This window comes from Notechis scutatus, chromosome 6 (genome assembly GCF_049901735.1).
Source record: "Notechis scutatus isolate UNSWTSFEM ecotype Mainland chromosome 6, rNotScu1.2, whole genome shotgun sequence".
Classification (NCBI taxonomy): domain Eukaryota; kingdom Metazoa; phylum Chordata; class Lepidosauria; order Squamata; family Elapidae; genus Notechis; species Notechis scutatus.
In genome coordinates this window covers 23691458-23762597 of record NC_142014.1, presented here as the reverse complement: position 1 = coordinate 23762597, position 71140 = coordinate 23691458, and the positions used below count along the sequence as shown (strand labels likewise).

At 43.5% G+C, this 71140-nt stretch overlaps 3 protein-coding genes across 7 annotated transcripts; 2 read left to right on the top strand and 1 right to left on the bottom strand.

Moving 5' to 3' along the window:
- Window positions 1-21142: 21142 nt before the first annotated feature.
- On the top strand, window positions 21143-35793 carry LOC113419729 (cyclin-dependent kinase inhibitor 1-like). 5 transcript variants are annotated; one of them, XM_026679272.2, is made up of 3 exons: window positions 21143-21544; window positions 29382-29804; window positions 32450-35793. In XM_026679272.2, exons 2-3 carry the CDS (start codon window positions 29432-29434, stop codon window positions 32515-32517), a joined length of 441 nt encoding a protein of 146 aa, XP_026535057.2. In that variant the 5' UTR covers window positions 21143-21544; window positions 29382-29431; the 3' UTR covers window positions 32518-35793. The 5 variants fall into 5 exon arrangements, with proteins under 5 accessions (XP_026535057.2, XP_087825662.1, XP_087825660.1 ...); XM_087969536.1 differs by having other exon boundaries at window positions 21226-21531; XM_087969534.1 differs by lacking the exon at window positions 21143-21544 and adding an exon at window positions 27862-28110.
- Window positions 35794-50768: 14975 nt separating this feature from the next.
- On the top strand, window positions 50769-57521 carry GPR19 (G protein-coupled receptor 19). The gene is made up of 2 exons (XM_026679239.2): window positions 50769-51055; window positions 55229-57521. Exons 1-2 carry the CDS (start codon window positions 51015-51017, stop codon window positions 56496-56498), a joined length of 1311 nt encoding a protein of 436 aa, XP_026535024.2. The 5' UTR covers window positions 50769-51014; the 3' UTR covers window positions 56499-57521.
- A 7372-nt stretch (window positions 57522-64893) lies between these two features.
- On the bottom strand, window positions 64894-70854 carry CREBL2 (cAMP responsive element binding protein like 2). Its single transcript, XM_026679269.2, has 4 exons — window positions 70652-70854; window positions 69149-69346; window positions 67728-67875; window positions 64894-66853 (listed from the first exon to the last, which is right to left on the bottom strand). Exons 1-4 carry the CDS (start codon window positions 70820-70822, stop codon window positions 66849-66851), a joined length of 522 nt encoding a protein of 173 aa, XP_026535054.1. The 5' UTR covers window positions 70823-70854; the 3' UTR covers window positions 64894-66848.
- Between the last annotated feature and the right edge of the window lie 286 nt (window positions 70855-71140).

Below are 71140 nucleotides of genomic sequence, written 5' to 3'. Positions count from 1 at the left end.
AATTACCCTAATGCAGTGTTTTTCAACCTTGGCAACTCTTAAGATGTATTACAGATTAACAGAGTTAGAAGGGACCTTGTAGGTCACTTAGTCCAACCCCCCACCCAAGCAGGAGACCCTACACCATTTCTGACAGATGGCAGTCCAGTATCTTCTTGAAAGCCTCCCATGATGAAGCTCCCACAACTTCTGAAGGCAACTTCTGTTTCACTGATTAATTGTTGTCACTGTCAATTTTTTTTTCCTTATTTCCAGGTTGAATCTCTCCTTGTTCAGTTTCCATCCATTATTCCTTGTCTGGCCTTCGGGTGCTTTGGAAAATAGCTTGATCCCTTCTTCTCTGTGGCAGCCCCTCAAATATTGGAAGACTGCTATCCTGTCTCCCCTGGTCCTTCTCTTCCCTAGACTAGCCATGTCCAGTTCCTGCAACCATTGTTCATATGTTTTAGCCTCCAGTCCCTAATCATCCTGGTTGTTCTTCTCTGTACTTTTTCTAGAATCTCAACATCTTTTTTATACTGTGTTGTCCAAAACTGGATGCAGTACTCTAGGTGTGGTCTTACTAAGGCTTTATAGAGTGGTATTAGTACCTCACTTGATCTTGATTGTATCCCTCTGTATCCCTTTAGGATTGCATTAGCTTTTTTGGCTGCCACTGCACACCGCTAGCTCATAAGTGTGAATTTCAACTCCAATAATTTCACAGCCAATACATTTTAGTAGTAAGACTCCGATAAAAAAAACTCACTTCTAATCAACATGAAAACCCAACTTCAGCTGGGGCCCATTGAGAGAAAGCCACTGTTACTGTAGTTTACAATGCATTGTGGAATAACATCACATCAAAGGGGTTTTTGTATTATTCCATCTTTGTTACGTCATCAAACATACTATATCCGAAAATATCATACCTCGAGTAGAAATTATTTTTATTGGGCCTGTTTTTGAACCTAAATATTAATTTTTACATGAAGTGTAGGGTATGATTTCATTAAAGCTTTCTGTATGAAAGACTGCATAAATAATTATAGAATGGCCGGATCTGAGCTGATAGAATGAAGCTTGCATCAAAGGATATTATGGATCTCCAGATGACTGGATTTTGTAGCTCTAAAATTTGCTATTTGGAAACTGCCCAGAATATTTTGTCAAGTATTCTTGGGATCTTCTAGCGCCTTTGTGATATCCAGCAGATTATAATTTGTGTGATTTTCCATATTTTGCTTTTAAGTTGCGTTTTTTTATTCTTTTACTCTTTTACCCTTGTTTTCAGCTCCATTCCCTGCTATTTCAAAGTAATTTGCCGTGAATTTATTTATTTATTGGTATCCCATCTTTGTTATATTTACAAATAAACCAAGGTGACAAACATAGCCAAACAAATCTTTCTCTTCCTATTTTCTTTACAACTATCCTATGGGTAGAGTGGGCTGAGAGAGAGAGCAACGGGCCCAAGCCACTCTCTCTCCCCATCAAATCTAAAGCACCTGTAGGCCAGACAAGGAATAGTGGATGGAAACTGAACAAGGAGAGATTTAGCCTTGAAATAAGGAGAAACTTTCTGACAGTGAGAACAATCAACCAATGGAACAGAAGTTACCCTCGGAAGTCGTGGGAGCTTCATCACTTGAGACTTTCAGGAAGAGATTGGACTCCCATCTGTTAGAAATGGTGTAGGGTCTCCCGCTTGGGCAGGGGGTTGGACTAGATGACCTACAAGGTCCCTTCCAACTCTGATTATCTGTTATTTGTTAAATTTGTCTAGTTGCACTGTGCTTTAAAAAAAAACAAAGACAACAAGGGAGAATACCCCAAAAAAATCCATTTAAAAATTCCCAGTATGAATAGTTCCCAGCTGACATTTCAGCATACAGGTCAAAGAAAATTATTTTGTGCTAACAAACACTAGATGTCACTGTAAACTTCAGAGAATGGAGAGAAAATGAAATTAAGTTCAGAAGAGATATAGTTGCTTGCTGTATCTCTTCTGCTGCAAAGGCTGAGGGCCAAAGAATTTAGGCCCTTGAACTCTGATGTTGGAGGAGACTCCTCCGAGTCCCTTGGACTGCAAGGCGATTCAACCGGTCAGTCCTAGAGGAGATCAACCCTGACTGCTCTTTAGAAGGCCAGATGCTGAAGATGAAACCCAAAGACTTTGACCACCTCATGAGAAGGAAGGACTCCCTGGAGAAGAGCCTAATGCTGGGAACGATTGAGGGACAAAGAAGAAGAAGGGGACGGCGGAGAATGAGGTGGCTGGATGGAGTCCCTGAAGCAATTCGTGTGAGCTTAAATGGACTCCGGAGGATGGTGGAGGACAGGAAGGCCTGGAGGAACGTTGTCCATGGGGTCGCGATGGGTCGGACACAACTTTCCAACTATCAACCACAACTCTAGTAAAAAGGACTAGATGTGACATAATAGCAGATATTTGAGGGGTTGCCACAAGGAAGAGGGGGGTCAACTTATTCTCCAAAGCACCTGAAGGCAGGACAAGAAGCAATGGATGGAAACTAACCAAGAAGAGAAGCAATCTAGAACTATGGAGACAATTCCTAACAGTCAGAACAATCAACCAGTGGAACTTTTGCTTTAAAAAGTTGTGGGTGTTCCATCACTGGAGGCTTTTGAGAAAAGACTGGACAGTCATTTGTCTAAATTGGTATAGGACCTCCTGCTTGAGTAGCGGGTTGGACTAGAAGACCTCCAAGGTCCCTTCCAACTCTGATGTTCTATGTTCTACATTTGACAACACAGATTTGCTCCAGATCAGATCTCTTTTTCGCCTTAAGCATCCTGCTTGGGTGTCTTACAATGCTCCAAGACGTTTAAAAACTTTTTCTATAAAAGAGGATGGATCAAAATGTTCCCTTTCATGAATAGCTTTTAGCCACTGCTCTTCATTTTCTGGTTAATCCCAAGGTTGTGTTGGAACACATACCACAGGCCATCTGGCAGGACTGAAGTCCCTCCTGGGATCAGCACTGCAGGTCACACGAAAGACGCCAGACGGCCATGACGCAAATCAACTATATCTACACAAAAGAGGTCCACTTCTTTTTTTGATAGTGCTGCATGTATGTTGGAAAGTTTTGGGGGGCAGAAGGGTGCAATGTTTTTATTGGTTGACTGATATTTTTGTTGGTTGACCATTGCCTGCCAGTACATCCTGACGTCTTCAGAAGAGCTTCCCAAAAAGTTCTTAAAATTTCTTTTTAAAAAATGACATTTTATTCCAGTGTGTTCAGACTGTGTTACGAACCAAAAGCGGGGTAACTTAAAGCTTGGGTGGAATGTTCATATGAAGGACGGCATCTGGAGAGCAACCATCTCAGAGCTTAATATGAATAATCAACACAAGACGCAAACCTTTATCGTACCACGAATACCTTGATGCAATCTGCAGCAGGGTTTTTTTTATACCCAACTGTGATGACCCGGGGCATGGCACAAAAGCAACAAAGTCACAAAAATAGGTAAAATCCCGTCCTCTAACTTGGCCCCCAATGTCCAGTTATCATCGGCTGGAGAAAAAAACTCTCCCCAAAACAGTTTTCAAAATAAAAAAATTCCCTCCAAACTCAAAGTACATATAAATTATAAATAAAAACCAACGCAAACTATACTGCAGCAATTAACGAGACAAAGCAGGATAAGGCATTGAAGACATCAAAAGATAACGAAACATATACAGTTGGGAGGATGCCAGAACTCAGATAAGACTTGACAAACCAGAATAATTTCACACTTTGCTTCCAGCAACTTTGCCATGCACAGTTTGCCCTTTTAAACAGTCTTCCCAGCTGCAGCCAATGAAGGGGATCAGGGCCCTTTCCTCCCCCATAGACCATGCAACTCACATTGCTCCCTTATCCGTTCTTGTGTGCCCTAGGATGAAGAGAGGGTGGGCCTGGGCTTTCCTCTGAAGGCCCAGCTGGACTGTGCCCTTCCCCAGTTTCCTCCACAGCCACCGGAGCCACACTCCCTGTCAGCTGTTCCACCTCTCCCTTGGAATCAGATTCCAACAGGGGCGTGACACCAACACTGAATGAAGAAGTCAAATCATTTCATGCTGTACGTACACTGAAGTTCTAAATTCTACACCTAATCCTTGACTTACATCCGGCTGCTTAGTTACTGTTTGAAGTTACAATGGACCCTTCAAAAGCTACTTATAATTTGGTTCCCTGGTTCCAATGCCCATGCTCCCCCACCTTGCAATACAATCACACAATTATATTTTGGGCCCTTGACAACCAGCCCATGTCTGTGGCTTTCTGAAGTGCCCTTGTGGTCATGTGGACGTAATTTGTGAGTTTTTTTCTGGAAACCAGTGTTTACTTCCAGTTCTGGTACCAAAAAAAAAAAAAAATGCATTGTGTTTGCTTAACTCCTGGTAAAGGTAAAGGTTCCTCTCGCACATATGTGCTAGTCATTTCCGGCTCTAGGGGGCAGTGCTCATCTCTGTTACAAAGCCGAAGAGCCAGCGCTGTCCGAAGATGTCTCCGTGGTCATGTGGCTGGCATGACTAAATGCATGACTAAAAGCGCATGGAACACTGTTATCTTCTCACCATAGTCATCCCTATTTTTCTACTTGCATTTTTTACGTCCTTTCGAACTGCTAGGTTGGCAGAAGCTGGGACAAGTAACAGGAGCTCACTCCGTTAGGCGGCACTAGGGATTCGAACCGCCAAACTGCCAACCTTTCTGATCAACAACCTCAGCGTCTTAGCCACTGAGCCACTGCATCCTTTAACTCCTGGGATATTCATTTAATAATTGCAATATTGACTTAACAAACTTTTCTTTAGGACTGTCACATTTGCTTAACAACCAACGCAAAACAAGATAGTTAAATTAGGTCCAGTCATGTGATAACCCACATGATAACCATCATGACTTATGGCCAATTGTCAGGCTCAATTATGGTCGTAAGTCAAGAACTAACTTGTGATTAGTATTGATAGAATATTACTTTCTCTATTTCCAATGCTCTAATTTAGCCACATGTCTATATAACTAAGGATTGTATTAGGTTTTTTGGCAGCTGCCACACACTGCTGGCTCATGTTTAAGTGATCATCCACTAGGACCCCATGGTCCCTCTCACAGTTACTATTTTTGAGCCAGGTTTCACCTACTCTGTGCTTGTGCCTTTGGTTTTTCCTGCCTAGGTGTAAAACCTCACTTTTCTCCACATTAAATTTTATATTGTTGGATAGGACCCATTGTTCAAGTCTGTCAAGATCTTTTTGGACCCTGAGCTTGTCTTCTGGGCAGTGGTGGGATTCAGATTTTTTTACTACCAGTTCTGGGGGTGTGGCTTGGTGGGTGTGGCATGGCATGGCATGGTGGGTGTGGCTTGGTGGACATGGCAAGGGAAAGGTACTGTAAAATCTCCATTCCCATCCCACTCTTGGAAGAAGGTTACTGCAAAATCCCCATTCCCTCCCCGCCCCGCTAACCTGTTTTCCAGCTCCATTCTCCTGTGAAGGACAACCAAGGAAGACCCAGCCGATCAGCTGGGACTCAATGGGAGGCAGAGAATAGATGGGGGCGGAGCCAGTCAGAGGTGGGATTTGCTGATTCTCTGAACTATTCAAAATTTCCGCTACCGGTTCTCCAGAACTGGTCAGAACCTGCTGAATGCCACCTCTGCTTCTGGGGTGTTGGCTATTCCTGTCAGCTTAATGCCACCTGGAAATTTGATGAGTTCCCCCTTTTATTCCCTCATTTAAATCATCTATGAAGATCTTGAAGAGTACTGGTCCTAACCTTGTGATACCCCACTGTTTATTTCTCTCCATATAGACATAGTATCATTAAGGGCTACTCATTGAGTACCGTTTGTCAGCCACTTACAAATCCATCTGGTGGTGATGCTGTCTATCCCACATTTTTCTGGTTTACCAGAAGTAGGTTATGGTCTACTTTGTCGAATGCCTTACTAAGTATACTATGTCCACAGCATTTCGCTGGTTTGCTTAAATTAGTCACTGCCGTCAAAAAATTAAATAAGATTAGTTTGGCATGATCTGTTTTTAACAAAGCCACGCTGGCGACTAGTTATAACTTTATTTATTGAATTTATTTATTGATCGAATATAATAATTTATTGAATTGTCCTGCAGCGAGTTGGTCATGGCGAGTTGGGTATGGGGAGTTGTCCCATTCCACCAAAGACCTGTGTTTTGGATCGTCCTGATCCAAAAGGCCAAAAATACAGAACAAACCTGTCAAACATAAGCCACAGTTGTGTAGACAACTGTGCATCTGGGGAAGGTTTAAAGGAAGAAATTAAACCAATGAAGGAAATGTCCTATATGAAGTATAGAAAATTATAGGGGAAACAACATTCTATATCAAATCAGCACATTGACTTCCCTTCTCCCCAAAAGCTAATCTAGTTACTCCCTTTCTCCTTGAATAAGCCCTTCAGTGAGGGGTCCTTGGTGCTTTCTGAACTTGGTTGTTTTCTTGCAGATATTTCATTACCCAAACTAAGTAACATCACCAGGGCTGGTGATGATGTTACCTAGTTGGGTAATGAAATGTCTGCAAGAAAAGAACCAAGCTCAGAGAGCACCAAGGATCTTTTCAGCCCTGAGCTACAAATATTCTCCTTTATTGAAACCCTTCAGTTTTGTCACATCTTGTAGGAGATGACCAGGTGGAGCTGGAGGGAGGAGTGAAATGTGTCATCAGTCATGAGTCTCTAGGTACCTACAAGAGAACTAAGTCCAGCCCAGCTTGAATTCCTTCTGAACTCCAGCTTTCTTCCTTTGACTGTTAGTAGTTCAGATTCTTGTAGAGAGATCAAGCTTACAATCAATCTTTATACCCAATTGAACTGTTTAGATTTTCCGATTTTCCTGCACTTGACACATCTACAGAATTGTTTGGATATGGATAGGCAGGTCCCTTTGTTCCTTCTCTTTCTTTCTTTCTTTCTTTCTTTCTTTCTTTCTTTCTTTCTTTCTCTCTTTTCTTTCTTCCTTCCTTCTTTCCTACCTTCCTCCTTTCTTCCCTTCCTTTTCTTCTCTTTCTTTCTTTTTTTCTTTCCTTTCTTCCTTCCTTCTTTCCTTCCTCCTTCCTTCCCTCCTTCCCTCCTTCCCTCCTGCTTTCCTCCTTCCTTCCCTTCCATTCTTCCTCCCTTTTTTTCTCTCTTTCCTTCCTTCCTTCTTTCCTTCCCCTTCCCCTTCCCCTGCCTTCTTCCCTACTGTTTTCCTTCCTTCCTTCCTTCCTTCCTTCCTTCCTTCCTTCCTTCCTTCCTTCCTTCCTTCCTTCCCTCCCTCCCTCCCTCCCCTCTCCTCTTCCTCTTTCTTTCTTTCTTTCTTTCTTTCTTTCTTTCTTTCTTTCTTTCTTTCTTTTTTTTTCTTTCTTTCTTTCCCTGTTTCTATATCACGTGCTGACCTCAGATTTACAGGCGGTCAACACCAGGGGGGTTGAGGAAACTGTTGCTTTGCTCCGTTGAGCCAAACGCTCCCTCTAATCGGACAGTCTGAAGTCACCTGGTGGCTCGGCCAACCTTCTCCAGAAGCTCAGGTGGGATGATAAAGGTTGAGTTTCACCACTTCTTCCATTGCACCAATGGAATCGTTTGGGAAACAAAACTTTCATGATTCTCAGCATGGGGCCAACTTAATCTAATGCTTTGGGGGGAGGGTCACCCTTGTGCCATAACAAAGACTACAGGTTTGTTTCACGCAGCAGCGACACAGCCTGCTGGTCTTCGGTACCCACGGGTGGGATTCTGCCGGTTTGGACTGGTTCGGGCGAACCCCTAGCTCCGAAGATTAGCTGGCTCTGAATCAGTTCACTCTGATGATCACGTGGGCCCGCTTGCCCAACCCCTGCACTGTACTCGCCTCTATCTACTCAGCTAATTCACAAGGCAGAGCGGATTGCCGCGCCTCAGCTGGGTTACTTCCCCTAAGCAACATCGAAGGGAAGTAATTTCTAAAGCTGTTGCACACGCGATTAGCGAACCGGTTGTTACACCGTCAGCATCCCTCCATTGTCTGTACCAGTCTACTTTCATGGGTCTCTTCAACGGCTCATGCTGTGCAACGCTTCTTCCTCCCTCTTTCTTTCTTTCTTTCTTTCTTTCTTTCTTTCTTTCTTTCTTTCTTTCTTTCTTTCTTTTTTTCTTTCTTTCTTTCTTTCTTTCTTTTTTTTCTTTCCAGCTGCAGCTCTCACCAGTGACTCACAATATCAAAAAAAAAAAAAAACACCACCTTCTGGCTGAATATCAGAGGGGTGTGTGTGTCTCTGTGTGTGTGTTTTGAAAACAGAGGGGAGAAAGCCACAGGCTTCGGGCTCTGCAAGAGAAGGAAAGCTGCAAAAATAGGAGAGCCATAGCCCATCCTGCCTTCCTTTTATTTTTTCCATTTGGAGATCCTCTCATTATTTTTGGCTTCAGGGGTTCTGGATGTTTCACGAGGACAGGCCGGTTCAGAAGAGGACAACCCATTCAAAAACACAAGCCCTCGGGGGGAGGGGGTATGTTCACGGTTTTCTCCCTTTCTTTTCTTTTTTCTGACCGCTCCAAACATTGGTAAAATATTTCCCGCTGCTGGTCTGACCTACATTTTCAAAAAAAACGGCGCAGCCTCAGAGTCAACGCTGCCTGACATTCCACATTCCCCATTTCTTCTAAAAAGTTGGCAGGTATGAATTAGAATGAGGAAATCTGTTTTTAATCAGGGGAGGGGGGCAGAGATGGCTTTCAGCAGGTTCCGGCCAGTTCTGGAGAACCGGTAGTGGAAATTTTGAGTAGTTCAGAGAACCGGCCAATATCACCTCTGACTGGCTCCACCCCCATCTATATTCCATCTCCTGAGTCCCAGCTGATCGGCTGGGTCTTCTTTGGTTGCCCTGCACAGGAGAATGGAGCTGGAAAGAAGGTTAGTGGGGTGCGGAGGGAATGAGGATTTTGCAGTAACCTTCCCCTGCCACACCCAACAAGCCACACTCACCAAGCCACACCACACCCATCAAGCCACGCACACAGAACCGGTAGTAAAAAAAATCTGAATCCCACCACTGGCCCCGCCCCCATCTATTCTCTGCCTCCCATTGAGTCCCAGCTGATCGGCTGGGTCTTCTTTGGTTGCCTTGCACAGGAGAACGGAGCTGGAAAGCAGGTTAGTGGGGTGGGGAGGGAATGGGGGATTTTGCAGTAACCTTCCCCCAGGAGTGGGGTGGGAATGGAGATTTTACAGTATCCTTCCCCTGCCACGCCCACCAAGCCACGCCCACCAAGCCACACCCACAGAAGTGGTAGTAAAAAAATGTTGAATCCTGCCACTGGCGGGGGGACACTTCATAAGCAAACAGCTCTGAGATTTGCTTTTATTGGTTAGGTTACATCTCACCTTTGCTCCAGGAGGTCGAAAAAAGCTGGGAGGAGGCTCCCTTTATGGGTGTACAGGTAGTCCTCAACTTATGACCACAATTGAGCCCAACATTTGTGTTGTAAAGTGAGAACTTTGTTAAGTCAGGTTCCATCCCGTTTTACGGCTTTTGTTGCCACCTTTGCTAAGTGAATCGCTGCCGTTCTTCAATTAGCAACACGGCTGTTAAGAGAATCCGGCTTCTCCACTGACTTGGCCTGTCAGAAAGTCACAAAAGGGGATCCTATGACTTCGGGATGCAGCAATGATGAACTGCGTGTCAAGCATTTGAATGTAAATCGCGTGACCATGAGAATGCTCCAATGGTCATATAAGTGTGAAATGTGGTCATACAGTCACTTTTTTCAGTGCCGTTGGTCACTAATAGCAATAGCACTTAGACTTATAGACAGGGGTGGGATTCAGCCGGTTTGGGCCGGTTCACGCGAACCGGATGTTAAATTTATATCTGATTCGCCGAACCGGTATTTGAACTGACTGGCTGGCCCCGCCCATCCCTGCCCTCCCCTCCCCTCCCCTCCCAGGAGTCTCCATGTGGCCCATTTTGGAGGCAAGTAAGTCAGGGTCCACGCAGAGGCTCTGGGGAAGGCGAAAAAACGGCCGTCCCAGAAATTCCAGGAGTCCAAAAATGGGCCTGTTTCCGGAGCCAGGGGAAGCCGTTTTTGCCCTCCCAGAGGCCCAAGGGAAGCCTTCGGACTCTGGGGAAGGTGAAAAATGCCCCTCCCAGAAGTTCCAGGAGTCCAGAAATGGGCTCTATTCTGTTATATTCTGACTTGAGCCTGGTTCTCCCAATCGTGATCCAACTCACGTTTTACTTCCTCCGGTACGGTTCAGAGCAGGGCAAGGCAACCTTTATGGCCCAGATATGGAAGTTTGGAGAAGGTTATGAGGTCCTTGCCCAAAATGACTGCTCAGGGCAGGGGGTTGCCCATGGTCAAAACGACCTCCAATGGCCTCTGCCCATTCACAAAATACCTTTTGAGTCAGAAAGCAAAGTGGCAAAACAATGGAGATTGGCACGTCTCTCCGTTTATCTGTGAGAATGAGGAAAGTAAAGATTGCCTCACGGGGAGTTTCCAGACTCTGACGCATCTTTCCGCCAGCTGGCAATGACCAATCAGAATCTCTGTGTGGAAAATGAACTCTGGTGACAATTCTTCTAGGGGGGGGGGGAAAAACCTCTTTGACCGTTGGAAGGACTTCTGAGTCAACCAATCATACCCTTCCCAAACCCTCAAAACCCATTCCCACAATTGCAAACAATCTGCAAACGTTTGCACAATGCAGCTGGGAGAACTCAGGACATGCTGATCAAAATCGTTCAAAAGCTGATATCCAGCTGCTGTCTCACCTTTTCCCTATCTTCCCCCCACACACACACACCATCACTTTCTTGGGTTTTGCGATAGGCAATTTAAAGCTTGCTCTCTTCTGCTTTGCTGCAGACCCAATTTTAGCAACGGGGGAGGAGAAACAGAACCCAAAGGATGGCTTGAACTAGGAAAAGGGTCAGGGCCTCCATTCCAGCTTTTGGATTTCCAGTTCTGTGCTGACCAAGAAATAAATCTGCCACAAAATCAGATAGTTTTGCCGCTGATCCCGGAAAGCACCAAATTCCCACATGGAACTGGGCTAAGGCAGAAATGGACCAAAGTTACCTCTGATTGTACTGATCAATGCATATTGATTAGAGCATCTGTGAAGATTCTTGGTCATCCAGGTCATGGCTGTCCCAAAGGTGCTTTTTCATGAGACAACTGGACTTTCTGGTTTTTCTTTGAAGATGTTTCGCTTCTCATCCAAGATGCTTCTTCAGCTCTGACTGGATGGTCCTTCCATTCCCCATCATCCAGTCACAACTCTGTCACTCCCTTCAAGTCAAAATGTTCCTTCCTCCCCTTATTTATATCCCATCTTTATTATTTTTACAAATAACCGAAGGTAATAAATATATCCCTCCTCCTATTTTCTCCACCACAACAACAACCCTGTGATGTTGGGCTGAGAGAGAGAGAGAGTGACTGGGGCCAAACTCACCCAACTGGCTTTCCTGCTAAGGTGGGACTTGAACTCATAATCTCCCACTTTCTAGCCTGGTGCCTCCCCCACTAGACCAAACTGGCTTCCTTGCATCACATGTTGGTTTTCTTCTGGTTACAGTAAGAATTTACTTCTCTTCTTGGGTGAGAAGCAAAATGTCTTCAAAGAAAAACCAGAAAGTCCAGTTGCCTACTAAAAAAAGGATACTGGTTAGAGAGCATCAGATCAGATGTCTTTCATTCTATCCTTCCTTCCTTCTTTCCTTCCTTCCCTTCCCTTCCTTCCTTCTTTCTTTTTCTTTCCTTCCCTCCTTCCTTCTTTCCTCCTTCCTTCCCTTCCATCCTTCCTTTCTCTTTCTTTCTCTCTTTCTTTCCTTCTTTCCTTCTTTCCTTCCTCCTTTCCCTTCCTTCTTCCCTACCTTTTTTCTTCCTTCCCTCCCTCCCTCTCCCCTCCCTCCCTCTTTCTTTCTTTCTTTCTTTCTTTCTTTTTTCCTTTCTTTCCCTGTTTCCATCTCAAGTGCTGACCTCAGATTTACAGGCGGTCAACACCAGGGGGTTTGAGGAAACTGTTGCTTTGCTCCGTTGAGCCAAACACTCCCTCCAGTCGGACAGTCTGAAATCACCTGGTGGCTCAGCCAACCTTCTCCAGAAGCTCAGGTGGGATGATAAAGGTGTAGTCACACTGAAGATGGTGTTTGATTTCGTTGTACGAGGTGCAATGACAATAAAGTAAACTAAACTAAACTTAAAAAAAACACATTTCTAGGCTCAGAGTCCTATCCATCAAAGGGTTGTTGTTTTTTTGTCTTTGTATGCAGACTTCTACTTCTGCGCTGTTTATGCAAATTCTAACCCTCCTCCACACACCCTCCCTTCCTCCCTCCAGATCCGAAGAGAAACGCAGGGGTTTCACCGGGATGACTAATCAAACCTTACCAAGGCTGGAAGGGAAGGGCAAAATATAAACAACCCACCTGAACACGTGAAGGAATGGTCACATTGCAAGGAGTGAGTTCCATACAAGGGCTCACTTAGCGGGAAGAGAAAGCGGGCAGGTGTTGCACAAGGTGAGGGGGAAAGGGGCTGCCAGAAGCCTTAGGGGTTTCTTCGACATGAAGAACCCTGAACCCTGGAGGAAGGAAATTCCTGTTCTCCGGGGCTGCTGGAACGATTGATAGAACCTAAGAGACGTGGCTAGACCTATACCTTGCTATGCTGCCATTGGCACTGGGAGCAGCCCATGAGTCACAGTGAGATCACACACCACCGCTATCCCCACCAGTCCTTCCTTGGATGAAGTTTGAGACTGTCTGGAATTCTTCCAGAGAAGTCTCGAAGAGAACCGAAGAAGCTTCTTGGATGAGATGTGAAACGTCTTCAAGGAAAAACGAAGAGAGCCCAGTTGCCTCCTGAAAAAAAGCACCATTGGGAGCAGCAGCCAAAAAAAAAAAAAAGCCAACACAATCCTAAGTTGCATTAACAGAGGGATACAATCGAGATCATATGAGGGACTAATACCACTCTATAAAGCCTTAGTAAGGCCACACCTAGAGTACTGCATCCAGTTTTGGTCACCACACTGTAAAAAAGATGTTGAGGCTCTAGAAAAAGTGCAGAGAAGAGCAATCGGGATGATTAGGGGACTGGAGACTAAAGCAGTTGCAGGAACTGGGCATGGCTAGTGTAGTAAAGAGAAGGACCAGAGGAGACATGATATCAGTCTTTCAATATTTGAAAGAGAGGAAGGGGTCAAGCTATTCTCCAAAGCACCTGAAGGCCAGACAAGGAATAATGGATGGAAACTGAACAAGGAGAGATTCAACCTGGAAATAAGGAGAAATTTTCTGACAGTGCAAACAATCAACCACCGGAACAGCTTGCCTTTGGAAGTTGTGGGAGCTTTATCCCTGGAAGCTTTCAAGAAGAGACTGGACTGCCATCTGTCAGAAATGTTGAAGGATTTCCTGCTTATGTGTGGGGTTGGACTAGATGACCTACAAGATCCCTTCCAACTCGGATTATCTGTTATTATTATCAGGATGACTGAGAATCTCCATAGACATTCTTCCAGAGAAGCTCTGTTCTAGGTCCCATGCCTTGGATGTGATACTATCCTGTTACGATTGCACCTTGTGGTAAAAATAGTATATTTCTAAAATATAAGGGACTGGGTGAACAGCAGAAGCTCTTGAGGCTTCAGTTGTAGTAGTAGTGACCAAGAGAGCCGCTGAAGAAGATGTCACCAAGAAGAAGAAATGAGTTTGGTTCATCTAAATTGAATAAATCAAAGAAGGTTTGGCGATTTCTAGCAGAGTCAAAATGGCGTCTTAACTTCGAACCTTGATTCTGTTTGAGAGGAGCCAGAAAATCTGTGCAAATAACAGATCTGGTGCAGTTAATAAAATGTTACATGTAATCTTATATTAAAAAACCAGCTAGCTGAGTGTGTTTCCAATAATACCTTGAAATTGTTATCATAGAGATAGCAAACACCTGTCATCTGATCTCACAGGGTTGTATTAGAGCCTTGTATATGTGTGGAAGCCTGAAGTGTAACATAAATAATACTCTTTCATTTTAAGGTCAAGACTGGGGTAGTTGGGGTGGGCATAGCAAGGACTACATGTATTTATTTATTTTATTTAGAAATTCTATGCAGCCGCCCATCTTAAATACATAACTCTCCAAGCAGTGAAGAGTTTTACAAAAACAATTATAAACATACAAGGGAAGAATAAATAACCGAGTCACTTCATAACAATCTCATAAAACACACATACATCAGGCGCCTCTAGCATCCTGGCTTAGTGGGTGGGGAAGCCAAGTTTTAACAGCCTTAGAGGTACAGGGTCATCTGAATTTCAGGAGAGAAGCTATTTACTTGTAACTGTAAGCTCAAGTTGACTGTATTTTGTTTCATACTTCCGATATGTATACAACAAACTCTCATGCCAACCAGATGGGAGGTGAGTCCTTGAAAGCTGTCAGGGCTTGTGGAAAAGAATGATGGCTGATCAGGGATTGGATTCAAATTTCTTAACAACTGGTTCTGTGCGTGTGGCCTAATTTGTGGGTGTGCCTTGGTGGTCATGTTACTGGGCGGGTGTGGATTGCTGGCTGGGCGTGACTTGGTGGTCACGTGACTGGCTGGGCATGGCTTGTATGTAAATATTGTAAATATGTATGTAAATATTGAATTTTTTATTTAAAAAAAGAGCAACTTTTACCCAAGTCTGGCAAAGCAGGCAGGCAGATTGAGTTTCTTACAGAATCACCGATTCGCTCACAGATCTACCTTTTCTGCAATCTGCTGCCTGAGTCTGCACAGAAAAACAGAAACTTCAGTCCTAAGGAAGGTTCAGCTCTGCTCTCGGGCCACTTCTCCCTCCCCACCAACCTCCTGAATACCTCCCTGATTAGGCCTCAGGGAAGCCTGCTAGGCCAAGGTGAAACAATACCACAGCGATTTAGATTAGCTAGAAAGCAAGAAATCCCACGGTGTCCTGCTTTCTAGCTAATCTAAATCTTGCGGCATAGCTGATAGTTGGAAGAGCTAATCATCAAGGGGGAAGGGAAAATAGCAACTTATCAAAAATTAGGCAAGTTAGATGGCATGCAGGGCGAGATAAGGAGTGACTGGGCAGGGTGGGTGGGGAGGGGCCAGTCAGTGTCATGATTTGCCAGTTTTCCGAGTTGTAATAACCAGTTCTATAGAACCGGTCCAAACAGGAAGAATCCCACCCTTATAGCCGATGCTCTAAAGAAGAAAGCATGGAAAGTCATCAATGACACAACAGGTCAACAATGGCCCAACCCAATGATCTGGTGGAATGATTTTTCTCCTCAAATGGCCCCTTACCAAAAGACGAGGATTATTTGTGCACAATATTGGAAAAAAGGAAGATATACCATGAGATGATGAAATAGTCAAGAAGATACTAGATTGTGCAGAAATAGATAGATGGACATTGAAAATTAAACAAGAAAGAGGATGTAGAATATTATCAAATGTGGAACTTATTTTACCAATGGTTGTGGGGGGAAAGGGGTGGAGATTAAGAATGTAATTTCTTAATCAATTTCCCTAAAAAAGTAAGAGGGCATGGTCAGGACTAGAGGTAGCTTCACCTTGCAAACCTCCTTTCCAGAGGTGGGATTGCCTCCCATTGAGCCCCAGCTGATCAGCTGGGTCTTCTTTGGTTGCCCTGCACAGGAGAACAGAGCTGGAAAGCAGGTTAGTGAGGTGGGGAGGGAATGGGGATTTTGCAGTAACCTTCTTTCAGGTGTGGGGTGGGAATGGAGGTTTTATAGTATCCTCCCCTGCCACGCCCACCAAGCCATGCCCACAGAACCCGTAGTAAGCATTTTTGAATCCCACCATTGCTCCTTTCTCACCCCATGAACCTGGGGCAAGCAGTTGGTGTGAGGAAGCTCCTGGCAGACCACCTCTAGTCAATGAATTTGGTGTGAAATTAAATTTGAGAAATGCAGCTGCGTGGGATGGGCCTAAGATGGACATCGTGGCCCCGTTGGCAGGATTTGCACACCCTCCGCCAGGAACATCTAAAAATGAACCAGCTTCATGCTCCTTAGAAAGGGACACCTCCTGGTCACCATCTTTCCATTTTTGACCTCCCCTTAGATGTCTCTCGGCTCTTCTGCTTCGGGAAAAAAAAATCAGTCTTGCAAAAATAGGAGCTGGGAGGTTGCCTCCAATGTTTTTACGCTGCATGGAAGAGCTTTTTCCCAGCGAGGGGAGGACAAGGAAGAGAGGGGGCAGATGAGGGGCAGCTCTCCCCCTCCATCCAACAGAGGGGCACAGGATGGTTGAAGGAAGGGAAAGTGAGAAAAGGACTAGGGGAGACATGAAGGGATGCCACAAAGAAGTGGGGAAGGGTCAACTTATGTTCCAAAGCACCAGACAGCAAAATAAGAAACGATGGATGGAAACGAATCAAGGAGAGAAGCAATCTGGAATTAAGGAGAAACTTCCAAACAATGAGGACAATTAACCAGTGGAACAGCTTGGCCTTCAGACGTTGTGAGTGTTTCATCACTGGAGGTTTTTAAGAAGAGACTGGACAGTCACTTGTCTGAAATGGTCTAGGGCAGGGGTCTCCAGCCTTGGCAACTTTAAGGTTTGTGGACTTCAACTCCCAGAGTTTCTCAGCCAGCAAAGAGAGAGAGCTGAGGAACTCTGGGAGTTGAAGTCCACAAGTGTTAAAGTTGTCAAGGTTGGAGACCCCTGGTATAGGGCCTCCTGCATGAGCAGGGGTTGGACTAGAAGACCTTTTAGAATGTGTATTCTCTCCCTTCCTTTCTCTCCTCCCTCCATTCTTTTCTCTCCTTCCTTCCTTCCCCTTCCCTGTTCTCCTTCCTTCCCCCTTCCTTCCTTCCTTCCTTCCTTCCTTCCTTCCTTCCTTCCTTCCTTCCTTCTTTTATTTTTTTTATTTATTTTTTATTTGATTTGTCAATGGCTTACAAGATAATAGGTATAGGTATAAACATGACTAAAAATACAGGAAATAGGTATGAATAAATGGGGACAATAGGACAGGGGCGGTAGGCACGACGGTGCACCTTACAGACCTTTTAGAATGTGTATTCTCTCCCTTCCTTTCTCTCCTCCTCCATTCTTTTCTCTCCTTCCTTCCTTCCCCTTCCCTGTTCTCCTTCCTTCCCCCTTCCTTCCTTCTTTCCTTCCTTCCCTTCTTTCCTTCCTTCTTTTATTTTTTATTTATTTTTTATTTGATTTGTCAATGGCTTACAAGATAATAGGTATAAGTATAAACATGGACTAAGAATACAGGAAATAGGTACGAATAAATGGGGACAATACAACAGGGACGGTAGGCACGATTGTGCACTTGTACACGCCCCTTACAGACCTCTGAGGAATGGGGTGAGGTCAATAGTGGATAGTTTGATGTTAAAGGAGTGGGGGTTAGAGGATGTAACAACAGTCAGGTAGTGCATTCCAGGCATTGACCACTCTGTTGCTGAAGTCATACATTCTGCAATCAAGTTTGAAGCGGTTAACATTGAGTTTGTATCTGTGGTGTGCTCTTGTGTTGTTGTGGTTGAAGCTGAAGTAGTCATTGACTGGTAGGACATTATAGCAGATAATTTTGTGTACTACACTTAAGTCCAACTGTAGGCGGTGTAGTTCAAGGTTGTCCAAGCCCAAAATTTCAAGCCTGGTGATATAGGGTATTCTGTTGCAAGCAGAGGAGTGGAGGACTCTTCTCGTGCAATACTTCTGGACATTAATACAATTGAGTGAATCCAGAAGTATTGCACAAGAAAAGTACTACACTCTTCTGCTTGCAACAGAATACCCTATATCACCAGGCTTGAAATTTTGGCCTTGGACAACCTTGAACTACGCCGCCTACGGGTGGACTTAAGTGTAGATATACAGTGCGGATTCCAGACTGATGAGCTGTATTCGAGTATTGGTCTAGCAAAGGTTTTGTATGCCCTAGTTAGCAATTCGATATTTCTGGAGGAGAAGCTTCGTAAGATTAGATTTACAACTCTTAATGCCTTTTGGCAATGCTGTTACAGTGAGCTCTGGCACTTAGGTCATTTGATATGAGTCTCTCCAAGGTCCTTGATAGAGTGAGGATCGTCAATGAGGTCATATCCGCCTGGTTTGTATTTGGTGTACTGATTTTTTTTTTTTTTTACCGATATGTAGGACAGAGCATTTGATGGTTGATATTTGGACTAGAAGACCTCCAAAGTTTTCAATTCTGATTTTGATTCTGATTGGGTTGGGATGATGGGACAGCAGCACTCGTGGCCCCATAGAAGGCATGGCTCACCTCAGCATGACCTCCGTGCACCGAAGAGAACGTCAGAGCCAAAGCAAAGAATCAAAGGAGCAGGAAAAGCAGAGCAGAGAGATTTAGCATGAAGAGTCGTGATGCATGACTCAGAATCTAAAGCAGGGGTGTCCAACCTTGGCAACTTTAAGACTTGTGGACTTCAACCTTTGCTGGCTGAGGAATTCTGGGAGTTGAAGTCCACAAGTCTTAAAGTTGCCAAGGTTGGACACCCCTGATCTAAAGGGTGGTTGGGGAGAGATGCTTCCCCTTCTTCACATGCTTCATGCCAAAGCCATGATGGCAGAGAGTCAAACTCCCTTGCTAATCGAGGCATTCCTCAATATTGGGACAACGGAAGGGCTAATGAACGCCTTACTCGTTTTGCGTCATAAACGATGGCCGTCTCGCTCTTTCCTGCTCATACAGGAGACCCTGTGCCAAAATCTTTCCTGCACCACGTACACACCGATACCCACCCATCCCAAGCTTTGGTGGGCCTTTGCTTTCTCCCATCCCCCCACCTCAGCATAGTTAAGGGAGTTTTGCCCCCATTTTTACGGCTTTCCTTGCCACGTTTGTTAATTGAATCCCTGCAGTTGTTTAAATTAGCAACAGGTTTCCCCATTGACTTTCCTCGTCAGAGGGTCGTACAAGGCGATCCCATCATCCTGGGACAATTGCAACTGATCCTATAATCCCCGGGACAATTGCAACCGTTATTGACGTGAGTCAGTTATCATCGAGCCTCCAAATGTAAATCACATGACCCTGGGGGGGTGCTAACAATGGTCTGTTGGAAGAATGATCCTTCTGGGTTCAGTTCCAAGTGGGGAAGAAAGACACTGGAAACATGGAGGCTGATTGGAAAGATGGTTTAACGGTGGACGGCAGGACCACATGGCTTGGAGCTCCAAAGTGAAAAGGACGATCACGTGCTTCAAGATGTTGGGTGGAGGAAAAGAAGGGGCAAGATGCTGAGTGTGCCTGGGTTTTATACCCTCTGTTGGGATTTGAATTGGAGCTTTTATTCTGATTGGTTGTCAGACTCCCATGGGGACATGCAGGGGCAACTCTGCAGGCTGTCCTGTTGAGCCTTGCTGGATGATGATGCCCTGAAAAGGGCTTTTGAGCAATTGCTATAGCTTTACCTGGAGATCTTTGTTATGTAGAATACTCTGGCCTAGGCTTTAATAGCCCACCCATTAACAAAGGTGGGAGTGAGCTTCTGAGGTGTTTCTGCTCTTGAGCTTCTACTCTTTTTAGGGGAAATATTCTTCCTTTTTAATATTTCCTAGGATATTTCATTTTTCTAGGAAGGGGGTGGATGAACTACAGAACTCTGGTGCTGGAGAAGACTCCTGTGAGTCCCTTGGACTGCAAGGCCATCCAACCGGTCAGTCCTAGAGGAGACCAACCCTGACTGCTCTTGGGAAGGCCAGATCCTGAAGATGAAACCCAAAGACTTTGGCCACCTCATGAGAAGGAAGGACTCCCTGGAGAAGAGCCCAATGCTGGGAACGATTGAGGGACAAAGAGGAAGAAGAAGAAGGGGATGGCAGAGAAGGAGGTGGCTGGATGGAGTCCCGAAGCAGTCGACGTGAGCTTAAATGGACGCCGGGGGATGGTAGAGGACAGGAAGGCCTGGAAGAATGTTTTCCATGGAGTTGTGATGGGTCAGACACAACTTCGCAACTAACAACAACAAGAAGAGGGCTATAAAATTATGGGACAACTGCCTAATAAATCTCCCAGTGGGTTGCATGTCTGGGCATGTCAAAAAAAATCCAGATGATGGTACCATTGCAAGGATCAAAGCCATGCTTGGGATTACCACCTGGAGATAGATAGATAGATAGATAGATAGATAGATAGATAGATAGATAGATAGATAGATAGATAGATAGATAGATAGATAGATAGATAGATGGATAAGATAGATAGATAGATAGATAGATAGATAGATAGATTTGTACATGATGTGTCAGACAGACTTCGCAACTAACAAAGTAATGAAAGGGCTTTGGGCAATTCCTATTATAGCTCTACCTGGAGTAGATCTTTGTTATGTAAAATAGACTGGCCCAGGCCTTAATGGCTCATTAGCAAAGGTGGCTGGTGTGTGAGTTTCTGCCTCTTTTGAGTTTCTATTTTTATTTTTAGGAGAAATATTCTGCCTTTTTAAGTATATCCTAAAATATTTCATTTTCCTAGGGGAGGGGTGGGTTTTAAATTTCCAACAGGTCATTAAGTGTGAAAAACAGTCCCCCCCCTTTTTTTTTCCAGTGACCACCCTAACATTGAACTGTCACTACATGAACCTTTGCAGGTCAGGACTTCCTGTATCTAGCCATTTTTGTTCTGAAGGAGAATTCGTTCTTTTCTCTTTTTTTAATTTGTTTGTTTTCCTTTCGATAGCCAAACTTTTGCATGGAAAATAATCCCGGGCCAGCCCCCCCAGCAACAGTCCTGATCTGAACGGCACGATTTCCTGTTCGCCTCCCGGGAGTTTGTTGTGTTTTCCCAATCGGGATGGGCGATGAATGTCGATTGATATTGGCAGCAACCACCACAACAGCCCCAGATCGGGATGTCTTGTTCCCCACCTACTCCGAGCCTTGTTATCTTCGCCTCACCTTGTTTTAGTTCCTCCTCCCCTTTTAAGGCTTGGGCGACGCTTTGCAAATCTCCCAGGAGTGCGTTGCTGTGGATGTTTCTGGCTCCCTGGTTTGCTTTCGTTGGCAAAAGTTTCCCAGTTCGGGTGGGGAGCGGGGAAGAGGGGGGGGAAAGGGTGGAGATATTTGGTGGGGGAGGTTGGAGGGTGGGGACGAGTCACGTTGCAAATCCACGTGCCAGCGGGGGGCTTGGCCCGGAGCCCGGAATGAGAAAGTTTTAATCAACCGCGGAGCAAAGCATCAGATTTGCAAACTTCCAGGCTGGAGAAGGGTGGGGGCGACACATAACATACTGGGATTGTGAGGGGGGGAGGGCAGGAACGACGAGGAGTAGCCGAGAGAGGAGAAAGGAAGAGGAGGAGAGGAGGGCGAAGGAGCCAGGCAGCGAGCCCCACTCTCTTCTCCGCCCGCCCGCCTTAAGGACCGCGGAGGGGAAGGTGCTCGACGGCGCCCCGCGAAATTTGAAAGTGGCTGGGCATTTTGGCTCCGCTGCTTGCGCGGATCCCCAGCGGCTCCGGATCCCGTCGTTCCAGCAGGAGGAGGAGGAGCAAGACGGTGGTGGTGACTGAGGGGTGCGGCTTGGAGGTGAGCAACCGGGCTCCTTTTTGGCACGGTCCCGCGGCTGGAAGGAAGGGCGATCTGGGTGGCAGCGCCGGGTCAGCCGCAAGGCACGGTGGACAGTTTGCTGGGGGGGGGCGGGATGGTAGTGGAAAGAGAATATGGCTGGATCCCAGGGCCAGGGGAACCCACGCCCATCGAGTTCAATCTTCTGCTCTTGGCCACCCTAAGGCCAGCTCCGGATATAGAGTGGTATTAGTACCTCGCTTGCTCATGCGATCAATGGATAGGATAGAGATGGAAAATAAGATAGGGATAGGATAGGATAGGATGAGCTGGAAAAGGGACCTTGGAGGTCTTCTAGTCCAGCCTCCTGCTCAAGCAGGAGATCCTATATCATTTCAGATAAGAGACTATCTAGATTCTTCTTAAAAACCAGACAACTGTATTGTCTGGTCAGAAAAGACATTGGTTTCATGATTTGCGTGGACTGGTTGCTGGCATGCTGCCTAGCGGTGCCAGTCCACGGACTGGGGGGTTGGGGACCCCTGCTCTAATTTATTCCTCCCAAATTCTTCACTAAAACCAAAAAAAAGGGAAGTCCTTCACATAGACCCCAGCCTCATCATGATCTTGGCAATAGTATGCAACGATTTGCCACTGTCTTGGGTGTTAGGTATTTTTTAACAGGCAGATTAACAGAGTTGGAAGGGACCTTGTATACTGCAGGTCATCTAGTCCAACCCCTCCCCTGCCCAAGCAGGAGACCTTACACCATTTCTGACAAATGGCAGTCCAGTCTCTTCTTGAAAGCTTCCAGTGATGAAGCTCCCACAACTTCTGAGGGCAATTTCTGTTCCATGGGTTGATTATTCTCCCTGTCAGAAAGTTTCTCCTTATTTCTAGGTTGAATTTATCTTTGATCAGTTTCCATCCATTATTCCTTGTCTGGCCTTCAGGTGCTTTAGAAAATAGCTTGACCCCTTCCTCCTCTCTGTGGCAGCCCCTCAAATGTTGGAAGACTGCTATCCTGTCTCCCCTGGTCCTTCTCTTCACTAGACTAGCCAGGCCCAGTTCCTGCAACCGTTCATTGTATGTTTTAGCCTCCACTCCCCTATTCATCCTGGTTGTTTTTCTCTGCACTTTTTCTAGAGCGTCAACAACTTTTTTATAGTGTGGTGACCAAAATTGGATGCAGTACTCTAGGTGTGGTCTTACTAAGGCTTTATAGAGTGGTATTAGTACCTCACTTGATCTTGATTGTATCCCTCTGTTAATGCAACTTAGGATTGTGTTGGCTTTTGTTGCTGCTGCCACACACTCCCAGCTCATACTTAACCGTTTGTCCACTAAGACTTTAAAAAAATTTAAATTTTAAAAAATTCCAATCTAGCTACTCACTTCAAGATTCCCTGGTCATCTCCCAAAAAGACTAACCATGCCTGATTCTGCTTAGCCTTTTCAAAATGAGTTGCGCTTGGCTGATGTCGGTTGGCGAGACCATACAATTTCTCTCTTTGAGAAGGACAATTTAGGACGAATGAGTGATCTTGAAGATGATCCGCTTGACATCCGGATCTTGCTTCTTGAGTGGTGCAGTTCCTAATAACTGGGAATTGTAGGAGGGGAAAGCCAAGAGACCTGGAAAGCACCTGATTGGAGAAGGCAGTTCAGAGGTCAAATAAATCTTTTTCAGGCAGTTGCATTTCAGGAGAACGGAGCCAGGAAAGACAAGTGGAGTCCTGCATGCACACCATGACATCAAGATGGGCATGACGTTGTTGTGGAAACACGGGGGATTCAAGTGTAGGACCATTCCTAGACCAAAAGATCAAACCAACTCCAATTTCAGTTCAGCGCCCTTCTTTTAAAAAAAATTGCATGGGAAGGTTGTCCTAAAGGGGTCAGCTCCTTCTCCAAATAAAACAATGAAAAATGATCTGGTTTTGTAACTGCCCTTTTTCTTGGATTTCTAGACTTGGATTATCCTCACCTGGAGATTTCTTGCCAGGTGTAAGTAAATGCAGCTGGTTTCTCCAGTAGTTTCTCTTCAACTCCCAGAATTCCTCACCCAGAATGCTCACCTAGAGCAGGGCTCTCCAACCTTAGCAACTTTAAGACTTGTGGGTTTTAACTCCCAGTATTCTAAGAGTTGAAGTCCACAGATCTTAAAGTTGCCAAGGTTGGAGACCCCTGATCCAGGTCAAGGTGCTTTTTCAAGAGGCACCTGGACTTTCTGGTTTTCCTTTGAAGACGTTTCGCTCCTCATCCAGAAGAAACCCACCCTGTGATGCAAGGAAGACAGTTTGGTCTCATGGGGGAGGCACCAGGCTAGAAAGTGGGAGATTATGAGTTCAAGTCCCACCTTAGCAGGAAAGCCAGTTGGGTGAGTTTGGCCCAGTCACTCTCTCTCTCTCTCAACCCAACATCACAGGGTTGTTGTGGTGGGGAAAATAGGAGAAGGTTTATGTTTGTCACCTGGACTTATTTGTAAAAATAACAAAGATGGGGTATAAGGGAGGGAAGGAAGGAAGGAAACATTTTGACCTGAAGGAAGTGACAGGGTTGTGCCTGGCACTACTTTGTTGAATGAAAAAGTCGAGGGTTTGTCCTTTTTGGGAATCAGGCTATTTACCTGCTCTTGGGAGCTCCTTCTATAGCCCAGGAGAAAGTGGCGGGCAGAGGTTTTCAGTTAGTGTTGCTACTCAAGTATTATCCCTATGCTTGTTGTCATGGCAACCCAAAGCAACAAAAGGAGGGGCAGCAGCACCTTGCTAAATCCGGCAGGGCTTACTCTGCTGGTTAGACAACCACCCACAAGCTCAACAGCAGAAGACAGGGAAAAAAGGCAAGACTACAACTTCTTCCACAGCATACTTCCTTTCTGTACATAATCCCTGAAAACACAACCTGTTTCCTCGACCCGTTGAAGGCCAAGATCTCAAACCCTGGGCTGGCTTAGCCAGTAAACCCAGCCAGCGAGGTTAGCTCACGGCTTGGCTTGGAAGCCAGGGCTGGGCTTCAAAAACTTTAGCAAGGGCCTCTCTGCCCTAATGACTGGGTGGGTGGGCGTGGCTGGGTGGTCATGTGACTGGGTGGACCTGGCTGGGTGGTCATGTGACTGGGTGGGCTTGTCTAGGTCATGTGACTGGGTGGGTGTGGCCAACTCGGATGTCGCTTCTTTGCCCTAATTACCTACAAAAAAGATAATATACCAAAAAGTTGTTTATTATTTTGTACATTTAATTTAATACTTAAATAAAAGACTGGGTGAAACCAGGCTTAATAGCAGTGACTGTGAGAGGGATCTTGGAGTCTTAGTGGAGTTTCTGGTGAGTTACGTGAGTCTTATTATTTGGGAATTAATCCCCTCGGAGGCTTGTAGCTAGGTTATCTGATGTTCTCCATGGCTTTCCCTCGCAAACACTGAGTGGATTGTTCATCTCGCTTGCAACACTTTGACGAGGTTTGAAATGCTCTTGGCTGAACGCCCAGAAGTTCAATTAAGCCTATTAAGAGCTTTCCCTTGCTGCTGGTCTTTCTGAGGTTATTGGGGGCTCTCTAAGCCCCGCAGAGTCTTAGCTAGGGGATCTCCCGAGCCCCTGCAAGCCCCCAGCAGTCCACACTTGCTTGGAACACATGAGAAAATATTGTGCCTTGGAAACCAGGGTTGCATCAAATAGCCCATGAGGAGTGAATTGGTCAGGTGGTAGCCTGAAAGGAGATGTCCAGGGTGGATTTTGTCCAGAAAAGGTTGGAGTGGACATTTGAGTTTTTCTACTTCTGGGAGAATATGATTGGGTTTGGCTTGGACCTGGGTATCCTTGTTCTGTTTTTTTCAGGATTTACATTTGGATCCTGGAACAAAAACAGTATGACAGAGGCTGCGGTGTTTCTCAACCTTGGCAGCTCTGAGACGCATGGACTTCAACTCCCAGAATTCCCTAGCCAGCATGTCCACCCATCTTAAAATTGCCAAGCTTGAGGAAAACACCTGCTTAAACATTGCACCTTCTTGTCTTTGAGAAATCCTGTGGCTTTTTGACAGGACGCGGTGGCTCAGTGGCCAAGACGCTGAGTTTGTCGATCAGAAAGGTCGGCAGTTCGGCGGTTCAAATCCCTAGTGCCACGTAACGGACTGAGCTCCCATGACTTGTCCCAGCTTCTGCCAACCTGGCAGTTCGAAAGCAGGTAAAAATGCAAGGAGAACATTAGGACCATTTTGGTGGGAAGGCAACAGCGTTCCGTGCACCTTTGGTGTTTAGTCATGCCGGCCACATAACCACGGAGATGTTTTCGGACAACGCTGGCTCTTCGGCTTTGTAACGGAGATGAGCACCACCCCCTAGAGCAGGGGTGTCCAACCTTGGTAACGTTAAGCCTGGAGGACTTCTTGGACACCCATGCCCTAGAGCCAGAAACAACTAGCACGTATGTGCAATGGGAACCTTTACCTTATTTCCAAGAAAGACCCTGGAAGGTATCTGAGAAGGATTCAATGGCGAATGTCAGTAACCATTACAGATCTGATGCCTTTGGGCACCTAGATAGAACAAAAACTGTTTTGTGCCCTGGTGGTGTCATCGTTCATTAGATCCTTGATTAGACTGGTGGACCTTTTTAATTGGTTTTAGGTAGACCTCGTGTAAAACAGGACAACCCCCAGAAATCTCCAACCCACCTGGATGCCTCAGGCCTCTTAACGCCACACTTTTTGCTTATTGTAACCTATGACTATTATTAAGTATTGTACCTTATGATTCTTGGCGCTTGACAAATGTATCTTTTCTTTTATGTACACCAAGAGCATTTGCACCAAGACAAATTCCTGGTGTGTCCAATCACACTTGGCCAAGACAGAATTCTATTCTATTCTTTCTGCTAGAGGTGTCCAACTTTGTCAGTTTTAAGACTGGTGGACTTCAACTCCCAGATGTCCCTGGAGATTCTCAGTCATCCAGGTCATGGTTGACCCAAAGGTGCTTTACCAAGAGGCAACTGGACTTTCTGGTTTCCCTTTGAAGGCCTTTCACTCCTCATCCAAGGAAGCTTCTTCCGCTCTAAACAGCTGGATAAGATAAAGAAGCAAAACGTCTTCAAAGAAAAACAAGACAGTCCAGTTGCCTCTTGGAAAAACACCTTTGGTTCAATTCCCAAAATCCTCTGACCCACCATGCTGGCTGAGGCATTCTGGGAGTTGAAGTCCACAAGTCTTAAAGTTTGATAAGGTGGGATGGCCTGTTTTATGCCAATGGAGGGTAACTGTTTTCGGGAGAATTACTCCATACAAGTCACAAAGGGGATGTGATGGTTTCAAGGGGATCTTCATGGAAACATCTGAGAGAGATAAACTCCTTTGCTGTGACTGGAGGCTCTGCATAGAGTGGCAGCCATCCTGAGCTTCTCTGTAGGACTCAGTTTTGCTCCAGATGCCTGAGTGGATGGCACAGGGGGATGGGAGACCACCAGGCGTGGCAAGCTGCAAAAGGCCATGGCAAACATCCTTGATCCTATTGCTCAAGCTGCCTATAAGGCAGGGAGGGGTCTTCAAACTTGACAGCTTTAAGAGTTGGGGACTTCAACTCGTAGAATTCCTCCTGCAGGCATGTTAGCTCAGGAATTCTGGGAGTTGAAGTCCACAAGTCTTAAACTTTGACAAGTTTGAAGACCCTTGGTCTAAGGCAGTGGTCACCAACCCGTGGGCCAGGGACCACTGGTGGTCCACAAGAAAATTTTGGTGGTCCAGAGAAATGTCACCCCCAAAGCAATTAATCCACGCTGCGCGGGAACACAAGGCTGCACCGTTCACATGGCCCGCGGGAACACAAGGCTTGCGTCGCTTGCATTGTGAACAGGACGAGGTAGTGAGGGGAGGGGGGAAGGGCAGAGGGGGGGAAATTGCCCCATTCGCCCCACGCGCCTGGCCAGCCACCTGGCTGCTGCTTTCTGCTTCTGCTTTTGGTTGCATTCTCTCCCTCTCCCCCTCTCTCTCTCTCTCCCTCCCTCCCTCCCCAGACTTTTTGGGGCATTTTCCCAGGTGTCTGGTCCACAGGATTTAAAATTATGAGTTTGGTGGTCCCAGAGGTCCAAAAGGTAGGCGACCCCTGCTCTAAGGGGTGCCAGGAACTAACATTCAGAAATCGTAGGCACTCCAATCACTGGAGATTTTGGAAGAACAGACTGGACAGTAACTTGTCTGAAATAGTATAGGTTCCAGCTCATTCTATTCTATATATGTTTCCCCCCCCCCCCCCCGCCCCCCTTTGACCTCCTTTCTCCGGATCCCAAATCCCGCTGCTTTCCTCCAGAACCACCTTCCCTCGGGATCCAAAGCCGGGTGGGGGGCGCGCTCTCTTTGCTCCCGCGGGGGATACCGGCTTTCGCGGGGCTGCGCGCTTGGGCGGCTCTTGCAGCGCTTCTCGTCCGCCGGGGCTTCCAGAAAGGCGGGGGACTTTTCCCGCCGCGAGAACCGCGAAGAAAAAAAGGCAACTGCCGAGGCCGGCCCTCTGAAGTGCCGCTGGCTGGCTGGCTGGCTGCGCAACCGCTCCCTTCCCTTCCTTAGCTGCAACCCCGGGCCGCGCAGAGAGCGAGAGGTTTGTCTCAGCCCGAGCGCTGCTGGAAGCACCTTCAACCCACGGTGGCCCCCGCTGGGTGCGGGTGGCAGCCCCGCGGAGCTTGCCTGGCTCTGGACGTTGGTCCTTGGATGGGAGACCACCGGGAAATGCCCGAGGGAGGTTAGGCTGGGAAGCCGGAAAGGACTTCCAAGGCACATCCTAGAGCAGATTTAACCAGAGCCGTTCTCAACAGCACTATTGAAGAGCCCCCCAGCGTCTTCAGTCCCGGGGCGAGAGCCAAGTTGGAGTCTCAGCTGCAGAACCTGGGGGGGGGGAGATTTAACGAAAGGCTGCGGCTGTCCTGGAACGGAAGGAGGCGTCACAAGGTGATCGGGGACTTCGGGAAACCAGGAGCGGGCGGCAGGCTTGGCTATGGTTCCCCTGCTGAGCAGGGACCGGCCCCCCCTGGGTTCTCAAGGCATTTTCCAGGTGTTGACCAGGGCGGGCTGGCTGATCTGGTGTGAAAGGGGAGGAGGAAGGGGAAGGATGGCAGGGATGATCAGGGGATGGAAATGAAGGCACTGGGAATGCTCAGCTGGGGGAACAGGTTATGGCCAAAGGTGTGGAAGTGGTAGTTGTGATAGAGGATTTACTCCAGATAGCTGGAGTAGAATAAGGAATGGAATGGAATGGAATAAGAATGGAATAAGAGTAGAGTAGAGTAGAGTAGAGTAGAGTAGAATAGAATAGAATAGAATAGAATAGAATAGAATAGAATAGAATAGAATAGAATAGAATAGAATAGGTTGGAAGGGATCTTGTAGGTCATCTAATCCAACCCCCCACCCCACCCCCACCCACCCCCCAAAAGCAGGAAACCCTACATCATTTCTGACAGAAAAGAAGGCAGGGACATGGAATGGAATGGGAAGGGAAGGGAAGGGAAAGAGGGAGGGAAGGAGGGAGGGAAGAAGGAAGGAAGGAAGATAAAGGAAGGAAAAGAAAAGAAGATGGAAAGGGAAGAAGGAAGGGAGGGAAGAAAAAAGGGAGGAGTATTAGAATGTGGAGTGAGGGAAGAAAGGAAAGGAAAGGAATCGAATCCTCAGTCTAAGTCAATGTTTCTCATCTTTGACAACTCTAAGAAGTGTGGACTTCAACTCCCAGAATTCCCCAGCCAGCAGGTCATAAAACACTGCTCTAAGTTTTTGTCCCTATTACCAGGAGTGGAGAATCTCAGGGACAGTACTTAATTCTCAGTACCCCTTTGTGAATCAAAGAAACCAATATTTACTTCGTTTTGTTCTCAACAGGGCCTTGGTATTAGACGCTCTGTTTAACCGCCAGGCAGCAGGGGGAGAAGATGGAGCTGATTTCGGCCAAAGCATCCCCCATCAGGAGGAATCTTTTCGGGCCAGTGGATCACGACAATTTGCTGCAGGAATTCCAGAGCATGATGAGATCCAGCCTGGAACAGGCAAAGCAGCGGTGGAACTTCGACTTCTTCCAGGAGATGCCCGTCGTGGGTCTTCTCCAGTGGGAAGAGCTGCAGGGCCACGAAGTTCCCGCCTTCTACCACACGCACGTGGCCAGGGAGTCTCGGCCACCTCTGCAGCCCATGAACAGGGCCGTGGACAGAGAAGAGAATGTTCACCTCCTGGGCAGAGAGGCGGAAAGAGGCAGACCGATCAAAATGGTGACGCTTGCGAAGAAGCGAAGACAGACGTATTTGACAGGTATGGAGGTCAAGGTGTCATTTTTCAGCCCAGACTCTTTAGATCCAGGCTGCAATTCCACAGGGCAAAAGGGAAAGCAAAACAAGGACATTGTCAGGCAATGCTCAAAAGATGAAAGTGGCAGGAGCCACACCTAGAATAAACAACAAGGAAGCGTGTGCAGGAACAGCCTAACGTTTTAAAAAGGGGGACCCTGAAAATTAAGACCTTAACACCTGTGAGGTCCTTAGGGCGGATAGGATTCCTGAGTCTGCAGTAGAGAGGTGGATCAGGGATGCCTCCATCAACTTATAGAACCTATAGGATTCTTTATTGGCCAAGTGTGATTGGACACACAAGGAATTCGTCTTGATGCAAATGCTCTCAGTGAAAAGATGCATTCTTTAAGAATCATAAGGTACAACACTTAATGACAGTCAATCAAATCATACTAGGAAACAGTCAATAAAAATAGTAAGGATACAAGTGACAAAGTTACAGTCATATAGTCACAAGTGGGAGGAAATGGGCGATAAGGAATGACGAAAAGATTAATAGTGATAGTAATGCAAACTTAGTAAATAATTGCACAGTGTTGAGGGAATTATTTGTTTAGCAGAGTGATGGCGTTCGGGGAAAAACTGTCCTTGTGTCTAGTTGTTCTGGTGTGCAGGGCTCTATAGCGTCGTTTTGAGGGAAGGAGTTGAAACAGTTTATGTCCAAGATGTGAGGGGTCTGTAAATATTTTCATAGCCCTCTTTTTGACTCGTGCAGTATACAGTATAAGGGTGTAAAAGTCACAAGGACAGCAAAGAGGTTCTGTTTTCTTGATCTCTTTGTTTCCCATCTAATGAGCCATGGTGGCACAGTGGTTAGAATGCAGTACTGCAGGCTACTTATTCCTGCTGACTGCCGGCTGCCTGCAATTCGGCAGTTCAAACTTCACCAGGCTCAAAGTTGACTCAGCTTTCCATCCTTCCGAGGTCAGTAAAATGAGGAGCCAGACAGTTGGGGGCAATAGGCTGACTCTGTAAGCCCCTTAGAGAGGGCTGTCAAGCACTGTGAAGCGGTATATAAGTCTAAGTGCTATTGCTATGGCTTCTTTTGAGTTTTGCAGCATGTAGTGATAAGTCCTACTGAAAAACCCACCTACTGTACCTCCCCCAAAATAAGACCCTACACTGCAATTATTAAGTCAGTACATGATTGTTAAATTTTATTGATTGATTGATTTGATTTGTCAATCGCTTACAAGATAATAGATATAAGAATAAACATGAGTAAGAATACAGGAAATAGATACGAATAAATAGGGACAATAGGACGGTAGGGACAATTGTGCACTTAAGCACACCCCTTACAGACCTCTTAGGAACGGGCTGAGGTCAGTAAAATAAATAAAAAATGAATGAATGAATGAATGAATGTGTCTTCCCCTTTGACTTTGCTTATCAGAAGATTGCAAAAGGTGATCACATGACCCCAGGACACTGCAACTGTCATAAGTACATGCCAGTTGCCAAGCATCTGAATTTTAGATCACGTGACTTGCTTGGATGCTACATCGAAGAGTGAGAAACGGTCATACGTGACTTGTACAGTGCCGTTGCAACGTTGAAGCATCACTAAGTGAAAAATGATAAGTCGAGGGCTACCTGAGATGGCCCTCCACATACAACTGGTTGCTTAGCAACCATTCAAAGTCACCATGGATGTCCCTCATGCTATTTACAACCCAGATTTGAAGTTTCAACAGTCGTCTCCCTCCCTGGTCATGTGACTGTGGTTTACAATGTGTTTTTGGACAAAAGCTGGTCTTTATTTCCAGTTTCCGGCAAAATAAATGCCCATTGTGAAAAAGAGGTTCACTTAGCGAACATGGCATTTGTTTAATGACTGCGATACTTGCTTAATACCTACCACAAAAAAAATGTTGTGAATCAGGTGCAGTCACATGTTTTATGACCTTTTAATGACCGGCATGACTTATGGCCATAATTCCTGGCTCTATTGTAGTCATTAGTCAAGAACTACTTATATACTACTCAGGATCTTTCTCTTCAATGTAAGATTTGTCTTCAAAGAAATTCAGGCGATCTTATTACATTGGTCAGATTTTTAAAAAGCCAGATAGCAAAATGCAGCTTGTGCTACCTGGATGCTTTATTAAACAAGACATATACAATGTAAACATCAGGTGTCCATGGGGAAGTCAAAAAAGTCAAGATGGCGGCTGTAGGTGCACACTGAATCTCCACTCCTTTTTTTTACCTGAACCGTTCTTTTAGAAAAAAATCTTATGATCTGTCCCTTTTTTATATGCATCTGTGATGCATATGCAGAAAAGGTATTAATTGTACAGTCTCAACGGCCATCTTGACTCTTTTGACCTTGCTTCGGTCCCGTGCAAACCCCTTGGTGGAAACCCAGTCATTTCTCAGGCTGACTTTTTTTTTAATTCAGAAATATAATTGGGGGTTGGCTTTTGGTGGGGGGCGTTTCCAGAAATATAGCAATGCATATCTTGACTTGTTCCCCTCCCCCAAAAAATTACCATCTCCTTTTTCATAAGATTTCCACCTTGCTCAACCTGGAGAAAACTTTCCATGTATCTCTTCTTGTCATTACTTGCCGGTATGGATTTTCTATTTATTTATTTATTTCAGATTATTATACAACAAAGAAGCAGATAAGAACAGATATGCAAACACCTGTAAAGAAATTGGCCTTCTAAACTGGTGGAACGCTTCCAAGATATATTTTTTTTCCTAAAAGATCTTATACAAGCTTATACAACATTTCAGAACGATCTTTACTGATAACTAACCCTTTGTAGCTTCGCGTAGAAGAACAGTGAAAATGGGAACATTTATTAAAAGAACAACAAACTCTTATGAAATGGCAGCCAAATAAAAACTGAATGGCTCAGGAAACATTTTTTTTAAAAAAATAACTGATTGTCAAGTATGAAAAAGACCGATTGCAGCAACAATCACATTTCAGAAAGAATTCCTTGTCATATTATTGTCAGAAGCGTTTAAAATAACTGCGTACGAACAAATGAGAAGCAGCATTCTACCACTTTCCATGTATTTTTTACTTCTTTCATGTATATTAGGATTTCATCTCAGCGTGAACAGCAGAAATGTTTACCAGCTTTGTGAATTTAAGTTTTGAAAACAGAATCAGAATATCCATTTCTCAGTTTGCACCCAACTATTACTTAAGAAGCGCATTCAGATTTGATTTCCATTCAGATGTTATCTATTTTACTATTTAGTACACACACAAAAAGGGTGGGGTTTGATCACAAAATTGCTAGCACACCTTGATTTTTTTTTAAACACAAAATGCTGTATCTTGGAGCTGGAAAAACCTAGGAAAATGGGTTTTGCAGCCTGTTTTTGGAAGTCCTCTGTCCTTTGGACCAGATTTCTTTTCATAGCAATATGTCTTGATTGCAGTAAATGGTTGTTTAAATATTCCTGGACAATATGTGTTTAATCATATATGTGTGTTGTGTGCTTTAGATTTAGTAAAGCTGGGCTTAAAAGCAGACAAAGGTGGAATAATACAAGCCTGGCCATATTTTGCTAAATGGATATTAACTATGAATTGGCTTTATTCAGTTGCATTCCGGAAAAACGGCAGATGTCCCTCAGATTAAACTATAAATCCTACATCAGATATTTTGTGCTACATTTTGTCATGAAAGCACTGTTTTTGGAAGAATAGGATGATGGTACGATATAATATGTGTGCTTTTGGGCTACTAGATGTATAACGTGCATAGAAGGTTGGATCTTATATTGAGAAGACTTCAGACATTCTTCTACAAAAATCTGGGTGGCCACTAGATATCAACACAGAGCCAGGAACCTTGAATTTTTTCCTGCCGTGTCCTGCTTATTCAGCTCCAGTACTTCTAATTTTATGAAAATCTTTGGCAGTCGTTGCCATAGAATGTTATATGAAAACAAATCAAATGGAAATAGCATTGGTAAGTAAACAGGCACTGTATAGATTACGTATTCTTAAAACAGATGTCATTCATGTGTCCTGTGTTATTTCAGAAGTCTTTTTTTAAAAAAAAATTCTTAAAATGTCATGTAGGGGCAAAATGGGCTCTCCAAGATGGCTGAGTGAAAATTAGGGCAGTGCCATGGCCCCCAAATTTCTATTGCCCCTCCCCCAAACAAAGTGATGGTGCTGCCCTTATTTATTTCAAAACAAGTTATTGGTGGATTTCCTGCCTTTATTACTCTTCCCTCTTGAGTGTCATTTGCTGGCAGGAAACCCGTCACTCTTCTTAAGTTGGGCTGGGCAAGGATGGAAACGTGGGAACGTGCTAAGAACAATCAGTTTAGCCACCATCTCCAGTGACCCAAACCACCAATGACAAGCACCAGAGGTGAAGAAGAAGGGATGTGCATCACGCAGGCTATTTTTGAATTCTGGTCTAGCGTTTTTCTAAAAGAGTGCCCAACCCATGTTCTGAATCAGCTTAAATTATGGAGATTATTCAATCATCCAAGTCATGGTTGTCCCAAAGGTGTTTTTTCCCCCAAAAGGCAACTGGAGTTTCTTGTGGGTTTTTTTTTTTCTTTGACAATGCTTCACTTCTCATCCCCCAAAAATCATCTTCATGAAGAAGCTTCTTGGATGAGAAGCAAAACGTTTTCAAAGATAAAAACCAAGTCCAGCCTTTTGGGGGAAAAGCACCTTTGGCACAGCCCAAATGACTGATAGACAGACCCAGAGAGGAGAGGATGAAGCAGAAGGGAACAATCAACTGTAGGATAGTTTTGGGAGTGATCAAGAAATCCAGTTGTGATCTCCTGGCTGGTGCCACCCATTAGCAGCTTGTAGACAGGAACTTGGCTTTATCTGGCTTTCCACACTAGAAGCATTTATACACCCAAATTTGATAAATATGGAGAAAATCGTAACATATAGAGACATACTGAATGAATAGGGAGAACTGAAAACTAGATTAGAACTGGTAGCACAAGGGGCAAATGTAGAATGGTGGTCTTATTTACAAATACAAACAAGATACATATAGGACAGGAAAACATGGGGCATTAATAAAGAATTAACAATTCTGGATAAGTTTCTGTTAGAGACCAATGATAAATTAATAAAAGTACTGTATAGATATTTATCAGAATACAAACTTGAGGCAGAGCATATTAAAGAAACAATGGTGGCATGGACAAAAAATTTCAGTTATAATATTGAATTGGCTAAATGGCAAAAACTTTGGACCACCAATAAGAAAAATAGCATTGGCCACGGCATACAAGGAAAAGTTTGTAAGATATTTTTACAGGTGGCATCTTCTGCCAGCAAGGCTCTCCAAAATGTTCAAAAGTCTATCTCCAAATTGTTGGAAGTGCAAAGATGTTTCAGGCACATTTTTTCACATGTGGACTTGCAATGCTGCCAAAAAGTTTTGGTGACTGATTCAGACATGGGTGGAACAAATGGTGGGAGAGTGTATTCCATTTAAGCCGGAATTTCTTCTTTTAGGAATAATATCAGAAGGATATAGGAAGAATTTAATATATCTAATAGTACATGTGTTGATGGCGGCTAGAATAATATATGTGCAGTACTGGAAGAAGGAAAGAACACCGCAGAAACAGAGATAATAAGGAAAATTATGGCCTCTGCAGAATCAGATAAGTTAACCCTAGAATTAAAAAAACAAGGAAGAACCTGAGTACTATGAAACGTGGAATAAATTCTATCAATGGTTGCATAGAAGAAGGCAAGGTCGGAACATAAGTAGCTATGATGATTAGAATAATTAGTAAACAATGTATCAAACAAGGAGATTGTAAATGATGAAGTAAAATGTATATATGTATAACAATTGTAATGCCAGATCAGCCGCACTGTGTTGTATTGTTATAATTTAAATAAATAAAGGAACACACAATAGTGATTGGACCACATGGAAGCGACAGTCATCACCAGACCTACCTGTGGCCAGAAAATATTGCAATTGCGTCTTCTATGCTTCATTCCTGATCCCAACAGGAAGGTTTGCAGGTGGAGACAATTTCAGGCTGACTTTAAAACAGCTGTCATGCCCCTGGTGGAGACTGACTCTGAGGGAGAGGAGGAACAGCCGACAGGGAGTGGAAGGGTGGCTCCGGAGGTTGTGGAGGAGGCTGGGGAAGGGCAGAGGCCGGCTGGGCAGTCAGAGGAAGACCGAGGCCCATCCCCTCTCCATCCTAGGGCACGCAGGGAGAAGAGGATAAGGGAGAGACGTGGTCTACTTGGGAGGAAAGGGCCATGATCCTCTTCGTGGGTTGCAGGTGTGAGATCTGCATAAGAGATTGGACCTGCGTGCTAACAGACGCTGGAGACAAATTAGTGTTTTATTCCTAGATGAGGTTTATCTTGGTTGGCGTTCTTCCAACGGACTGTACCTGGTTATCTTCCTGAAGTTTGTAATTATTTATCCTGGTCTGTCGTGGAATTTTATTCAGTGCGGTTTGTTTTTGGTTTTTGCTTCGTTATCTGCTCTTTGAATTTGAACTGTGTTTCTTTCATTTGGAATGTTATTTTGAAAATAGTTTTAATCTTAAACTGTGAACAATTAAACAGTGAAGCCAAGTTGAAGGCATTGAAGGACCTTTATTTACGTTTTGGTTTTTGATATATTTTTGATACACTCCAGGTCATCACAATAGCCATGTGGACTTTCCCAGTGGATGCAGCTGCTTTAAAGCTCCCCAGAGAGTCTTCTCTTGCACTAGCATGCTTTGTGAAGGACTTCCTTCTCCTGCTTCAGCTCTCCTGTACACACCTAAGACAGGGTTAGGAGATGACCCAAATAATTTTAGGTTCTTTGGGTCTTGCTCAGTTAAGAAACATGAAACCTTCCCAATATGAACCCAAGATGTTGGAAATGTAAACAGAGCCAGGGTACCTTCTTCCACATGTGGTGGCTATGCCTCTAAGCCAAAAAATACTGGTTGCAAGAAATAACGAAATGTCAAATAGAGTTCAAACCTGAACTGTTCCTTTTAGGAATAATTAAGGGGAAATGGAAAAGACCAAATACATGATATTACACATAACAACAGCGGTGAGGATGGCATTCGCAGAATGTTAGAAGCGAGATAGTATACGGCCGGAGGAATTAGTAATTTGAAAGGTATTAGAATGTGCTGAGATGGACAAACTCACTCTAGAGCAGGGTGTCCAACCTTGGCAACTTTAAGACTTGTGGACTTCAACTCCCAGAATTCCTCAGCCAGCAAAGCTGGCTGAGGAATTCTGGGAGTTGAAGTCCACAAGTCTTAAAGTTGCCAAGGTTGGACACCCCTGCTCTAGAGCTAAAAGGCAAAGAAGAATCAGAGTATTACGCAGTCTGGGAGAATTGGTATGAATGGTTGAATAGTAGGAATGAGAATAGTAGAGATAAGAAAAATGTATATAAATGTATATAAATCAATATAAATGAATGGAGATCTGTATATGTAAAAACGATGCCACAGTGTTGTTAAGATTGAGAATGAGATATGTAAACGTGAAAAAGCATAATAAAAATAAGTAAATAAATTTTAAAAAAAACATGAAACCTGGTTGAAAGACATGAAACTACTGTCCAGGGAGGCTGGAAGGAGAGTTGTTCAAGTAGCATTTATAGCCATAAATGCTACTATAAAGACTTGTACCAAGTCTTTTAATTTTTGTTTTGTTTTGTTTTGTTTTTTACATGGATTTGGATTATTGGCATTTTTAGAGGCACTGTTTACAACCTGATAGCTACATATAGTTGTGTGTTCTAAGCTTTTCTCTTTTCATTAGAAATAGATGGGATTATTCTTGGCAACTTTAAGATGTGTGGACTTCAACTCCCAGGATTCTCCAACCATCATGGAGAATTCTGGGAGCTGGTCCACACATCCGTAACCTTCTTAAACAATTCTAATAGCTAGCAGAGGGCTAAATTATCCAGTATATGAAGTGTGTGACTTGAGATGAACCTCAACCCGTGGGAAGGACATGGCTTCATTTGTCCGTCCAGTTTCATTGTTTCACAAAGTTCACCACTCAATTTCCATTATGAATCACATCCTGAGGAACTACTAAAGCTTCTCCTAATGTTTGAAGAGATGATTATTGTACTAGAACAAGTGTCCGTGTTTCCAAAATGTATTCTGCAGTGGGGATTGCAGTATTTAATACTGAAGTAAGGAACTTCTGTTAATGCTTGTGGGTGATATCTCTTGGCTACAACCAGGCGTGAAATGCTGCCGGAGTAACAACTGGTTCACTAATCGCGCGTGCAACAGCTTTAGAAATTACTTAGCTCTGATGTTACTTCGGGGAAGTAACACAGTTGAGGCGTGGGAATCCGTTCTGCCGTGCAAATCAGCTAAGCAGATATAGATGACTACAGCACAGAGGCGGGCGGATGGGCCCACGTGATCATCGGAGGAAATTGATTTGGAGCCAGCTGATTATCAGAGCTAGGGGTTTGCCTGAACCGGCTACAACCTTGTGGGGATGTGTTCAGGGTTTTCAATAAAATTACGATTTCTCCAACGTTGTATTGGTGCTGATTTGTAGTCTACCGAGGAGCCTCTCAGCATTCTGACATTTAACATTCAACATTTTTTACTAGCGGTTCTGTGGGCGTGGCTTGGTGGGCGTGGCTTGGTGGGCGTGGCAGGGGAAGGATACTGCAAAATTTCCATTCCCTCCCCACCCCACTAACCTGCTTTCCAGCTCCGTTCTCCTATGCAGGGCAACCAAAGAAGACCTCAGCTGGGACTCGGGAGGCAGAGAATAGATGGGGCGGGGCCAGTCAGAGGTGGTATTTGCCGATTCTTGGAACTACTCAAAATTTCCACTACCAGTTCTCCAGAACGGGTCAGAACCTGCCGAAGACCACCTCTGGTATGTAGGTCCTTTGCTCAGGTGACCAAAGCAGTTTCAATCCCATATCCCAGTTTCAATCCCATATCCCAGCTACAAATCCAGGTGACCGACAGTAATCATACCATCCAGATAGGTTGCAATGCAAAGCCATCTCCTTTTCCACTGTGAACTTCAACAGATAGATTCCTCGGTATAAACTAGTCCACATATTTAATTTTAGGTTTAAATACGACAGGCCAACGAATATTTGTTTAATGCTTCCCACTTGCTTTCTGATGGGGGGTTATGAATTAAACCCTCTTCCGTAGGTCAGTTAACTGAACAACTTAGAAAATTAGCTTGGCAGTTGTAAATATTTGTAACCCCACATGACCTACTGGTTTCTGACTCCACCCGAGTTCTTGGCAGGTTTCCAAATGTCCTGGCAAAAGCTACAGACATCCGCAGCGATGGATGCCAACGGATTGTTTTGTCTGTAGATGTGGCAGAGAGATGAGGAAGTTCAGAATTGGCTGCCCTGTTCATAATGTTCCTCGCAAAATATGAAATTCCACACCTCCTCTGTCAGGAACTTACCAAAATTAGATTTCTGCAAAATAACACTGCTTCCCAGGATGTTGTTTGTCTTCCTAACCTTTTTGTCTGTGGCCTCACACAATTTTCAAATGTGGGCTATAGCAGGAACGATTAGACTTGTCTTGGAAGTGTAGCATGAAGAGATGGGAAGGGAAGGGAAAGGCCCTTCTTAAATTCAGTGGAATAAATTTACTGTGCTTGAATCAGCTAAAAGATTAACTCTCATCACGTCTATATGATGTTGATGAATGGTATGGTGGCTTAGAGATGGAGCTCTTGCCTCACAATCAGGAGGATGTAAGTTTGATCCTAGGTAGTGGCAGATATTTTTCTCTTTGGGCCCACTGAGAATATCTCTGCGGGGAAGAACCTCCGCATTGGTGACAGGAAGGGCATCCGGCCAGTAAACACAATCACTTCCATTCAGTTGCCCAGACTCCACCTCGATGGAAGGGATTATGGGGTCGGATGATTTCTATATGAAGTTGATAAGCCAGCTAGATAAAACTTTACAATGTCTCTGATCCTGAGGAGAGATTCAGAAACACTGAGTTTGAATGAATGATACAACTAAGGATTTCTCTGCAGGATCACTCAAAATTGGACTGGGCAACCAAGGATGGCTTGATTGTATGAGCCACTCTGATGTGAGGGCAGGTCTGTTGATCCAGACTTACATTTTATACAGATAATAAAGCATTTTCCCCCTAGTTCAGTGCTCCCGAAAAACCAGAAGGTACCACAATAGTGTAAGGAGTCATCAAATGGAAAAGAACAAGTTTCTGCCCGAGCTTTTAGATTAAGGAAATCTGTTCATAATTATGCCTATTTGCCTCCAATTTTGGAACACAGATTTTAAAATAAATCTCTTTTTTAAAATGTTAATCAATAGTGACATCTCATTTCAGGGAGGAAATTGCAGAGAAGGAACAAGGGAGAGGAGTGGAATGCTCTCCTAGGAAAGGAGACAGCATTTAAACTTTCTAAGTTAGAAAATAAGAGAAGAAAATAACAAATAAATGAGGAGGAGGAGGAAAGTGTTATAAGAAAATAAAAGTCATTTAAAGAAGAATGGTTCCTCTCCATACAATTTATTATGCAGCGCGACAAATATATAAAGCTTACTTTCTAAGGGGATCTAACTGTTTATAAAAACCCCAAATTAGTAGAGGCACATAAAGAGGAAAGTTAAAAATCAAATACCATAGTCTTTTTTAATTTCTGTTTTAAAAACCTTTTTTCTTCTTTGTTTTTCTATTTTTTTTTTTCTGTTACACGCACAAACAACAATCAGCAACAATAAGAGAAGACCATATATTAAATTTTCAGCTTAAGACAAAAACCTCTGTTGTACATCAAATATTTTGATGTAATTTACAGTTGTTCATCAATGCTGTAATTTAGTTTTGGATGTAAAATCGAAACGACCTTATGTTTATTGAACACTGACATTTCAAGATTGTAGTTAACACTGACATACAGGTAGTTCTCAACTTATGACAGTAATGGAGTCGAGTATTTCTGTCATAAGTCAGAAAGACTTATGCTGATGTTGGAAGAATTATCCTTCTGGGTTCAGTTCCAAGTGGGGAAGAAAGACACTGGAAACATGGTGGCTGCTTGGAAAGATGGTTTAATGGTAGACAGGATCACATGCCTTGGGTGTAGAAAGAAGGAAGGAGATGCTGAGAGTCCCTGGGTTTTATACCCTCTGTTGGGATTTGAATTGGAGCTTGTATTCTGATTGGTTGTCAGACTCCCATGGGGCCATGCAGGAGCAACTCTATAGGCTGTCCTGAGTCCCAGGCTTGGTTGAGCCTTGCTGGATGACGATGTAATGAAAGGGCTTTGGGCAATTCCTATAACTCTACCAGGAGATCTTTGTTATGGTGGTATAACTTTTTTTTTTCAATGGGCATTCAGTTAAGTCAATGGTAGTTTTTTGGCTGGGAAGTTTCTTGAAATTTTTTTAGATTTCATCACATAACTACGGAATATTGCAACTAGCTGTCAAAGTGCTCAAAAATGGGTGAGGTTACTGCCATTGTAACTCCAGACTCGGGTCATACCAGAGGTGGTCTTCAGCAGGTTCTGACCAGTTCTGGAGAATTGGTAGCAGAAATTTTGAGGAGTTTGGAGAACCAGCAAATCCCACCCCTGACTGGCCCCGCCCTCATCTCTTCTCTGCCTCCCATTGAGTCCCAGCTGATCGACTGGGTCTTCTTTGGTTGCCCTGCACAGGAGAATGGAGCTGGAAAGCAGGTTAGTGGGGTAGGGAGGGAATGGAGATTTTGCAGTATATCCTTTCCCCAGGAGTCAGGAGGGAATGGAAATTTTACAGTAACTTTCCCCTGCCACGCCCACCAAACCATGCCCACAGAACCGGTAGTGAAAAAATTTCAATCCCACCACTGGGTCATACGTATCTTTTGGGGTTCCATGATAACTTGGAACAGTTAATAAGTGACCAGTCATTAAGCAGAGACTATTGGTAAGCCTCTTTTTCTCTATCTTTGAACGCTTAAGTTATCTACATATCAGTGTGTTAATAATTGCTAGAGAATACAGTACAAATATAACTTTATCTAAACAGTATGTTATTTCTTGGGTCTCATAATACAATAAAACAACTGTAAAAAAATAAAGTAAATATTACATAACAGTATTAGCAGTATTTCTCAACTTCATTAAGTTTAGGATGTGTGGATTTCAATTCGCAGAATTCTCTCGCCAGCATACTATCTGGGAAGTCCTGGAAATCCATACACTTTAAAAGCATGCTCGGTGGGGAATTCTGGGAGTTAAGTCCACCCACCTCAAAGTTGCTGACATTGAAAAATACTGACATAGAAGATTAAAAAAAAGATTGGATTTTAGGAGAAAGGATATGTTTTTTCTCCCATTCTCTCCATACTAGAAAAGGAAAGATAAATAAAAAGAATTAATGCTTCACGAAGAAAGAGTGTGATGACCCAGGGTGGCATACAAAACAAACACAATCACAGAAAACAGGAGAAGCCCCTTTTATTCTTTCACTGTGCTTTCAGGCTCCAAATATTCTTGATGGAAGCCAAAAAACTCCCACACAAACAGTTACAAGAAGGAAAAAAGCAATACAAACCAGGCCAGATAAGGGCTGGAGGACGTCCACAGATAACACACACTGGAAAGGACGCTAAACTCAGAGAAGAACCATCAACTAGAAATATTTCCACGCTTTGTTTCCAGCATTTGCCCGTACGCAGGTCCATCCTCTTATTCAGTTGTCACAGCTGCAGCCCATGAAGAGGATCAAGGCCCTCTCCTCCCGAGTAGGCCACATTTCTCCCTTATCATCTCCTCCCTGCATGCCCTAGGATGGATAGGGGATGGGCCTGGGTCCTCTGACTGCTCAACTGGCCTCTGCCCTTCCCCAGCCTCCTCCACAATTTCCGGAGCCACCCTTCTACTCCCTGTTGGCTGTTCCTCCTCTCCCTCAGAGTCAGTCTCCACCAGGGGCATGGCAAAGAAACTGTGGAAATCCCTACCAAGGTATAAGGGTGGCTCCAAACCAGGATAGCTTTTAAGGGAAGTAGGCCTATTTGTGAAGAAGAGCTATCAAGGTTTTCTGTAGAACAGCAAGCAATTCCCTGCTGGGAACATAAATGTCTCTAATGTGCTATGATGGCAATACTTCCCTATCTTGGTGTGACATCATTGAACAGTGTGTTCTGTCTTTGTCCCTAGCCAGCCTAACCAATCAATGATTTTGTTTTTGTCGTGTTGGGCAAGGTTAATGATTGTCAGCCTTCTGACCAGGCACAACAATAAATCTCACCTCCTCTGATACTCATCGCCCACGAGCAGAAAGAACAACAGGAAGTGATAGGTAACATACAGCTAAAGAAGTTGCTTTACTGCTGACAAGAACTCTGGATGCCCAGATCTGCCTTCTGCAGAATGCAGCAACCAAAGCCTTACATAACTCAGAGGTGGTATTCAGCCAGTTCTGACCAGTTCTGGAGAACCAGTAGCGGAAATTTTGGGTAGCAAATCCCACCTCTGACTGGCCCCGCCCCCATCTCTTCTCCGCCTCCCGAGTCCCAGCTGATCGGCTGGGTCTTCTTTGGTTGCCCTGCACAGGAAAACAGAGCTGGAAAGCAGGTTAGTGGGGGTGGGGAGGGAATGGAGATTTTGCAGTATCCTTCCCCTGCCATGCCCACCAAGCCACACCCATCCAGCCACGCCCATAGAACCAGTAATAAAATTGTTTGAATCCCACCACTGGGCTGTGGGTTGTTTGTGGAGCCATCTTTTGTCTTCTTCACACTCTATTTTCCACACACGGCCTAAGCTGGAATCTTTTGGAGCAAATCTTTCTAGCCGTAGGAGCTGCCAGTGATGTCTGGTGCTGGTCTGGAATGTTAAAAAGTCAGCACAATGAAATCTCTACCGCTTTGTACATCGGTGCACTGCATACACATATAAGGAGGAAAGGGCTTCAATTGCACAGTTGTCCCTGCCATTTGCCTGTTTGACCCTTTCCTGCAAATGCCACTGTGGCTTGCCCCGAGTGGGTGTCACATATTCCAGCTTTCATGCACGCCCATTTGCACAAACGCAGCGCAGAAAGTTGTACTTTACCATTGTATGACAACACTAGCTGGATACCCGTGCTTTGCAATGAAAGTATGTGATCGGGCTGTGCAGGAGCCTGGGCTTTCCTTCTTTCCTCCTTTCCCTTCCTGTCCTCCTTTCCTTTCCTTCTTTCCCCTTTCCTTTCCTTTCCATTCTTTTCCTTTCCTTCTTTCCTTTCCTTTCCTTTCCTTGCCTTGCCTTTCCTTGCCTTTCCTTCCCTGCCTTGCCTTGCCTTGCCTTGCCTTGCCTTGCCTTTCCTCCCATTCTCCTTCTTCCTTTCCTTTCCTTTCCTTTCCTTTCCTTTCCTTTCCTTTCCTTTCCTTTCCTTTCCTTTCCTTTCCATTCTTTCCTTTCCTTTCCTTTCCTTGCCTTGCCTTGCCTTGCCTTGCCTCCATTGTTTCCTCCTTTCCTTTCCTTCCTTTTTTTCTTTCCTTCCTTCCTCCTTTCCCTTCCCATCTTCCTTTCCTTTCCTTTCCCTTCCTTTCTTTTCTCTGTTCCATTCCTTTCCATCTCTCCATCATCTATCTATCTATCTATCTATCTATCTATCTATCTATCTATCTATCTATCTATCTATCTATCTATCCAGGGGTGGGATTCAATTTTTTTAACAACTGGTTCTGTGGGTGTGGCTTAGTTGGTGGGCATGGCTTGGTGGTCATGTTATTGGCTGGGCATGGCCAACTCAACATCACTCACATCTCCTCGCCTGGCCTCTCATGACTGTGGGGATGCTGCAACAGTCGTAAGTGTGAAAAACAGTCATAAGTCACCTTTTTCAGTGCCATTGTAACTTTGAATGGTCACTCCACACAAGCAAAGTACCAGCAAAGGAGGGTAAAAAAAACTTCAGAGAAGTTCCTGAGATAGAAAGTCTAGTCCTGCCAAGAATGTAATAAGGGTTAACGGAGAGACAGTTTCTGTAAGCAACCCCAGAATGTTTCCTTCCTGCCTTCCTTACAGGATTAGGCCAGTAATTTCTTCTAACAACCGGTTCTCCGAACTGCTTAGAATGTTAACAACCGGTTCTAGCGAATAGGTACGAACCTGTAGAATCCCACCCCTCTATTATCTATCTATCTATCTATCATCTATCTATCTATCTATCTATCTATCTATCTATCTATCTATCTATCTCTATCTATCTATCTATCTATCTATCTATCATCTATCCAGCAAAGGTGTTGTCAAATACGATCCTCCAACCGTTGTTCCAAAGGTGGTTTTCTTCAGGAGACAACTGGAGTTCCTGGTTTTTCTTTGAAGATGTTTTGCTTCTCATCCAAGGAGCTTCTTCAGCTCTGACTGGATGGAGTGTAATAAAAACACTGCAAAGTAGCTTTCTGTTTGGAAGTGTAGTTTGCATCCTTTTAGAGAGTCGTTGAGGCAATGTGGAGGTTTGTCTGTGTCCTCTTGAGTCACCTGATTGGTGGTGCAAATGGCTGTGGAGTTACTATGGTAACGGAATGTGAGGCAACTGGCAGTTGGAACAGATTTCTTTTCAGGTGGGGAGGGGGAGTAGAACTCCTTAGCATCAGAGCGTGTTAATAATAATAATAATATAGGAAATACTAATGCTCTGATGGTCATTTCGAAAAATCCTTTCTTAGTGAGCCCCCAGAAGCCAAGAGGAACATACGTGCCAAATGTCAAGTTTCGTGATGCTCCGTGCATGGTTTTCGCTTTTATATAGAGAGATTATATCGGGTTGTATGACTCATTAAATAAATGGGGTGTCTTTCTGTGGTCATGATCATTATCCTGCCTTTTAGGGGTGCTCTCTCTCACACACAATGTCTTGCCTGTTCCTTATATAACAACAAACAAAATAACTTCATCTTTCCTTCATTAATATTGATAATCACAATAGAGCCCAAAATTTTCATTGCTAAGCGAGGCAATTGTTAAACAAGTTTTTGCCTCTTTCTACAATTTTTTCTGCCACCGTTGTTAAGTGAATCTTAAGGTCATTAAGCAAATCTGGCTTTGCTTGATGACCACTGACTTTGCTTGTGGGAAGCTTGCTGGGAAGGTGACACACATGGCAATCACATGATCCCGGGACAGTACAATGGTCATAAATACACACCAGTTGCCAAGCAGCCAAATTTTGATCATGTGACCAGGAGCAATGCTGTAATGGCCGTGTAAAAACCTCATTTAACTTTTTTTAGTGCCTTCTAACTTTGAATGACCATTAAATTAATGGCTGTAAATTAAGGACTACCTGCACACATTCAGTTTAATGAATTTGAGCTTTTCTCATGCAAGAAAACTTTTGCAAAGCTTTGCATTATCAGGAATCAATACCTAAAAAATATTTGCATCTGATTTTGGTTTCTATGTTCATAAGAGTTTCTATAGGCAATATTTTCCTTGTTGGTTTTTGAGTGTCCTTTTATCGTTTTTGCTGGATCACAATTAATTTACTAACAATTAATTTATTTACGTAATTTACAATGTTTTATATATATATCTTACACTACATATAAGAAGCTCTTTTTTTATAACTTTGTGTTTGTAACTCAGGTTGTTTTACAGTGAAATAACAAAATCGAGGACCAAAATATCCCAGAAATAGTAAAAAAATAAAATAACAAAAAGGGTTTCCTGTAAGCCAGCAAACGTAACTGAGTTCCTGTCTTCTGTTGGATTTCACAAACAGTCCTACAGCTTCACCTGGTGGATCTACATACAATTGTGCAATGCTGACTTTTCCATTCAATTTATTTTTTCTTTGCCACATTTGTAGTTTTGTTTTTATGATTCATTTTCTTCTTCTTCCAGTTTTGGTGATGAATCTCTGTTTGCATTTGTGTGCTTAAGCTCCTTAAAGATACTCATGAGGGTGAAACTGGGACTGTTTACAAGATCAATTGCAAGAATTGCTGTGAAGGTATTACACATTCAATGCACGGAACAGTATGTTCTCACTCAGGCTGTAGGGAAGATTCAGTAAGCTTGTGGGGGAAAATATCTACAGTCAGATTACTAGATGTGTTCAATTTAGGAACACCAACTTTTGTCAGCTTCTCCTATTTAATATTGCAACAAAACAGGAATTTTATGCTCTTGGTGACAGTTTCCCCTTTTCCCGCCTTTTTTTTTTTACCTTCTGGGTGCTCTGAATGCTGTTTTGTGATTTACCTCATGATGTTTCTGACTGTCTCGTCTGCTGTAAATATAAATGTAAAATATATTTATTTGTATAAAACTACAAGTTTGTGTCAGCGTTTCTGACTCCATTTGGACACAGGGTGCGCAAATCCCTGACAATAATAGTGTCAAGAAATATGTGGTCGTAGGTTAACCCGTTGAAAATAGATTGATTCAAACTGAGAATTAACCTGGAACACCAATGTTATCCATATGATCATTTAGGATACGGAAAATATTTTATATTGCAATTTACCCTGGGGTGGGATTCAAATTTCTTAACAACCAGTTCTGTGGGTGTGACCTAATTTGTGGTCATGTGACTGGGTGGGCATGGCTTATATGTAAATATTATAAATATTGATGTAAATATTGATTTTTTTTATAAAAAAAAGAGCAGCCTTTACCCAAAAGCAGACAAAGCAGGCAGGCTGATTGAGTAGCTAACAGAATTCACTTAGATATCTATCTGCAATCGGCTACCTGAGTCTGTCACATAAAATTTGCTTGCAAGCAAACTCATAAAATTAACTCACAACTCACCAAGTATGTAAATATTGAATTTTTTATTTAAAAAAGGAGCAACTTTTACCCAAAAGCAGACAAAGCAGTCAGGCAGATTGATTTACTCGCAGAATCACAGATTCACTTAGAGATCTATCTATCTGCAACCTGTCTGCACTGAAAAGTAGAAGCTTCAGTCCTAAGGAAGGTTTGGCTCTGCTTTTAGATTAGCTAGAAAATACTAAGCCTGCAGAATCAAAAATCACTGTTGATGATACCCAGCTGACAAATGTAAAAAATTTCAAATATTTGGGACGTATCATCTGAAGCAAGTCTTTGGACAAAGAAAATTGACTCCAGAACAGCAAAGCCAGCCAGGCACTGGGACAGCTGCATACTAGAGTGCTCAATCACCTGTATTTCCACAAAGCTGAAAGTCTACACAGCTGTAGCAATCTCTTCTTTAGTATAGGATGTGAATCCTGGACTCTGTAATGAAGGCACATCACACCATTAGAGAACTTTCTCATGCATGGTCTCCGCTCCATCCTCGGCATTTGTTAGCAAGACTGTGTCTCCAATCAGCAACTAGTTTATCAGAGCCCAAATACATCAGAATGCCTCACCTATTGTTCTTTTGTGTATGGAATCTGGAGGTGCTTTTTCAAAAGGCAACTGGACTTTCTTTCTTTTTCTTTGAAAACATTTTGCTTCTCATCTAAGAAGCTTCTTCAGTTCGTTTAGTTTTCAAGGTAAAAAAAATCAAGGAAGTCCAATTGCCCTTTGGAAACCATGACATGGATGATGGAGAATCTCCATAGATGTGGAGTCTGGGAACAACCATAGTCAACCTCCCATTATAGAACATAGAACAACGCTGTGTTGTAATCGTCTCTCTTATATACTAGTCTCCCCAGATGCAACCAATGAAGAGGATCATGGCCGCCTCCTCTCTCGTGTAAGCCAAGTTGTTGCCTTCTCCGTTCCCCCCTGCATGTCCTAGGATGCAGAGGGGATGGGCCTGGTTCTTCCTCTGACTGCCCAGATGGCCTCTGCCCTTCCCCAGCCTTCTCCACAACCTCAGGAGCCACACCTCCACTCCCTGTCAGCTGTTCCTCCTCTCCCTCAGAGTCCGACTCTACCAAGGGCATGACAGTCTGAGAAAGAAATCTTAAGCTTAAATCAAATGCTAGTAGATTAATAGGTACCACTTCACTAGGAAGATAAGAGCATTCCATGAACCTTTGGTGTGTAGCCATGCTAGCCACAGGACCACGAAAATTGTCTTTGGATAATGCTGGTTCCATTGGCTAAGAAACAGAGTAATGGCCCCCTAGAATCAGACACAACTGAACAGGGAAATCTTTTTTAAATGTAGGTTTAATGGCACCATTGGAAAGGAAATATGATAGCATTTGATTATTTATTCTTCCCTATCTACAGGGTAGAACCTTAAACTTCAGACCATTTTTAATAATATCCCTACTGCTGCTTGTATTTTCATTTTAAATATATCAGATTATCTTTTTTCCATAATACAAGAGATTCCTTCTCAATTTTTTTAATATGAAAGCTAAATTCGTGCACAGTGATGCTTTGCATCTGTATAATGAGACCATCATAAAGGATTACAGTAAAACCTTCACTTTCATCTTCAGAGTAGGTCTCTAACCATCATTACACTTAACACATAATTCCAGGTAACAACATCTCAAATTCTGTTTTTTTTCCCCCTTTTCCATTCCCTCAAGTCTTATCTATCAACTTGTCAAGCTGGGTATGTCTAACTTTTACCTGTCATACATGACTAAAGCAAAAGGAAGATTTTTCAAGACCAGGCAAAGAGAATATACCTGCAGTCTCAGCCAGATATGTGTGCTTGGTAACTGTGGAAAGCCATAGAAAGGTCATATCAAAAGTGATTTTTATTTTTGAAAAGGCAAGTGGATAGGGTTTTTTTGAGAAAAGACGTTTCACTTTCAGCTTCCAGGATAGGAAGCGAAACGTGGTCGTCTTCCTCAAAAAAAGTCAGCCCAGTTGCCTTTTCAAAAAATAAAAAACTATTTTTGATACAACTATGATCTGGATGACTGAGAATTTCACAGATATTTTGGGCACAGAAGGGTTCTAAAAAGGCTTTGATCCTTTAAAGATGAGTTTAGATGAAGTCAGCCCTTTCAGAACACACAGGAAAGAGGCTGAAGTGAGCATAGACTGAAATTTTAGGAGGCCAGGCATTAGCAGAAAAATAAGAGTTTAACCAGGAAGCCTGACTGGTTTACTGAATCTAGGGAAATGCCATCTCCTTTGCCATTCCTGGTTTTCGCCCTTCTTTCCTCTTCCACCCTAATGATTATTGTTGGAAAAGAAAACCATCCTCTTCAACAATCACTCAGTGCCATGGCAACTAGGACGTCAGCATGAGATGGCAGCTGGATATGCCGTCTGAATTTCTCCTTCCTTGGGATCGGAAGCATTTGAGGCGGAAAAAGGATGGAGCGGGGCAGCGTGGGAGATGAGATGCAGAACCGTGGCCAGCGGGGAGCATTTCCCCTTGAGAGGATGGCAAAGGTAAAGGGGGGGGGGGTGAGTTGGAAGGGGGGGTGCCGCTCTTGGTGCACGAGGGCAGGAGAAGGAGCAGTGGGTGGACGCTCGCCTCAAAAGAGATCCAACCTGGAACTAAGGAGGAATTTCCTGCCCATAAAAACAATTGAGCAATGGAACAGCTTGCCTCTGGGAGTTGTGGGTGCTCGGTTGTGGAGACTTCCAATAAAAGATTGAAAGGTTGGTCTGGGGTGCAGTAAGGTCTCCTGCCTTGGGCAGGGAGGCTGGACTAGAAGACCTCCCAGGTCCCTTTCAGCCCCATGAGTCTATGGTTCTGTGAATCTCATGTCTGCCGGGGAAAAGGGGCTAATGAAATCTCCCAAGAGATCCAACAGTTTGAGCCGCTTAGGAATTATGGCCGTCCTTCCGAGACTCTACCACTGTCCATGGTGCTGGAAGCGCCTCATTTACCTACGGCATAAATGACTTTCAACAAGGCGGGGGGGAGAATGTCAATTCCCCCCCCTCCTCACGTATTACAGGCACGTTCCCCCTCCGAGTTACGAACGTATGCAGATAAATTTGAGACCTGTTTGGTTAGTGCAACGGGATTGTTCTTGAATAGCGAATACTCTCTCTCTCTCTCTCTTTTTTTTTTTTTTAAGAAAAGAGACGAGGGAGTTTTAATTTAGCTCTCGGGGAGCGGGCCACGTGACTCGTATTCCATGCGATCCGCTTTAGGAGTTTGAAAAGGGGCGTCAGCACTGAGTTCCAGGCCACATCTCTTATTTCATTTCCCAGGGAAAGAAGGAAGTGCAACATGTTTGACTTTCATTCAGCCCTCGGCGGCCCAACATCCAGAGGTGGAGCAACGGTGCATATCAAAGCTGGTCTCCAAAATGAAGCTGGCCCTCGCAACCGAAATTCTCAATGGGCAACTTTGCTGAATTTGGGATTATGCCTGGAAGCAGGTAGGATTCATTCTGCATCCTTCCTTCTGGGAAGCAAGGGATTGGATCGAGGGAAAACATTCCAATTTTAATTTTAATGTTCTTTTTCTTTGGACCTTGCTGGATCAATGGTAGACACTTAAATTAAAAAAAATGAAATCAGTTCAGCTGTCTCACATCCTTTAAATACCAGTTATTCTTGTCATTAGAACAGCCAGTGGTGCTGGTTCTTTTAGCATTGCATAGAAAGTGAGGTTTTATAGGTTTGGGGATACATAGTTTGCAAGCACAGGGTCAAAACTGGTATATTGGGCATCCCTTGTGGCAAGGCTGGAAAGGAGATTTGTGTAAAAAGATGGACGCTAGCCCCCCAAATTGACAATATTGATGTTAATGGACCGATAGTCTGGATTCGTGCTGTTATTCAGTACTGTACCTGCATGCCACTGAAGATGATGGCATGGAGATCTGCAGGACTAATGGTTTACATTGAACGTTCAATAGACAATTATTCCTAAATGTAAAAGCAGAAGCAAAAAAAAGGAATATCTTTTAAGCAGTATGCCCACTGAATTGGGATCAGGAGAAAGTGGAAAGAATAATGCCACAGATCTCAAAAGACAATGGGTGATAGAAATCAGAACTAGATTAGGTTTTCTACTGTTGATGAATTAAAAATATGCAAACAAAAAAATGGACTCAAAGATATACCGCTCTTTGTTGGTTTCACTGGGACAGTTCCCTTAAAAGTAGAATTAGAAGGGCAGAAGCAGGTGCAAACTGACCTGGAATCCAGCCACATTCTAGTGAGCTCTAGTGAGGTCATCTAGTGGTATCAGGGAACAGCCACGATGTTTTGTACTGTACTTCAACACATGGCACAACGCTTGGTCAGATAAAAAATTGTATTGGGGGACTAAAAAAGAAGCCACTATGTAGTAGCTGATTGCCTTCTGTCCATATGAGGGTACAATTCCCTTTTTAAACTCACTTTAGTTTAATTCCAGTGCTTCCTTCTTAGCCTTTCCATCTTTTTGCCCTGCGCTATTCAAGCTTTGAAGCAGGGCAACTCTTGCCATGCCCATTCACATGACTGACATCCCAGCCCTGAGAAACTCATCCAATTTTCCTCTTTCCAAAACCAATATCTGCATACATTTCTTCTGAGTGTTTGTATACCTAAGTACTTTAGACATAGGGATATTTCAGTCCAATTTAATTCATTTTCCATTTAAATTCCATAGAATCAAATTTATTCATTTATTATGTCTTTTGTTGGTTAATAAACCCCCCCCCCCCCCCCTAATAAAAAACAACATAAATTAACTTTTTTTGGTCTGACTTGATTTGATATGATTTGAGTGATTTGATTCAACTTCAAGGATGCACCTACATATGCTGAGACTTTGTTTCAGGGTTGGCACTGAGCACATCATTGATAACATTTAATTCACAATATGAGTGGGAGTGGGGGATACAATTAAAGCAAAGCAAATTCCTTTACAGAGATTCAATGCCTGGAAAATACCCAGTGAAAAATTATTTGATACTATATGTATTTATGGGGTATGCAGCTGTAAGATAGTGAATTAATTGATTTTTAAAAGATGCTCAGAAACAGATTAATGAATGGGAAAAACATCAGTGGTTAATGCATGAGGGAGAAGATCTAGTTTGCCAATATCCCACTCATTATTTTCTTGCTGGCCCTTGGCCAGTCTTGTGGGCAGGAATGGGACTTTGGTCTGATCTAGAATGAGGCTGCAGCTGCCTTGGCTCTAGTTCACAGACGTGAACCCTTCGCATCCAGAGCAGAGGATAATTCACAAAAGAAAAGGCATTAACTTGGTATCTATGGGGTCCTTGATGCTCTTGGATGATGTAACCGACTTGGGTAATGAAACGTCAGTAACTTGGTATCTTTTTGAAGGCTCCCTAGAAAGAAATGGTCAAACACAGAGGGGTTTTTTTTTTAACTCTCTTCTCCTTATTTTCTTTCCAAAAGATATCTCTGCTTTGGTTCTGAATGTTAAATGCATTGAAATATAGCAAGCATGAAAAAGTACATACTTTGGACAAAATGTCTTGTTCCATTCTGCTGTTTGTTCATTTGTGTTAGAACTGAATCATGCCTTTTCAGCTTCTCATTATATGACACATGCTGGGACTCAGTTTGAATGCCTCCTCACACAAAGGAGTTATGAAGCCCTTTCCAATATTAACAAAAGAAACCAATTCTTCATGCCAAAATAATGCTTTAAAGAAGCTGATTAGCATTTTCTTTTAACAAGCCATATCCTATTAATGAAAACGAAAGCCAAGTGCTAGGAATCAGGATTCATACACCTAATTCAATGTATTGAAGACAAATCTAATAACCAAAGAGACATTCAATTAAATCCAATAATCAATATGTTAAGGCTTATAAGAAGGATATTCTTCTAAAAGAGAGAACGTTTATGTCCATCACTAAAAGGAAACAAAATGTTGCTAACCCTAACAACACAATATTGAGGAATCAGTATGTAAATCATATTCCATTCGGATTACAATAGAAATTAGCAACCCATATTGCTGTGCATGTATTTTCCTGTTGGATTCAGTCCAACCAATTCAATCTACCCAGGTGAAACTGTACCGATGCCCTACTTGAGAAAAGTGGCTCAGAGGCGGCAGTGCCTTTTGGTACCTGGGTTGATCTTTTGGAACAGCTTTCCCACAAACATTTGGTAGGCTCCATTGTGAAGTGTATGAAGAAAAGTTGCAGGAAATGAGCATGCCTAGTTTAATAAAAAAAGGAGGGCTAAGGGTGACATGATAGCGTGTGCCAATACCTCAGGGGTTGCCCCAAAGAAGAGGGAGTCAAGCTATTCTCCAAAGCACCTGAAGGCAGGGCAAGAATCAATGGACTGAGCATTTCTGGAGGATTTGGAATCTTGACTGCACCTCAGTTTGGTTGCAAGTCAGTTTTGTAGTTGAACCATTAACGAATCTTCCGTATGTGCACTTTTCCTGATATTACTCCTTGTGTGTTTTAGCTTGTAAATTGCTAAGCATCTTCAGAATTTGGCACCCTATGAACGTTAACAGCAATAATAATTTTTCATGTCAAGTCAAGTGGGAGCTCTTTAACCTTGGCAACCCAATGAGTGCTAGCAGTAAACAACAGAGAGTAGCAAAAGCTGCCTTTACTCCTCTGTGCCTCTGGAAGAAGCCAAATTGTAGGGGCCCTTATATAGAATTTCATCTGCCAACAGATTAAACCAGTTATATGTTATAATACTTCAAGTTATTGAGATAATATCTATTGTGAAATCCAGCAAAAAAAAAATGGCACTTGGACCCCTATGTAAATATTTCACTGGAAAACAGAGAAGTGCAAGAAATAAAAAACCTGGAGTGTGACATATGCTTGTAGTTTATAAATATGAAGAATCTACAGTTTATACTATGCTATTTTCTTGGAAACAGTTAGTTGGATCAAATCCTTTGCATTAGTATTTAATTTTTAAAATATAAGAAATCGCGGCATACATTCATCTGTCCTGAAACACTCCACCAGAAAATGTTGGAAACATAAGTGAGGTACTAATCCTAATGCCCTGTTTATATACAATTACTAGCTCATTACCCGTGCATCGCTACAAAACTATGTGGTCGGGCTTAGTTTTTGGGGAGGAAAATAAGGGGGGGAAATTCTGCCTCTGCCTACCAGCATCCATCAGTATTCATCTGGCTAACATCCTGTCAGTGTGTGAGAGAGTTGAGGGCTGTTTGGAAACTGAAACAATATTTACTGTGAGCAAGGAGACAGCAAGGAGCCTGGGCGTGGCTTAGCTCAACTGTTCTGTACTGAAGCTGCTTGCTGCTGTGAAAGTAAAACTAAAACTGAAACTCCTCTCCTCTGCTTGTGTTTTGCATTTGGAAGAGATTTCTTTTCAGGTGGGGAGAGGGAGTGGAACTCCTTAGCATCAGAGCGTGTTAAGAATAAGAATAAGAATAAGAATATAGGAAATACTAATGCTTTGATGGTCATTTCTAAAAGTCCTTTCTTAGTGAGCACCTAGAAGCCAAGAGGAACATATGTGCCAAATTTCAAGTTTGTAGGCTTTATTCTGTGATACGAAGACCAAGTGATGTTTGTTACTGTTCCTTTACTCCTAAAACAACTGATGGATCTTTCTCCCCATGCAGTCCTCTAAGGGAAAGACTGACTATGCTGCACTCCCAAGACATGGATCGCCACACCACGCCTCTTCTCACCCCAACCTCAGGTCTCCTGCAACAAAACCACCCTCAGGCACAAACCTCGAACCCTTTGGGGAGCCACGAGGCCACCACCATGTCCAAGGAGCTCGGGTTAGAGAAAAACAGTACAGTTTCACAGTACGAGTTGATGCCCGGAGAAATCATCATTGCCAGCTTGCTTTGGGGGGTGTTATGGTTACTCTCCGTCTTCGGAAACTCCCTGGTTTGCCTCATCATCTACAGGAGTAGAAGGACTCAGTCGACCACCAATTATTTCGTGGTCTCCATGGCCTGCGCAGACTTGCTGATGAGTGTGGGGTGCGTACCGTTTGTCCTGTTCCAGTTAGCCTCTGACGGATGGACATTGGGCAGCATGATGTGCAAGGCAGTCAGGTATTTTCAGTATCTCACCCCCGGGGTTCAAATTTACGTCTTGCTTTCCATCTGCGTTGACCGGTTCTACACGATCGTCTACCCGCTAAGTTTCAAGGTGACGAGGGAAAAAGCCAAAAAAATGATTGCGGTGTCTTGGATCTTCAACGCAGCCTTAATGTCTCCGGTTTTCATTTTTGGGGGATCGGATGGAGACCACCACTGCCGTTTTTTCCCTCCCTGTTCTTGGGACGGTGCCATTTATAGCATCATCCATGTATTAGTAGCTTTCCTGATCCCATCGGTTCTCATTGTTTTCTTTTACCAGAAAGTCGTCAAGCACATTTGGAAAATCGGGAGCGAGGGCAGAGCAGTCCGGAGAACAATGAATGTGGTCCCTAGGACAAAGGTGAAAACCATCAAAATGTTCCTGATGTTAAACTCTCTCTTTCTCCTCTCGTGGCTCCCATTTTACGTGGTTCAACTGTGGCGCCCACTCGAGACCGATCATAGGAAAAGCGCCTTGGTCTTTCTGATGGCTACTTGGATATCGTTTAGTTCCTCGGCCTTGAAACCGACGTTGTATTCGGCCTACAATGCCAACTTCAGGAGGGGGATAAGGGAGACTTTCTGTATGTCCTCCATGAAATGTTATAGGAGTAATGCCTACACCGTCACCACCAGCTCCAAGATGGCCAAGAAAAATTACGTGGGGATCTCAGAATTCCCCATTGTACCAAAAACCGTTTCCAAAGACAACATATATGATTCTTTCAACAGAGAAGCAAAAGAGAAAAAACTTGCCTGGCCTATTAATTCAAACCCACCAAACACATTTGTATAATTAATGCCAGTCCTTTCAAAGACTCTTCCTTTGAGCAGATGCCATCTTACAGGAAGGATTTCCATACAATTAAGCAGGGAAAATAAATGCTTTGTTTTACTGAGTCCGTTTATTTTATCCTATGGCGCATTGTTTTAAAGCTACAGACTTTGTGATGACCCAGGGCGGAGCACAAAGGCAACACAGTCAGATAATCACTAGGAGTCCCTTTATTAGCTCCAACTTTGCCCCCAATGTCCAGGTTACCTTCTTGCTGGAGAAAAACTCTCCCAGGAGCAGCTTTTGACTGCAGAGAATCAAGTCCAAAATGTGATCAACAAAAACTGTAACTTTAAATCCAATCAAGCCAAACTGAGTTAATTAGTTCGGCAGGGCAGGAGCAACAATTCCAGATGTGAAGGCACAACAATCACTCAACACGATTGGGAAGACACCAGGAACACAGATAAGCAAAGTCAACATAAGATAAACTCACATTTGCTCCCAGCAAACTTTCTTCCCAGCTGTGGCTAATGAAGGGAATCAGGGCCCTTTCCTCCCCCGTAAGCCATGCAACCCACGTTGCTCTCTTCTCCGTTCTTTCCTGCGTGCCCTAGGATGAAGAGGGGGTGGGCCTGGGTCTTCCTCTGAATTCCCTCTCCCTTGTTCTACCTCTCCCCTGCTCTGCCCACCCGGACTTTGCCCTTCCCCAGTTTCCTCTACAGCCAATGGAGCCACACTTCCACTCCCTGTCAGCTGTTTGGCTTCCTCCTCCGAATCAGACTCGGACAGGGGCATGACAGTCTTCTTTAGAATAACCCTTACAGTCGGCACCGGCAATACATTCTTGCTTTCTGCATTAGAAATTATTTCTGACCAATTAGTGTAGATCAGGCCAGTATATAGAAAGGAAGGAATGGACCCAATAGGAATTTTGTGATGGAACACAATACTTTTTTTTCCACACCTGAAAACTGGGTTTGTGTGTTCCAACAGTCCCTGTTTTCAGAAATCTTCCCCCGATAAAGTATTGCGAGAGACATACCAATACTTGTCTGGCTGGTTTTGTTCTCATCCCCTGGATCTGTAGACATTAAATGGAGAAAAGAATCATTTTATCATGTACTGTTGGTGACCCAGGTTGCCTAGGGAGACAGGCTTCGATCAAGTCCACAACAAATGGCCATACAACAGCCGGGGAAGCTCCAGCCCTAAAGGCAGCTGCCCACAGTCCCACAAACAAAAGCTGTTAGTGTTTGGGGATTAACCCCTAGCAGAGTATTGCAGCAGTAGTCAAGCCAGGCAGCCAAACGAGAGTGGAAGGGCCCCAGAGTATACACACACTGAACACAAACACTGTTTGTAGTTTAAATAGTTTTTAATCCATTTAGAGTTTAAAGCATTGTCATTCAGTCCATTTGTCATTCACTATATTTCCATCCAGTAAGACTCACTATTACAGTCCAAGTTAAGAGTCCTTACAATATCTTTATCAGCCGATAAAGATATCTTCTCCTCCTCCGGTGCCTCTCTCCAGAGAAACAAACGCTGGATATTCAGCAAGGCGCTCAAACAGTAGAACAGTTGAATTCCGCAGTAAATCAGCAAACAGTAGCAGACAGGATCATCTCGGTCACAGGCACAGTACAAACAGTATTCACAGTTAGTCACAGTAAGCTTTCCAGCTTCTAATGCTTCCTTATATTGTAACTTCTAACACGCACCCTTAATCGGCTAATTGCCTGCAACATTGTGCTTAAAGTGATAAGCACTTAAACCATGATATCTAAGTTTTATATATTTATTCACCCAAACCATATTTGGTATCAATGTTATACCTAACATACTCCCCTTTTGGGTGAAATAAATATATAATACCTTTACAATCTAATCCCATAGTTTTCACAACTCTCCTGGTGCTTACTGGCACCTTGGGCTTTAGTAAAATTATCAGCTAAATTGTCCTCCGACATACAGTACTCTAGCTGAATCATCTTACTTCTTACAGATTGTCTCACGTTTAGGTATCTTAGATCTGTATGTTTGCTCCTTGTTTTTACTGCAATATTTGTGGCCATTTGAATTGCTGCCTGATTATCTTCATGTATAATTATAGGATAATCCACAGTTATACCTATATCAATTAACATTTGTTTATACATTATTAATTCTGTACATAACAGAGATAAACAGGAGAATTCTGCCTCCATAGTAGACAAACTTATATGCTGTTGTCTTATTGACTTCCAGCCTATTAATGTCTTACCCAGCATTATGGCTGTTCCTGAAGTCGACTTTCTAGTGTCTCTTTCTGATGCAAAACTAGCATCTGCATAAGCACTCAGAATTAAATCACCTTTTGGCTCTAAATACAATGAATAATTCATTGTCTTTTTAAGATATCTTAATATCCTCTTAGCTGCAATCCAGTGTCTTTCACACGGTGCAGAATTGAATCTAGCCAATTGATTCACACAGTACGAAATATCTGGTCTAGACCAATTACTTATATAAGTCAAACTACCAATTAAAGATTGATAAATCACCTTATCAAACTCCGGGCTTTGTTCATCAGTGTTGCTAAACTCCTGACTCATTGGAGTCTTAGCCGGCTTACAAAGCTCCATCTTATAATCTTTTAGCAATTTGCTTATCTTATCTTCCTGAGATATCTTAAAACCTTTCCGTGTTTTCTTTATATTTAAACCGAGATATTTCTTTATCTCCCCTAATTGCTTGATCTTTATTCTCTTTCCTAATGATGCTATTATTTTATTTGCTTCATCATTAGTTTCAGTTATCAATGCAATATCATCAGTGAACAACAATAATAATGATACTTTCCCATTTGTCTCCCTCTTAAACAGACATGGATCGGCTAAACCAGCTTTAAATCCTATATTGTTTAGTTCCTTTACAATATACTGGTTCCATTCATAGCCTGATTGTTTAAGACCATAGAGGCTTTTCTTTAACAACCAACAATCATTATTATTCTTATTTTCACTTTTAATACCAACAGGTTTTTCATATAAATAGTATGTTTTAATGGGGCGTGCAAGTAAGCAGTTTCCACATCTAGATGGTTAACTATATAGTTTTACTAGCTGCCCACACTAAAGCTGCCCTCAAGGTTGCTGCCTTAAGACTAGGTGCAAACACCTCATCGTAGTCATTGGCATTCTGCCTAAAACCTTGGGCTACTAACCTTGCCTTATGGATTAAATTACCATCTTTATCTGTTTTTACCTTAAATATCCATTTGCAGCCAATGGACTTCTTACCTACAGGTAATTTGGCATTCTCATACACTTTCATATCTCTTAATGAATTCAGTTCCTTATTCATTGCTGCATACCAACTTTCTTTTTCCTTAGTAGGATACTTTTTTATTTCTTCTACAGAATTAGGAACTTGATTAATCTGGCACACTGTGTTAGCCTGGTACCTATCAGGCGGTCTAGATACACGTGTAGTTCTTCTGGAAATTACAGGGCTTACAGGAGGACTTTGTTGAACTACTACCTGTTCATCTTCCTCATCCTGTTCAGCTATTGAATCTGTTTCTTCCTTTATGGGCACTATTTCATCCTGTATTTGTCTCTTTACTTTATTTTTAAAGTTACAGGGATAACTAATGGGATTTCTATAGGATTCAATAATTACATCTTTATTGGCATCCTGTTCTAATTTCTCCCATCCTTCATGTTCTAGAAATTGGGCACTAGCACTACATAACACTTTAGATGTGCCTTTCTCCCAAAATCTATATGCCCTATGGTTTGCCTGATAACCAACGAAGAAAAATCGTTTAGCTCTATGTTGCCCTTTTTTTCTGAGTTGTGCAGGAATATGCACCCATGCTGGTGCACCAAATGTGTGCAGGTAACTTAGGTCAGGTTTCCTGCCATGCCACCTGGTGAATGGTATTTCACCTGTTGTTGTGTTAACAACGTTGTTCAATATGTTATTAGCACACATTGTAGCCTCCCCACAAATAATCAGGTAACCCAGAATCATTTAACATTGTTCTAACCATTGCCTGTAGTGTTTGGCCTCTTCTTTCAATAAAAGCGTTATGTTCTGGCCTGTATGGAGCAGACTTCTTATGCTCTATTCCAGCTACCTTAAGTCTGTTCTGGAATTTGTTATTAATAAATTCCGTACCATTATCTGTCACCAGGGTTATCAGTTGCCGTTTAGACTTTCTTTCAGCAAACTTAAGCCAATTGAAAAAATGTTGATATGTTTCAGTTTTGCTTTTCATTAAATAGCAAAACCCATATCTAGAATAATGATCCATAATGCTCAGTATATATCTAGCACCCCCATACTGGGTTTCTTTGGACCTATTATGTCTGCAAATACTACTTCTAAAGGTTCTTTTGTTTTGAAACCATTTAGCCTATTTGCAGGCAATACTTTGCTCTTATCTTCACAGCAAACATTACAACGCAAATATAATGTTCCATTTAAAGCTGCAGTTACCCTTTTTGTTATCTTTTTCAATTATGCAATTATTATCCTTAAAAGTAATTACATAACCTAATTTATCTAATACCCTTACTGAAAGCAAATTAAACTTTAGTTGCGGTACATACAACATTTTTATATCCTGGTTTATGCACGGACAATGTGCAAGACCTTCACCTTTCGCTTTCAGATTCCAGCCGTTAGCAAGAGATATATGTTGAGAGCTTGTAGACATTTTTATAAATTTTGTCTTATCTCTTGTGATGCAGTGGGATGCGCCACTGTCAACCACCCATAGATCATTCTTCACATCAGAGTTGCTAAACATGGCTAGTTCAAATGCTTTCTTTGGCTTTTTTACATTCTGGCTTTTTCCCTTTTTGCAGAAACTTGCCAAATGTCCTCTTCCTCCACAATTAAAACATTTTTAATTGTGTATGCTGTGAAGATAAATTCTTTTCTTCCATGTGCTGTATTTTGCTAAGCTGGTTTCTTTCAAGCTTTGAAGATAATTTCTCTTCTTTCTTATCTTCTCTCAGCTCACACACGCTCACGCCTTCTTCTGGCTTCTTCTAATAGCCTGCCTGTTATGTCGGTTAATGAGAGGCTTTCTTTTGGCAATACCTCTCTAACGAAGTCACATAGTCATCATAGCTTTGATCTAATGAAGATAATATGATGTAGACTTGTTGCAGTTCATTAATATAAGCTCTTTTTCTTGCAATTCTTGAAAAATGCTCTTCATACAGTTTAAATGAACTAACATATCTCCATTCCTCTGAAGATGCGTTCGAAAAAGCTTCCGTGTAAGATTTATATGTGCTCCTTTACTGTCCCGAACATAAATCTTCCTGAGGTTCTCCCAGCAGTTTGCAGCATTTTCTTCTCCACGAATATGGACAAGCTGCTGATCACAGAGAGTCAGTCCTATGGTGCATAAAGCCTGCTCATTTTTCAGTTTAAAGTCTTGTAACTTTTCGTTATCATCATCATCAGCAGGATCCCAGCTACTCACATCTGGTGGGTTTGCTATAATGTCCCACAAACCTTCTCTGCGTGAAGTAAACTTCATTTCATTGACCATGAAACATAGTTTGTTTCATCCAGCCTGGATATCATGGACAGTTGTGACAAATTTACTTGTGCCATTACTCTTCAGATATTTTGATTATTTTAAACTAATTAAAACAGTTTGTTTTTACAGTAATGTGCAACTCACACCAACTCTCTCTGCTATATCCTGGTTAGTTAGACTATGCTGCTGGGCCCATAACCAATGTTAGTGTTTGGGGATTAACCCCTAGCAGAGTATTGCAGCAGTAGTCAATAATCACCACAGCCACATCTCAAAGGCAGAGAGGGAGTCCAAAAACAAGGGGCAAGTCCACAACGGGTAAGCCCTACACAAGATTCAAGGCCCACAAGCAAGGGTTGAAGTCCTCAGGCAGAAATACGACTCAGAGCGAGAGTTTTCCCAAGGCCAGGGAAGTGCATGCCAAACCAGAACAACTCTTCGCCACAAAGACACCCCTCCCCACCCCGGCCTCTGCGTAAGTCAACCCAAGCCAGGGTTGCTTGTATGGAGGACTGGGGCGACCTCCTTCCGAGCAGCCTCGCAGACCTCCTTTGAGCTTGCCTCCGCTCCATGCCCTGGGATCGAGTGGGGGAGGCAGCTGTTCCTCATCAGAGGGGATCTGCTGCCTATCAGCACCTCTTCCTGTCAGCCACTGATTCCCCCGTGTGTCTGTGAGGGCAGGCAGGTCTCCATCTGGTCGATCACTTCCGCCAATGCCTGAAGGGCCTGGGATAGCATTGTCCTCAGTCCCTGGCCTCTCCAAACATTCCCTGAAAGATGTGCCATTCCTGTTGGATGGTCCTGGATCCAACTCCTCTTCCCTTCTCTAAACTGGGATCTATGGGGCCATGACACATACAGAATTAAACAATAGTGGCAGAAAATGCCCGTTGGTGGATTCTGGTTTTCCCTGTAACTATATTTGTTGATGATAGATGGATTAACAATTGTTGTCCTAATAGAAACAAGGACCATCACAGTGGTTCCTCAGACTTGCAAACTTTTGGATGTACAGGTGTGCTCGCAGGTGAAAAGTTTTGTTCTCATCCTGAGTCAGAACCCAATCTGGCCCATATTAATTAATCAACAAGAAGCAACAGCAATCAATGTATTCTTTTACATTTTTCATTCATTAGTCAAATAGTCAAGGTACCCATTATCGTTGTGTAAATTATAGAGGAAGTAGAATCGGAAGTGGAAACCAGGTCCTGGAACTTCACAGTCCCATGTGTGCAAATTTTTTATCACTGTATCTTGTGCATTTAAACACTTCTGTGAGCACTTTTGGAGAACTCCTGTGGCTGGTTGACTAAACGATTTGGAGTCAAGAAGCAGATTTGTGACACAAACACCACACACGTCAGTATGTCATTGAGGAAATGAATTGTGCAACGTGCACCAAATTACTTGTGTCATTTTGTGCAGCAACATCGCCATATGAGTAATATCACACATCCAATCTATAGATATTCACGGAAGACAATATCAAATACCTTCAGCAATATGTACCAATTTGGGGTGTACTCCAATCAGATTAGGTTCAAGGTCAGATAGGAGACTTTAAAAAAAACCTCAAATTTAGTTTGGATTTATTTTCAGACCTCCTTATTCTACTTGGCAACCCAAATCTGAACCACCACCGAATAGCATTTGAAATCAGTAAACAGCAGTATTATTGCAAATGTAACATAACTCGATGAAACATGCTTGGCCAGAAGATTTTTGCCACATTCCCAAGATTTTTAAAGGGGAGTCAAAGCAATTAAGAAGATTTTTTTCCCCCTTTACACAAGCCCCAGATCCAGCTTCTAAAGTCTCCAGGAGTCAGTCTCCGGTTAAAGGAAAAGCCATCCAGCCATCCATCAAAACTCCCATTACCATAAGAGACTGCAATGTGAATCAGACCTTCAGCGTAACACAAATAATTGTTAAGTTCTAGGCTGCTGTATGTTCTTGGTAAGGGACATGGTGGCTCAGTGGCTAAGACGCTGAGCTTGTCGATCAGAAAAGTCAGCAGATCAGCGGTTCGAATCCCTAGCGCCACATAACGGAGTGAGCTCCCGTTACTTGTCTCAGCTTTGGCCAACCTAGCAGTTCGAAAGCATGTAAGAAATGCAAGTAGAAAAACAGGGACCCCTTTGTTGGGAAGGTAACAGCGTTCTGTGTGCCTTCGGCATTTAGTCATGCCAGCCACATGACCACGGAGACGTCTTCGGACAGCGCTGGCTCTTCGGCTTTGTAACGGAGGTGAGCACCACCCCCTAGAGCCGGAAACGACTAGCACGTATGTACGAGGAGAACCTTTATCTTTACCTTATGTTCTTGGTGCTGCAGGCCAGCTTAGTTTAAAAACGAGGCAGTCCTCAATCTTCTTCTCGTGTCCCAAAGGTGCTTTTTTTTTTTCAAGAGGCAACTGGCATTTCTGGGGGGTTTTTTTTGAAGACGTTTCGCTTCTTCAGCTCATTCTTGGATGAGAAGCGAAACGTCTTCAAAGAAAAAAACCCAGAAAGTCCAGTTGCCTCTTGGGGGAAAAAAAAAAAGCACCTTTGGGACAACCAGGACCTGGATGAGAGAGAATCTCCATAGACTTCTCCTCCTGTGCAACTCTCAGCCCCACATGCCTACCCCAGAGGCCCTGAAGAGCAGCCAAAGACGGAAATCTCTCCCAGACCTTCTGGAAATGCTAGGAGCATGGTTTTGCAACCTCAGCAATTTTAAGGCATGTGGACTTTCGGGGAGTTGAAAGTTAAAACCACTAAGGCTAAGAAACATTGAGATGGGGGATTAAACCCTGGCTTTGAAAAGTTAAGGCCAACATATCAGAACTTCAGATTCCGAAACAGATTTGCAAGAAGAATTCACTGCTTCTTTGAGGTTTTACAAATACTGCAATTTATTGTTTATTCCTTTTAGCAGCTGGATAGCAGTTTGGCGTCATAGTGTGAAGAAGATTGCACATTTTACCCACATGCCAATTAAGATGGCTGAAAAATCACAACTTTCCATACAGAAAAGGAAGCTTTCATTAAAACAGTTTTGTTTTAATACATATAAACAAAGTACATTCATTTTTTTTTTTCCTGCACTGCTGGGTTTGGGTGTTTCTGACATGATGGTCAATTCCTTCTTTCAACCCTGCCCTCTGTCAATAACCCTTTTAATAAATGACAGCATAGGCTTTGTTACATCCATTTTAATACAAAAGGGCAGACTTTGGTCTCACGATAATTTAACTATTTTGTTCCCTGCAGCAAAAATACACATAGCGTGAGGTTGTAAGTTTCCAATATGATTCCCTTTCCAACACTCAACACTACGGATGCACCGATCCTGTGGAACAGAAAATATAAAACATCCTGGATGCTACCTTCATTTGCTAGCCTTTCTCCACAAATTCTCAGGCCCTCCTTGCCCCTTTATGTCAAAAGCAGACGATATGGTCTGCAACCAGGAGAGAGAAGGCAAGGTGAAGGAAATGGGCAAACTGCTTCTGTTCCCCTCTTTCTCTAGCCAGCTAGGTGGGGTATCTTCCTTATCAAACGTCTCCATGACTGCATTGAGGGGAAGAAAAAAAAAGACTACAATTATTTTGACTCATCAACTCCTATTAATAAGCAGTCTACGCAAAGACGCAATCATGCAAGTTTAGAAAATATAAACTAACCACGACACTTGGCTGCTGAAGAGTTATTTCCCTGCTGATCAAATGACCAATTCACCTAGTTAATGAAGTCTTGAGTTTAGCATTAGATTTAATTCAAATAGTCAACTCAATCCACAAAAGGCTGGTTGGGTGCTAAGACAGTGACAGCAGCATAACAGGCCCCTGGGACACAACCACAGCATGAACATGATGATCTGTGCATGCAGCTGCAACTAAAGAGGGGTTGCTTAGCCAAAGAATCTCATGGCTGCAACCTCACACATCCTAACCATCCAAACCAATTATCTTTACCCCAAACTGCACCCTCGCTTAAGTACATCAACTTACGACTGAGATGACATGCGAGTCAAGGATTTCACAATTCACAAGTACAGCCTAAACTCCACTAGTTCAGAAACATCGGAAGGAAAAGAAGGAGGTGACACATTGGCCATCTACAGCAAGCTATATCAGCAGGTGCTACACCAGTATTCTTCACACTTGACCGCTTAAGGACTTCAACTACCAGAATTCTCATCAATGGCCCTGCTGGTTAGGGAATTCTGGGAGTTGAAGACCAAGCGTCTTAAAATGGCCCAGTTTGAAAAACACTCCACTATATATATATATATCTATGTCCAATGCAAAACAGGCTATCCCGTGAATAATAAACTCTACTTCTCTATTGGCATAGTATTTTCCTTAAATAAACACTAAATAAGAGTAAACAATGAAAACAAAATCAAAAGCATAATTATAGGCTTTAACACAACAAAAGAGAGTTTGGTGGCCCAATCATCCCTAGGGGAAAAAAGGCCTCCCCCTTTTTCTCAGCCACTTCTACCCACAAAATCAACCCCAGAATTTCTAATACATTTTGGAATAGACTTGGGGCTGACATAATCGTGGGCCTTTCCTTCTCTGCTTCAAGCAGAAATTCCTGCAGACACAGGGATGTTGTTTTATTAAATCAAATGGATCAAAAAGATTTACTTCTGCCCTCTTGCCAGGCTCAAACTCCAACTGCAGTACGGCTGAATGGTTGACGTTGTTGAACTGTTGATATGGTCAAGGATGGGCAATTTCACACGAAGTCAGTAGATTACTGCTTTTTTTAAAAAATCATTTTGCGGGGGGGGTTTTGTTTTAAATATGGGCCTCAGTCTGCTTGGACTGACCTTCACCCTGGAAGAGAAAAGAAACGTGTTTTTCATTAGAACAGGGGTGTCAAATTCAAAGCCCATGTCATGCCCCAGTTGGAATCTGATTCCGAGGGAGAGGTGGAACAGCTGACAGGGAGTGGGAGTGTGGCTCTGGTGGCTGTGGAAGAAACTGGGGAAGGGCACAGGCCAGCTGGGCATCAAAGGAAGACCCAGGCCCACCCCGTCTTCATCCTAGGGCACGCAGGGAGGAACGGAGAAGGGAGCAACATGGTTTACGGGGGAGGAAAGGGCCCTGATCCCCTTCATGGGCTGCAGCTGGGAAGACTGTTTAAAAGGGCAAACTGCGCATGGCGAAGTTGCTGGAAGCAAAGCGTGCATTATCTTTGTCGAGGCTTATCTGGGTTTTGGTGTCCTCCCAACTGTGTGTGCCTTGTTATGTTTTGGAAGTCTGCAAGTTATTATCCTGGTCTGTCGTGTTAATTCCTTCAGCGTGATTTGTGTTGGTTTTTTTATTTCTACTTTATCTGTATTTTGGTTTCGGACTGCATTTCCTCCCTTTGTAGACTGTTTTTGGAAGAGTTTGATCTCCCGCCGAGGATAATTGGACATTGTGAGCCAAGTTGGAGCATTAAAGGGAATTTATCTACTTTGGTGACTTTTTGTGCCACACCCCGCATCATCACAGCCCATGGGACTTATCCGGCCCGCAGGGTGCTTAAATCTTGGCCACGGGACCGGCCTGAAAATATCAAAGGACCAGACCGCTGTGCCTCTGCTGGCCAAAAACGGGCTGCGCGGAGACCTTGCAAGGCTCCTGCGCTTTTTTTTTTTACGCCCTGCCTGCCTCTGCCCACAGCCGTAAAGGAAGTTAAGAATTGCGTAAAACTGGAACTTACAGGAACTGTGGCTGTTGGCGTCGCTCTTTAGGGCTCTGGCCATCTTGCCGACGCTCTGCTGCGGCTTGCTTTGCTCTTCTCCGCTCAGGAGAGCTTTGATTTCAGAGGGGATTTTTCCTTGGTCCACTGCCATGCACCACTGCTTGTACTGAAAGAGAAAGGTGCAACGCAAGAAAGGAATGTTAAACCGTGTTCCAAGGTTTTAGAACCTGGAGGTTCCCGACGTTTATTGATCCCGTGTTATAAGCTTTGGAATGAATTATAAAGCTGGCTAAATAAATCCAGGTTTCGACATTTTGCACAACTTCATGAGCCTGTAAGAGCAAGACTCCAGCAAGGATTCAATACAGGTAGTCCTTGACTTACAACCACAACTGAGCCTAAAATGTCAAAAGTGAGACATTTGTTAAGTGAGTTTTGCCTCATTTTACAATCTTTCTTGCCACAGTTGTCAAGTGAATCATTGCAGTTGTCCCAAAGGTGTTTTTTTTCCTCCAAGATGCAACTGGACTTTATGGGTTTTTCTTTTGATGGGTTTTTCTTTTGAAGACATTTTGCTTCTCCAGCTCTGACAGGACGGTGGGGAAGGGAAAGATTTATACTCCTTGCAGACAGCTGGTCATTTGCAGCCGAGTGGTGCAAACTCAGGTGACCTTGACAACACTGATATACCATACACCGCCAGGAGGTTTCGAGGACCCTCTAAAAGGATGCAAATGACCAGCTGTCTGCAAGGGATATAAATCCTTCCCTTCCCTAACATCCAGTCAGAGCTGAAGAAGCTTCTTGGATGAGAAGCAAAACGTCTAAAAACCAGAAAGCCCAGTTGCCTCGTGACTTTTTTGGTGGCAAAAAAAAAAAGACAGGGTCTTATTTTCGGGGAAAGATGTATGTGGATTGTTGTCTATGATTACATGCAGTTAAAATTTGCTAGTGTGACACCTGGCGAGATCTTTATTTAGGGAAACAGCAATAGCACTTAAGACTTATATACCGCTTTATAGCCCTCTCTAAGTGGTTTAGAGTCAGCAACTTGCCCCCAACAATTGGGGTCCTCATTTTACCCACCTCGGAAGGATGGAAGGCTGAGTCAACCTTGAGCCGGTGAGATTCATACTGTCAAACTGAAGGCAGGCGGCAGGCAGCAGAATCAGCCTGCAGTACTGCATTCTAACCACTGCGCCACCGTGGCTCAATCAACTGGGGGTGGATTGTGGGTAACCAGGGAGCCAAGCTCTGCAGGAAGACACTGAGGGAATAATGGGAAATTTCAACTACCCCAATGTCAACTAGGAATGAAACTCCTTGGCAACCAACTGCACCTCAGCCAGAAAACTCAGGAATTTTTTTTAAAAAAAAAAAAACTTTAGGGAAAGGGAAAACAGAAAAGAGGGGGAAAGAAAAAGGAGAAAGGTAATTACCATTTCCAGTTCTTCTCTAAGAGCACAGATAGCTCTTTCCCTGCTTGAAACCAGCTCTTCCAGATATTGGTACCTCAGTTTCTTCCTTGCTCTGCATTCCCTTGCACTCTGCCGGCTCCTCTCGAGTTTGGCTTTCAAATCTATTTTAGCTGGTTTACGGCCCCGTTTACCTGGTTTCTTCACTTTGCCACTAGCTACCTGGGGGGAAAAAGGTAACAAAATCTGTTGTGAAAGATGCACGCAGACAGGTTTCTCTGGAATGACCACTATGGAAAAAAAAGCATTAGAAACCAACTGTGACAGATTTGAGCAGGGTGGATTTGATTTAAATCACGATTTAAATCACTAGTAAAAAGGCTTGATTTAAATCAACTCGATTTAAATCAACAAATTTTAAAGAGCAACAGTCATCTCTGTCCTGCAGCAGTTCGTCCTCTGACCTGCTACTGACTCACCAACAGTCCTAATATTGCAGAATATACAGCCTCGTGCTACATAACTAAGCTCCGTTTCATGCTGAATAAACTAAATTATAATGTATCTTAAATAGAAAACTATCTTTAGATAGATTTTGACTCCAAAAGCATTTTATTTAAATAAAGTTGATAAAAAAATTTTAAAAATCTGATTTAAATCAAAAAAATCCAACCAGTCAATTCCCAGAATTTTCTAGCTACCTGGAAAATTTTGGAAATTGAAGTCCATATCCCTTAAAAGCATGCACAGTTGGAAATTCTGGGAGTTAAATCCACCCATCTCAAAGCCTACAGAACTGATAATAAAAAAAATTGAATCCCACCACTGGCCAAAAGGGCCTTTACCTTTAAGCTAGGAAGCTGCACAATTATCTCCTGACTCGCCTGGAGGAAATATTTATGCATTTTAAAAGTAGGGAATTAACTTTTTTCCCCAGGGGGGCAAAAATTGTAATCCAAGGGGGGAATTCACAGGAAAAGGGCCAAAATGCATCTTATTAGCACACAAAATCACTCCTTTCCTGGGGGGAAAATCCCCAGGGATGATTGGAGAGGAACCCATTAGCAGTTCACGAAGCAGGGCCACCCCGTTTCATCCTTGGACAAGGCACCACCAAGAAATCCCAGGGATTTCTGACCAAGAAGGAGGCAGCGAGCTAGTCCTTTCCTTTTATTTATTTTGGAAAAATTACATCCTGAATCCTTGTATGAAGGCCCAGGACAGGTCAAAACTGAGGCCAGGTGCACATGGGGACGATTTGGATGGGAGACCACCAAGAAATCCCAGGGATTTCTGACCAAGAGGCCGTAGCAAGGTGGCCCTTTCCTTTCCTTTATTTATTTTGGGGAAATTACACCATAAATTCCTGTATGAAGGCCCAGGGCCGGTCAAAACTGAAGGAGGGCGCGCTTGGGGAAGATTTGGATGGGAGACCACGAAGAAATCCCAGGTCCAAAGCACCCCGGAAGAAGGCGCCCAAACTCCGACCCCCCCCCCCTCCACGGGAGCCCCTTCCGAGCTATTCACTTTGCTTTCGTCCATCAGGCCTCGGGGAGGATCTCCGCCGTCGTCGTCGCCGCCGACCGCTAATCTGGATCCGGGCTCCGAGGAGAACCGCGCACTCCCTCCATGGCAGGCCGCCGGGGGCTTTCCGTCTCCAGGACACGGCCGCCCGCGCAGCAGGCGTCTCCGGAGCATCTCGGGAAGTGTAGTTCCGCTGCCCTCCCTCAACCAGAAAGAGAAAGTCACTTCCGCAAACGGACTACAACTCCCAGAAGCAGTAGCAAGCAGCCGTTGAATGACGTAGAAGTTGGAGGCCCCGCCGAGCTTCCCTGACGAAAAGGAGAGCGACGGACCATAGACTCACGAATGTAAGACCATAGATCTAGGTTGATATAGAATGGTGGAAGAAAAGCATTCGCTCGCGGTAGAGCAATCTGGTCTAGAGTAAGCGGATCCCGCCTCGCTGCTCTAAAAGTGGAAAGACCCCAGCAGTTGTTTATTAGATATATGCAT

Coding starts and splice junctions, on each gene's coding strand:
- LOC113419729 (XM_026679272.2), top strand. CDS start 29,432: ATGGAGCTGATTTCGGCCAAAGCATCCCCCATCAGGAGGAATCTTTTC. Junction 29,805..32,449: donor AAGACAGACGTATTTGACAG/GTATGGAGGTCA, acceptor TATTTATTTCAG/ATTATTATACAACAAAGAAG.
- GPR19 (XM_026679239.2), top strand. CDS start 51,015: ATGGGCAACTTTGCTGAATTTGGGATTATGCCTGGAAGCAG. Junction 51,056..55,228: donor GGGATTATGCCTGGAAGCAG/GTAGGATTCATT, acceptor CTCCCCATGCAG/TCCTCTAAGGGAAAGACTGA.
- CREBL2 (XM_026679269.2), bottom strand. CDS start 70,822: ATGCTCCGGAGACGCCTGCTGCGCGGGCGGCCGTGTCCTGGAGACGGA. Junction 69,347..70,651: donor GCCTGATGGACGAAAGCAAA/GTGAATAGCTCG, acceptor TTTTCCCCCCAG/GTAGCTAGTGGCAAAGTGAA. Junction 67,876..69,148: donor TTAGAGAAGAACTGGAAATG/GTAATTACCTTT, acceptor TTTCTCTTTCAG/TACAAGCAGTGGTGCATGGC.